We start from the raw sequence: 55,951 nt of genomic DNA, 5'->3' as shown, positions 1-55,951 counted from the left end.
ACAATGCATGGCATTTTATTCACATAAACTGAGCCAAGCAACTGGATCTGAGCTTATCCCCACAGTATACTCCTCAGAGGGACATGGGTTCCCCATCCTCTGAAAAGAAACTGCAGGAAGCATAGACAGTGCAGTAAAGGTGGCCAGCAGTTCACATAATGAAGGCCTACAGCAACCCCAACAACTTATGGACCACCTCAAAACATCTTGACTGTGTAAGAGAGCCTGGGCTGGAGGAAGTAGCGCTAAGTTTCATTTCCTTTCCACTTGGCTCCCATCTGAAAGATACAGCAGCCATGCAGAAATCAGGGAAGTATGACTAACACTAACTTACATCCATGAGTGATCTTGGTTTCTCATCATTCCTGCCCAAACTTCAGCTAAAGGCACAATGTAAATAGGAGGATGATAATTGTAGCAGCCAAATGGCTTTACCAGTCCACTTAATCTCATTTTAGGTGCCTAATGAGTATCCTTGAAGATCTGTGATCTCCTTGTCACATGGATTAAAAAGCAAGCAACTGATAAAAGATAACTCTGTGGAAAGTTCTTTTTCTGACTGTTCCTGACACTGATCCAGCAGACATCTGTTCTTGGTGCATCACTCCGAAGTTAAGCAGCCAAAGATCTAGGTAGGAGAAGATGCTGTTTCTTGTGAAGTTTACAGCTGATGGAAGCACAAGTGGACTGGTACCTACGCAAACACAGCACTGTGCCACACTTCCAACACATGGAGGATGCACTACTGTCAGCAGTTTTTGGAGAGTGGGGACTCACTGAAATGCATAAGAAGGATTCAGTAAAACCACTTCAGCCCACAGGCGAGCCATGGGAGTGGGTATTCCTCTCTGAGCAGCTCCAAATTAAGAGCATGTCATGGATGGGCTTTTCATTACAGATAGACCAGCTCACTTGTAACAACAGTACAGCGGTGGTGGGATTATGATCAGAAACTGCATTCCTCCACACTTTGAAGGAATTGTCAATTAAAGAGGTTTTAAAGAACAATTTTTACAACACCCTGCCTGAGAGATGATGCACCCATCTCACCCTGCTTCTCCTAAACTTTCTTCTCCCTGTGAAGAGAACACTTATTCTCAGCATGCAGATGTCTAGGCAGGGCAATTTTCTGACTATGCATGGCAGCAGGTGAGCCAGACAATTTATATCACTTCACCTGGACCAAAAGGAAACCCTCCTCTTCCTTTCAGAGGGTTGTGGGGTTTTACATTAATTTAAAAAAGGAAAAAAAAAAAAACAAACCCAACCCCACAAGGAAAAAAAAAAAAGAAAACAAACAAACAAACAAACAGACACAACACCCCACCCCCCCGCCAAACAACTCAGGGTCAGTTTCAAAGTGAAAGCTTCTCAGGAAACAAGAAGGCAAAGGAAATCTTTTGGAAAATGTCAAAATATGTTGTTTTCCTCCCTTCTTTTCAATTAAAGCTGTTTGTCAGTTTGGATCAAATTCAAGAAATAATTTAGTATTCCACCAGAGCACACCTTTACAGTCCAAAGCATGCATCAGGAAACTCCAGCAGCGGTGTGGACCCTGCTTTTCTGGCATCATGGTGCTCCTGTGTGCAGTGAGGGGACTGTTTATGAGCATCACTATATGTGGAGCTAAATGGATCAGTTTTGACTGTGGCACAGGGTTACCACAAACCTACCTGTTTCAGCTGGAGCACACTTTCAGAAAGAGGCAGTCTGAATCTTAAGGCTACATAATTAAATTACTAATGAACTACTAACCAAGATCCATAGTCTCAGTGCTTGCCAACAGACCTCCTAAGTAAACAGAGCAGAGCTGTTATCAGATTTGGAGATGTGTAACTTCGAAATTTAGGAAGAATTGTTTTGCTTGTGTGCAAAGGCTGTAACAAGTCACTTAAGCCTCAAGTCCCAGAGTCAAATCTGGGTAGCACCTACCAGCAAAGTGAAAGTCCCATCAACACTGGCACTGGTGTTTACATGGTAACTTCCCTCCAAATATGCCAGGCTAGGGCTACGGATCCCCCATCCATTTCACAAGACAGGAATGTGAGGACACCAGAAACAAGTACCACACCCACCCCCAAGTGGTTCATGGGCAGGGACTGCACATGATCCCAGCCATATCTCAGGGCTGTCTGAGACTCATTTTTTTGTGGTGGCTGGTGCCCGGGGCTTTCGCTCACTGTGGGCACATGAAATTAAAACCCTCTGTTTCTAGGATCCTTTATGAAATCTGTTGAGCTGAGAGCATGGATTCCAATAGCTGGCATCCCCTACATGCATCATTTCCCTTGTGTCAGGGACCTGAAGAGATGCTTTGTTGCAGTGAAGACTGTTTAACACAAGTACCAGACTCATTACTGGGACTTTCTCCACCCCCAGACAAAAACAAAAACAAAACAAGAACAAAAACAAAAACAAAACAAGAACAAAAACAAACAAACAAAAAATCCACTTTCTTTTGATGGCAGAATCACAGGCATACTATGAACAACCTCCAATGAGTATTGCTGGATTTAAAAAAGTGGAAAGGACATGACAATCAGTAGCTTTTTGAAATAAAACAGGGGGAAGGAACAGCCCTGTTTCCCTGCTAAGGCCTTGTTTCACTTTTAATTTGGTATATTCAGCTCCTGTATAGGTATATTGACAATACTGATGACCCTTGTGATTGTTATTAATATAACCCTTAAGAGGCTGAGCTGTGAGATGAGACACTCTATCCAGGGTACAAATACAGAACATAAATGTGGGACAAGCACAGGGCACAAGGAGCTGGAAAGAGAGCTTCACTCATTTAGTAAGTCTAAATAATTGTCTGCTGGTTTTCACAGGTACTTCAGAAAGGAAAGCTTTAAAGAGAATATTTAAGAGAAATTGAAGGAAAAAATCGAGGAACACAGTGATAACCTGTGACTAAAGCATTGAGAAAGGGAAATTATGTTTAATCAATGAAATGGATGAAGATATCGAAAATGTTTGTTTCTTCTTATCAAATGCAGCTCCTAACAGGAAACCTTATTTCAGGTTAATGCAGTCAGACATCTTAGAGTCAGTACAGGAAAACTATGTTCACAGTTGTGGGCATGCCTGTGGGAAGATCCTGCAAGGTTGGCTGGTTGCTTTTAAGGGTAGGATTTTAATTTTATACCTTGTGAAAATCACGAAGTTGACTGAAGCCAAAATTCACAGATGGGAGGGAAAAAGACAGCAGTCTGCGCTTGAGGAAGGATTATTCTGTCACACAGGACACAATAGAGACCTCTTCTTTTACTACTTTAACAAGTTTTGCTTCATGCCGGCATTCCTGCTTCAGAAAGGCACTGTCATGGGAAACGGATTCTGCCTGGAGACCAGACATTGTTCAGGATATCCCTTCCACCTCCGCTTGGTATTCAGCATTAACACAGCCGTAAGCAAAGCCCTGAGACTATTGAAATTTCTTTCTTCATCTCCCCCTTTCTCTTTGACAAATGTGTGACAAGGATGCAATTGTTTGAAAGCCCAGTGATGGAGAAAACAGAGAGCGAAGCCTTCAGACGTGCCTCAGTGATTTAGAAGCCTTCCCCCAAGACTTGTGAAAAAGGTCACGGGAGGTCTTCCATAGGGTTCAGCTTCCCAGCAGGGCTCTAGATGCCAATGTAAAGGCACTTAAATTCCTTTAACAGCTGACCCCTTTGTGGATGTTCCCACCTAGGATTATCCTGGCTCTTGGGATGAAGAATAGCCCTTAGCCAACTGATGGATCACAGGCCCTTTTCTTTGAATATCTGCAGTTTGTGTTGGGTAATCGCCCATCCAGCCAGCAGGAAGTGGTTTCTTCATTAAAATGACAAAAGCTTTTGAACGATGAAGATAAGAGTACTTCTGGTGAATCACAGGCAGGGCTGGTTTGGGAAATACTGTTTCACGCTGCCCAGAAGTTACTCAGCAGCTTGCTGGTAATGTAGCCGGAGCACAACGGAGGAACCTCAGGCGTTGATCTGTGCATACATTCCTCTGTCAAAGCCCAGCCCAGCCCCAAACAAGGCCTTTTCCCCTGCAGCTGCTGGAGCACAAGGTGTCTGAGGTACTCTTGGTGTGAGCAGACATGTGGACCCAGCTTCTGCTGGGCAATGCAGAACTCCAGGAACGTCTGCAGTGGAAGCTTCCACAGACACCAACCCTCTCCCCAGGGTACTCCTGCTCTGCCTCCTAAAGGGAGATCACTCTCCCTCCTAAACCCAGCACTCCTAAACCACATGCACTGGGGCCCCCATTCCAACTCCTTCTCTGCCCATGGAAAACCCTTTCCCACCTTCCCCCCTTTACCGACCAATTCCTGCTCCGCCGGGCTACATGTTGCCCTCTTAGTGGGAGGGCATAAGGAGGTGGTGCCAGAGCCCCTTCCATTAAGGCTAACCTATTCAAAGATCAGTGGGCCAGAAAGAGGGACCAAGGGTCAGCATCACTGCTCAGAGGAGTATTTACATATTTCATGCACTGGTGGTTTCATTTACAGAACTCCAGAAGTCCTTTGAGCAAGCCAGGCACAATGGATCTCTTTCTGGCAGGGACATCTGTGACTGCCAGGTGACCCTCTCAGAGTGCTGTGCTGTTTTGACTATGACCAGAAAGAGGCAGGAGCTCCTCCAGGCCAAGAGCAGCACACACTGCAGCCCATGGTGGGGTGGTCTGGCTCCTCTGCAGTGGACACTGCCCCTGCTTCGTCAGGAGGACAATGCTGACCAATCCACTCCTGTACTCCTCCTGCCACTTCAGGGACTGAGCACCTGCCACCAGTGCCACTGTGATCTGTGAGTGCACAGAGCAGTGCTAGCTGCTGTCCCCCATACCAACTGTTGCTGGACTCATCCTTACACATAGAGGTGTACATTTCATGGTGCTGCTGCTAATCTGGTCACCGCGCTGTGCCCTGAGTCCATGTGGACCCCAGGGGCAACAGGACCTGCCATCAATCCCAGCCACCCACAAGACAAGAAGCCTTGGCAGCCCAAGTGTCTTCCTGTCCTTGTTCCCGCAGGTGTGTGGGGAGATGCTTGGGAGCTGCAGGTGCCAGGTACCCCCAGTGAACTTGCTCTGAGCACTGGGAGCAGATGCTCTTTCCCACCTCAGCTCCAGGACTTCAGACAGTGGTAATGTGCTCTTCATCCGCCCAAGAGCTGCCCTGCACCATAATACAGGGTATAGCTGCCTGGGAGGGTATAGCTTGCCTGGGAGAAGTGACATACCTACAAGCTCCATGTGCTTCCATCACTGGACCAAGAGAGTTATTTGAGCAGCAGACATATACCCCAAGTCCTTTCATAAATCTCTTCACCAAACTTCCTACTCTGACTCAGAATAAAACCAGAAAGAAATGTCTGTCTTTCTGTGGCCTCTCTCCCTAAGTGACCTCTCCTGAAAGCCCTTTAGGCTTCCAAAACAAACAAACAAAGGGGGGAAAAAAAAATCAAAGAAATGGAATATGATGAAAACAAAACAAAAAAAAAAAAAAAGGAGAAGAACCTCAGGGCCATTAAGGAAAGTACTGCATCTTCCTCCGGCACTGTGCCATCTATGCTTACTGCCTAGAAGGCTGGGAAAGGTTCTGGGAGAAAAGTCTGCTGTGCAGGAGCATTTTAAGGGCCTGAGTGGTAATGAGGCAGTGGTGAGGTTTGAATTCAGATCTTTCCTACCTAGTACCTGCCCAATGTGCCAGACCTTCTAGGGGAAAGACAAGGAAAGCCGTTATCACTGGTTCATGAAAAGGAAATAGGAGCTGAGCAGAAGGAATATGTGCTAAGGATAATGCCAAGAATTGGCTGAGGGTCTTCAGTGAAAATCTACAGGTTTCAGGCTCCTTGGGGCATAAGATGCGGGAGATGGAAAACTGTTGATTTCAATCCCACAGCCATTGCTGCTCTGTTGGTTTGCAAGGGAGGGAAGATAGGGTGAAAAGGGAAGGTGATGCCATGCTTCTGATGCAGAACATTTTCTTAATGGTAAAGGAGTGAAGGCAGAGCAAAAGAACAATGATCTGCCCTGGAAGACCTGTCTAAGGCCTCTGGGGGCCATCCCCCGTTCCATTGCTTCAGCCTCTTAGTGGCTGTGCCCCCTGTCCTATCAGGCTTTGTTCTGCTCATCAGCATGAATCAGCCTCTGCTTCTCTTTGGCAGTGCTCCGTGTGCCTGGGACCACGGATAAAAGGGGGCAGTTTAGTCCAGCTGCTCCTGTCACAAGCAGGTCCGAGGGCCGCTTGTGCTGTTGGTACTCCAGATTCACAAAATCACAGAACTGGTCAGCTTGGAAGGGACCACACTGGGTTGCACGGTCCATCACAGGGCCGTGAAAAAATGTGAAAACTTTTGTCTGTATTTCAAGGAAGGGAGAACCACACTGTTTCTTCTATTTACCCATGACAGAAATGGCACTCCCTGACTGCGGTGGCTTTTCTGTGGTGCTCTCAGAGCTACTTTCCTTCTTTCTCTTCCTACCTACTTCTGCAGGTTTACCTGCCTCCAGGTCTTTGTAGTGCAAAAGTACCACAGGTGGGCTCAGACAAATCACGAGCCAAACGTGCAGCTCTCTATCTCACAGTGTCTCTAAACTATTAGCTGGGATTTTGCCTTGGTGTTTAGTTTCCCAGACAGGAGCCAGGCAGCTGAGAGATCTCATATGGCTACATCAAGCAGGAGTACAAGGAATCTCTGAGCTTTAGGGTCCCAGCATATTTAATGTTGGACTAGTTCCTATGTCTCTGCTTCACGCAGCAGGACAAGCTATCTGCTGGGGTAGCCGCAGGCAAAGCTGGGTGCTGCCAGGAATGTGCTGTACTGCCCATAAGGGGAGAGGATCCCCAGTAATTGCAGGGTGGTCTGGCAGCCCCTCCAGACAAGGAGAAGGAAAAAAACCCAAAGTAGCAGATGCCAGAGAAGATATTGCTTTGTAGCTGCATGAGGCCAAATGCCTTCATCTAGTGCACACAGCTCCTGCCCCTACAAGGAAGTTGAACAATAACCTGGCAGGAATTTGATCAGGAGTTAAGTCCCGATCAACAGATACAGTTTGCATGTGGGCGCAAACTCTCTCTACGCTCCATTTGCCCTCGTTCTGGCACTGACCCTGCCATGAGCTCATTGGTAAACAGCTTTGTGCACAGCAGCAGCCACATGAGATGCCCTTACCTCCACACCCAGCCCTGGCCCTGGAGCCTCGTGCAGTGCTGGAACACTCCTCACTCGGTGGAGAGGTGAGGCAGCACCATCTGACTGCTGTGCAAGCTGCTTGGCACCTGGTGGCTGGGGCAAGGCTTGGGACCAGAAAGACAGCTGTGGTCAGTCTCTGAAGCAAGCAGTGTGGGGAGAGGTTGAACTCTGTGAAGGAATCAGTTGGGATGAGCATCATTTGTGGACAGTTTTATTTTGGATTTGCCAGCTGGCCTTAGAACAGCAACATGAACGAGCATGGGCTTTCCTGGCCGGAGTTACACCCTCTTTGCCCAAGGGGTGTTGTAGAAAAGGGCACACAGCAGCACACGCCTCCTGATGCCACACTGATAAGAGCACTGGTGGTTCCAGAGCTAGGTCAGCATCTACACTGACAGCTGTGACAAGCAGTTGGGTGTAAGAGGGTAGGGAGAGAACCCTCAAGTCCCAGAGTGTTGAAGAAAAATAACATTTCCCCATAACCACTGCCCAGCTCTCTCTGTAGTGGCAGAGGACCTTTGGTGCCACAGAAACCGGCAGAACCTACTGGGAAAACCAAGTCCAAGCCTGACAACTGTGCCCTCACCTGAGGTCCTTTGCTCTTGGGGGGATGCTGCTTCCACCCAAGCCATGCTTCCATGCAGCATGCAAGGCCACTGCTCCAGTCCCGGTTCTCCGAGTCCAAACACCAGAAAGTATTTCCCATGACCCCCAGCCTGGGACTCAGGGGTCGTGGCACTGTTGGAGCTGCCACAACCCGCCCTGTTTTTCAGGCTATATCAGACCGAGGGTTTCAGGTTGCGCCGGGAGGACATTCCGCCGGCACCACATTCCTTGCCTGGCTAATCCTCGGGAGAATGCCGCCGGCATGCACAGCGGCCTGAGCTGCTGAGCCTGCGCTGGACCCGGCCTCGGCCCCAGCGGGCCCTGGCAGCACCAGCAGCTCCAGCCTTGTCCCGTTTGCTGCTGCCAGGGACCCTTTTGCAGCTCAGATGTGCCCACAGCCAAGTCTAAAGAGCACAGAGTCACAAACTGTCACTGACAAAGCCCTGCCACAGGGACTCCAGCGCTTCACTGCCTGCCAGGTGTAAGCACCCAGAGGTCTAGGAGGACTCAGCCCATCTGTTCGTAAAGGTCAGCTGGTTTTCTCCCATCCTGGCTTGTAGAACAGCACCTCATCTACTGTTCTACTGTACTGGCTGCCACAACACTGCCAATGTTCTGGGCATTCCAGAAATATCTTCCTTTAAAACTTAATCTCTATCCTCATCTGAGTACAACTCACCTGCGAGCGTCACATCTCTCTACTAACAAGTGGGAGAGACTGGGATAGAAAAGTGTCCTCTTCTCTGTGACTCCCTGATGCTTTAGCTTTTTGCTGTAATCATGCCAACATTTTTTATTTTACAAGGTGAAATGTTTTAAATAATAGTGGAAAAATTAATTTCTCTGATCCATGCTCTGGAGGTGAGCTCTCTTGAGCTACTGGTCTGCAATCTAGTGGACGTGTATGCAAAGATACCAGGTGAAGAAAACAAGCTAAAGTAGTTAAAAGACTTGTGAGAGGATGCAGGGGAAATTATTTCTATGTCTACTATAGCTTCTAGAAATCCAGCCTTCCTTTCCTGGGCCCATTTAGGCTGGGCTTGTGCTTTCACCCCAACTACTCTACTGACCTTGCTAGAGAAATTTGGTTGAAAATCGCCTTAAGCCGTTGTCAGAATTCCAGTGCTTCTCTGTTTGGACTTGGCCAGAGTAATCCTGGCTGAAAAATGCAGAAAATATTTCAAAGTCCAACTTTAAAAGGACAGGCATTGCTTTATTTTTGTTTAATTTAAAATAATAATGAAATAATAGTAATTGTTTTCCAGACCCATGGTAATTAGCAATCCAACCTACAGGTCCCATGGGAAAGAGCCTCCGTTTCTGCAACTAGTATGCTTGAATATTGACTTGCCCTAGACACTGCCAAGGTTTTGAGTTCAGCAATTTGTTGGGAGGGGGTTTCCAACTTTGACTTCGGAGCAGTTTTACTGACATGCTCCAAACCACAGAGTTTTACTACAGCCTCCATTTCCCTTTGTTTTACCTGAACTTCTCATCTTGCTCTGCAAATCCTGTGCCAGAATGAGTCATTCCTGCAGGATTAGCTCTGATTTTTGCACTCCTCTCTGAGTTGCCCAGACTAGTTCTGAGGAGAAAAAACTGACACGCCCTATTCAGAATGTGTAAGAAGTGAATGAAAGAAATTACCTTCAGTGCTCAGCTATTTGCACCGAACTAGCAAGAGCCACCCCATCTTTCTGCCACAGCTAAGCCTTAAGCATGGCAGAGCATCGCTGGCAGCTCCAGCCAAGGGGATGCACTAATGCCTCCTTCCTTTGGGTTATTCCCCCTCGCCTCTGTTTTCCACACAGGGATGTTGGTTTGCTCCACACTCCAGAGGGGGTGTACCGAGAACCACCTATGAGGGCCCCCAGGAAGGAATAGGGGCACCATGTGCTGCCCATGGGGTGCACGGGCCTGGTTTTGCTCTCTGAGCGTCAGGGAGGCTGCACTGAGCCTGGCTGTGGTCTCCTGCCTTTAGGGTAGAGGTACCTTCCAGATGCCCCCTCTTTCTGCTGACTGCAGAGGTCAGTCCTGCACCTCCTGTGTTTAGCACCTTGTCCAGACCAGAGAGTCTTCTGCTCACTTACTGGAAGTAGATCTTAGCCTGTCCTTGCCCTCAGACCTTTTCTTATTTTCACATCTAAATAAACACTTCTTACAGGAAGAAACAATATTCTTAAAAATTGTTTTCACATTTGATTTTCCACCTCTCCCTTGTTCTCTGTTTTTAGAAGTAATAAAGACACTCTCTGTTGTGGTTTAACCCCTGCCAGCAACTGAGTCCCCCACAGCTGCTCACTCACTCCCCCGGTGGGATGGGGGGGAGAACTGGAAGAGCAAACCCAAGAAAACTGAGATAGAGGTGGCTTAATAGGTAAAGCAAAAGCCACACACACTAGCAAAGCAAAACAAGGAATTCATTCACCGTTTCCCACAGGCAGGCAGGTGTTCAGCCATCTCCAGGACCGCAGGGCCCCATCACGCCTCACGGTGGCTTGGGCAGACAAACTCCATCACTCCAAACCCTCCCCCTGCCTCCTCCTTCTTTCCCCAGCTTTTTACGCCGTGCATGACACCATATGCTGTGGGATATTCCTTGGGTCAGTTGAGATCAGATATCCAGGCCCCTTCCAACTCCATGTGCACCCCCAGCCCCCTCTCTGGTACGGTGGGTGGGAAACAGCAAAGGCTTAGGTTCTGTGTAAGCCCTGCTCAGCAGCAACAAAAACGTTCCTGTGTTACCAACACTTATTTCAGCACAAATCCAAAACACAGCCCCATACTACCCACCACTGGAAAAAAAAAACTCCATCTCAGCCAAAAACAGGCCACTCTCACATAGCAAATATTGCACTGTCTCACAGCAGAGTAAAGGGGAGGGAATCTCAAACGTCTCAAAATGATGCCACTCTGCTTCCCTTTCAAAGTCCAAAACATGAAGTGATTCTGGAAGTGATTGTTAAATCACTTGTAAGACCTGTTTTCTGATAATGGTCCAGCACGGTCGGCAAATCTGTGATTTGCATATGAATACCCAAACTGCATAAACAAAACTATACGAGCTAGCTGGAATAAAGAAAATCTGAGCACCTGGCATTTTGAGAAGTCCTTTGCTTCTGTTGTCAGATCACTTTCCTGTATCATTGACAGGACTTGAGCTGATTTGACAGAAACTCCTGGAAATCGCGTTTGTACCACAGGAACAGAGAGAACTGCAGAAAAAGTTCCTTCTCAAAAACAAAAACAAAACACAAAACAAAACAAAAAATAAAAAAAACAAACACAAACCCACCCAACAAACTTAAAACATGGTTATTCCCCAAGTTAGATCATCTTGTTCAGGGCCGTGACCAATTTTAAAATGCCCGACAGACAGAGATCCCACCATCTCTTTGGGAAACCTGTCTCATGGCACAGGCTTCACAAGAGAAATACGGAGTGGTCACAGAACAAGTCAGATCAGATTGCCCAAAATTAGAAAGAGATTTCTGAAACTTTTTGCTGTCCCCGGAAATACATGCAGTGCACTGCCTATTTTTATTAGCAGCACAAAATTTAAACCCACTTCTTTCTCTCCAGATTACCCCTACCTACACAATTTTGGTTAGAGGTATTGCCTCAGGCAAACGCTGGGCAGATGCTTATCTAGTGTAAATCCCCACAGATCTGTTAACTTCAGCAGGATGCCAGCTATTCACTGCCTTTTCAGTCTTGTTGAAAAAAAATTTGAATTTGAGAAATAACCCGTTTTCTCATCTGAGGAGAGACATTTTTGTTACAGGCTCAAGCAAAACTCCAGCAGATTTCGGAAGGTACTTGTAAATAGGGCATTACTTGGTAATTACCATGGTGATTGCTAAGGGGTCAGAGAGAGGCAATGAGAACAAAGGGGCCTAGGGAAAAAACAGGGGCTCTTTGTAAAAGTATTCAGATTTTGTCTGCCAGTGCCAGTAAGCTCGAACTATCCCCACTTTACACTTTGTTTTTTTAAAAAAGACTATTTACATCCCTCAGGCATGGAATTACAGCGGGGTAGCGCTGGGTCCTACCAATCGCCCCTCAGCATCAACCCCCGACAGCTGAATGCATCCGTGGCAGCGGTTCTCAGAGCTCACCCTGCTGCCAGGCGTGGTCCAACATCCAGCGGTGCACGGCGCATTGCTCGGGCACCCGCACGCACACAGCGCTGCAGCTTTTGTGCCTTTTAAAGTACATTTTGTCTTTCCTCTATCAGAGCTTGACACACACACAGGGCATCCACCTGGCTGCGTCCAAGGCCAGGAAAGAGCCCGGAGAGGCTACTCAGCTTTAACTGGGAACTATTTTCAAGCTGGGAGTTTTGCCTCCAGCCTCAGGGGCACGCTGTGGCTGCGCCTTTGTCTTTTCCTGCAATCCCTGCTGCAGGCTCTGACCCGATGTCTTTGCCCCCCCAGCTCTGCCTCTGACCTTCTTTGTCGCAAAGGTCTTCCCAAAACCCTGAAGAAGAGTCAGAAGCCCGGCACACAAAAGGGCTGGGTGCCTGAACCTACCTACTGAAACAGCTTGTTTTTGTTGATCAAGTAGAGTCACGCAAAGCGTGCTTTTAAAAGCTGCAGTCTCCAGGGAAGGGCAACAAGTGTTTTGTTTAATAATTCTCAGTATTAATCACAGTTTAATCAGTGATTTTCCTAGGTTTAAAGAAGAAATAAAGAACAAAAAAGCACCTTTTCATGGTCTGCGTAGGTCAGTCCTAGAAAGCTGTGATATTGCTTTTCATGGGTTTTTTGCTTGCACCAAAGTGATGCTGAGAGTCTTTGATTCCAGACCCAGAGGAGACGAAACTTAGGTGAGCTTTTTTCTGTGTACTCGTACAAGATTCTCTCTGCAAAACAAACCTCCCAACTAGTGTTCCAGTAAAGGCTCTTCCTATTCTTCCAGCTCCACCCCCAACACTTTCTCTTCACATTCCTTGCTTTTCCACGGTACTACTCCTTCTGTTTCCCCTCCTTCATGTGTTCCCAGTCTTACTCCACTGCTCCCATCTACTGGCTCTAACACCTTTGCTCCCCTTTGTCTCCCTCCTTGGCTGATGCACTGTCTGTGACCACGAGCAAAGTGCTCTGCAAGGACCACATCGCAGAGCATGTCTTGGGACAGGGAATTGGTTAGTAAATTACAGGGCATCGCCACTGCAATTTGTTAGAGTTTTAAATATCTGTATTTGGGTGAAACATCAAGAAGAACACTGCCAACGAAGAACACTGCCAACAAAAATAACAAGAATTTTCTCTCACCTACACTGGGAAATTTGCCTCTTAACTCTACAGTTTGGCCAAAATGACCTGTCTCCTCTCCATCGAATGCTTAAGTGTGAGTTAGAAAAAGCCTGTGTCCAGGAAAATGCGGTTCTGTCTGCAACAAAGGAAAAAGAAAACAAGTAGCATTTCTTTCCACATAGCTTATTGAAGTAAAGCAGGATATTTGCAAATATATTTTGTTCATAATATGGCAATTAATGAAATAATTATACTTAAATAATTAATTCCCAGCTTCCACAGCAAGCAGTTAATAATTCCCTCTAAACTGATGTATTCTATCATTTTCTAACAAGCATCAGGTTTCACTAGTAGCTGCAAAGAGGGCTGAATCACTACCCTGGCAGATATTAATTTGTCTTTAAAAAATTTGTCAACAGTGACACTTCCTGTCCACAAGCCTCAGGGTCTTTCTGACCCTGTGGGGCTTCAGCTGGAGCTTCTGTCAGATGCCAGTGACACCTGTTGTGAGCTAGCAGAGCAGACCAGTCCCAGCAGGGTACCTGGAAAATACTGAGTAGGAGATGCACACCCTACCAGAGATTCAACTTCTCCAAACTGTTGAATGACGGCCCAAATAGGGCATTTGATAGGCAAAATAGAAAGAACTTATTTCCATGCCAACAGTGTCTGATGGCTATTCAAAGACATCCATCCGGAAGATTTTCATGAGGTGCTGAAATTCACAGACTTCAGGGAAGCAAGAGCCATGCAAACTTCCTAACACCTGCACACACACACACCCACCCCCCCACCCCCCCCCCCAACAACAACAACAAAAACCCACAAACAACAAAACAAACAAAAAAACCCACCAAACACAACCCACACCCCAAAGGCATATCAAGTGATTTTCAGCTTGTAGAAGAGCTTGACTCTGCTTTCCATGTTTTCAGAAAAAACGAGCTCCTCCTTTTTGAAGCATATGATGGATCTGCACTAGTCCCAGTGATATCTTGGTGGTGCAAAGGCAAGAATGGGCAGCTTATTCTCTTGAAAACACACTCTAAATTCTCCTTTGGCAGGAGAACAAATGAATGTGTCGTGGCCCATCCAACTCAGGCTACATCCACACAGCTTCCACCAAGAAGGTGCCTTCTTCTTGCTGCCCACATCACATGTGGTGTTTTCTGTCTTCGTTTTGTGGCACCATGTCTTAGGTAAATGAGGCTCTCGCTGCCAGTATGCACAGCTAGCTTCCATGTTTTACTGTTTAGGGGTGCTGGCACAGATCTCAGCTTGCCTGACAAGATGAGCTCTTCCTCAGGAAATGCAGTAAGGAGTGTACCACACTTGCTGCAAGAGTCACTCCTGGCCTGCGTCCAGCTCCATGCACAGCATTCCCCAGAGCCTCTGCAGCAGGGCCCCAGCTGGGACTGGCACGCAGGGCACTGCTGCCCCAGAGCACCACTTGCATCTTCCCTTTGCTGGGCTTCCCAAGCTTTCCAGCAGTCCTGTGCGCCCTTTCGCGGTGGTCCCTCTAGGTTGCAGCCTTGCCTCATCCTGTGTCAGCCACTCCCTCTAGTTCAGCGCTACCACCACCCCAGAGCACCAATCCTGCACATCTCCCATGCTGTATGGCTGATTCTTTTGCCATTATGCTGCTCACACTGAATTCCTGAGTGGGACAGGGTCCTAAGGGAATAGTCAGATGTAGTATTCTGCTCTGAGAGAGCCTGCCCTGCCCACCTGCACCTGCCCCTGTTGCAGCTCACCTGCGGCAGGTCCTGTTCCCCTGCAAGAGCCAGGGGAGCTGCTGGGCTATCAGGCAAGCGTGCTCTGTGCCCTGCCCAGGTGGAACCATGCTGGATGGAGACTAAGGCTGCCCATGGCTCTGGCCCCAATTTCTGGCCTCAGACGTGCCCTGTTTTAAAGCCACCATGATGTCTTGGCTTTTTCTACAGAAGAATGACCACAACAGCCAACTCACGTCTCCCACACAAACCTGGCTGTATCCATGTGATTTCTCAGCAAGCAGCCCCTGCTTTCCTGCAGCCCCAACTTTCCATAGAAAACTCAACAAAGGGATGAGAAGCTGTAGTAATTTTTAGAAATTTTAGCACTGATACTAAACAAGCAGGCCACTGATGGAGATGGAAACTTTGGCCCCACTAGACAAGGCAAGTGAACAGCTGGTGAAAATATGCAGTATCCTTGTAGTAGGTTGCCTTCCAGCCTCTCTCCTGCCACATGGTTGTACTCCATGTTCAGCTGCACACCAGTTCTCCTTCACAAGTTTCACCTTGGTCCCCATACCACAATCTAGCCACAAAGAGTTTCCAAAATCCATGCAATCACCTCCCTGTTCTTGTCTCCCACTAACTCCAGTTAGGTGTAAAATATCTTAAGCTCAGTCACTTTGGATACTTCTTTGTGGAATGTGCTCTGAAAATGCATGAATGATGTCATGACATCACCAGTCTTATTGCAAGGCTCAGGCTTGTGGACCCCTCTCAGACCTTAACCACAAGCTGCAGGTAGGGTTAAGCTCCTTGTCACAAAGTATCATGATGTGTCTGGCTGTGATGCTCTCCACACTTCAAACAGCATGGTCCTAGCACCAAACACACAGCCAATAAAACCCCCAAACTTGCCATTCCATGACAGATACAGCTGAGCTCGGGGTGGTGGCTGTGCTAGGGGTATGTGCTCTCACTTGATTTGCATTCAGCCAATATGATTCTGGGATTATGATTTTGCCAGATCCTTAACTTGGAGCACGTTAAATACAGCCGTGTTGTTCCTGAGACACAGAGGTAAAACTTTTCCTCACCTCAGAGAGCAGAGGAATTCTGATGTAGAAACAAAACTATCAATGTGCTGCACATGAGGGGCTGTCCACACATTTAGTGTGCACTTTCCCTTGTTTGGTTGAAGTGGAAGAAGCAGCTCAGGTCATAGGGCTAACAAAGAGCAGGGTGCCTCCGTAGTCTACCCTTGAGGGATCTCAATGGTGTTGGGTTTGTAACATGGCAACTGTGTGGGAGTGAACTGGATTTTTTTTTTCCCCGTGGGTGGAAATTGCTCTTGGATATCCAAGCAGCTACCAGTACTAACAAACTCCATTCTTGAGAGGCCAAGGCACAGTGCCCTTGTGCAGGGTACAACTCTGCAATGCAGTGGTCTCACAATCAATGACCGCTTTGCCCAGCTGAAGGCTGCAGACCTTAGTGTCAGCTGAGAAATTTAGACAGAAAAAATGATACCTCTAAACTTTTTCCCAGAGACCTAAAGAAAGTTCAAGTGATAGATTCTGTATGGTAGTACTATGTAGATATCACACATTTTTGATTGTATTATGAACTCCATTATGAGTAGGTTTAATCAATGCATGGTGTTTTCCATCCTAGTTACTCTTGTCCCTCCTCCAGCACAATGGAATCAAAAGAGAAAACAATGCTTCACAAACATGAACACCAACGGTTCTGCTCCAGCAACAGGCACCACTTGACTTGCAGATGGAGGAGATCTGCAGCCTAAGATCCAAGGGTGAATTGGGGTTTCATGTTCTCCACTGTTCCCTCCCCACGGGAACTGGTACTCAAAAGAGACACTAATGTTTAAAATGGGACATACTCCTGCTTCCAAAGTAGGAACTTAAAAGTGTTTTTAAATAGGTTTATGATAATGTCAGATTGAGGATAGTCTCCAGGGCACCATGTTATACAACTCCCACTTTCACTCGCAAATACCGGCACCACAGTTTAAGCTGAGTGATGTGGAAAGGAGAAGGGACAAGACCCAGCAGATGCTGTTTGGGTATCCATTTCACCCTCCTTTGGGCTCTGCCAAGGAAAGTGCTTACTTGGGAAAGGATTTTTGTCACCAGCAGGGGGGCAAAAGCAGCTGTTCAGCACACCATCCCTCCTCAGCACACATCTTTCACTCCCCATCCTCTACAAGTGCAAGACGAAGCATGATCTGACTTTGCCCTCTGGAGGCATGGAATTGGCATGGCACAGAGAGACACAGCCCCAGAGGTGACTGAACTACAAGGCACTGCCTTTTGGAACATCTGATAGGAAAATCCATTCCCAGCTGCAGCTTCCCACGAGCCAGAAGGCAGAGCATTACTGGTGAGGCAGCCTCATACTGAAGGAGTTGGGTTTCGGTTCCTACAGGCTAATACTACCCTAGTCTTCTGTGCACTTCAAGAACGTGGGTATTGGTAGAGGAGGTTGATTTTTCACTCTTGACACAAACTCTGCAGCACGTGATTTGAAATTCTACTCAGTGTCTGCATCCAGCTACTGGACACACTACACGCACATGTGGGTCCACAGCAAGTGACACTTCATGGTTTATTCTGCTAGCTCCATAGGACTTTTTACTATCTCCCATATTGCTAGGAAGCCACAGAGATAAGCAGGTGGCCAGTGACTCCTGGGTCCCTTATTTAGCTGGAATGCAGGGCTGGCGTTTTTTTGCTGCTTGGAAATGGATCCTCTCACACACACACAGATTTTTCTCCAAGCAGATAAACAGCTCAACAACTCTGTTGGATACCTCCAAGGGAGCCATGTTTCACTAGGATAAACAGCTCTTACCTCTTCTTTCTCCCTTAAAAATCATTTGTGTAATGCCCAAGAGGGCTTTGGAAAAGCTTCTCCTACAAAGATAAGACTCAGCAGTGCACTCGTGACTCAAGTTCTGGAAGAACTGGAAGGAGACACCAAGACATGGGCAGAATCAGGTGTACAGCGATGGACAGCACCTGCACACCTGTGCACATCCACCTCTCTGCACACACATCTGTCTTCATCTGTTTCTGGCCTACATGCCCAGGTGCAAGCCTCGGGTCCAGCCACGTACCTGTGTGTGCCAGCATTTGTATGCACACTCGCCTGCCAGTGCACACCCACAAATTCTCACTCACATCCTCACCCCCACACCAGTGCCCTTGCACACCCATGTACCCATGCATATGCACCCTTCCACGCACACGGCATGCCTGTGCCCACCTGCACACACTTCCCATCTCACCTCTAGGACATCCTTTACACTCTCTGCCTTGCAAGGAACATCATGCCAGCAACTGAAGAGGCTGTGCTGTCCCCAGGCCTGTGGGCATATGTCACAGGGGCTGAAGTCCTGGGCAAGCATTCCTCACTAGCTGGCACACTCAGCTGGGGTCCGACCCTCAGCCCCAAGTAGCTGAGCAAATATGAGGGAGCTGGCAAGTATGTCCCAGAATTAGCCTGTGGAGAGCATGGCATCCTTCCTGGTTGCATCATGGACCTGTGGGGTCCAGCGGCAGAGGGATCAGGGACAAGCACGTCAGCTCAGGGGTAAATCAGGGGCACAGGAGCCCTGTGCCAAATCGCTGCTGGGTACCAGCTATGAGGGCCCCAGCCCCAGTGCATTCTGCGTAGCAGCTCTGCACGGAAACCGCCGAGCCTAAGCCCGCAGTTACTATCACTCCCCACGCAGATCTGTCACCGGGTGGTTTTTTCCAGCCTAATGTGTTTCGACAGCTTGATTTCCGCAAAGAAGAGTGGGACTCCCTGCGCAAGTTGCCCGGGGTCGACTGTCCCGCGCGGACCGGCAGCATCCTCTCCGACAGCGGCGGCCGCTCATCGCTGCCACCTCTCCCCGCGGCCGCCGACACCACCGGCCCCGACGGTGCCGAGCCCTACGTGCCCGAACATCCGCACCGGGATCCCGGAGGCTCTCCCGCTCCTCTCGCTGCCAGTCGCTCCTCCGGAGCTGTGCGCTCCCGACGGCGGCGAGTCCGCGGCGCCCCGACGGCGCTGGGGACGGGGACCAGCTGAGAGGGGCGGGAGGGGGGTGCCGGGCAGGGCGCTGCCCCTACCCGCGGCGGCAGCGGCGGCACGCCCGGCCCTGCCCGCTCCTCCCGGGCGGCGGGGCGTAGCAGGGGGAGTGCCGGCCGCCCGGGCGCCGAGCCGCCGGACACCGCCGCATAAAAGCCGCGGTCGTGCAGCGCTGCGCTTCCTCGGCTCGGCTCGGCTCGGTCCGGCGCGGAGCCGCTCCGACGGCCACATGACAGCCGAGGGCCGGCTGCCGCCGGGTCCCCCGCCGCCGCCCCCGCTGCTGAAGGCGGACGCGGTGCCGCCGGGAGAGGAGGCGGTGGCGGCGGCGGGGGCGCGGGGCGGGCGGCGGCGCCGCAAGCGCCCGGCGGAGCGGGGCAAGCCGCCGTACAGCTACATCGCCCTCATCGCCATGGCCATCGGGCAGGCGCCCGAGCGGCGACTGACGCTCGGCGGCATCTACCGCTTCATCACCGAGCGCTTCCCCTTCTACCGCGACAGCCCCCGCAAGTGGCAGAACAGCATCCGCCACAACCTCACCCTCAATGACTGCTTTGTCAAAGTGCCACGGGAGCCCGGCCGCCCCGGCAAGGGCAACTACTGGACGCTGGACCCTCACGCCCGTGACATGTTCGAGAGCGGGTCCTTCCTCCGCCGCAGAAAACGTTTCAAGCGCAGCGACCTCTCCACCTACCCAGCCTTCCTCGCCGAGCGCCCCGCCGCTCCCTGCCGCCTCCTCCCGCTGCCCGCCCCGCCGCCCCCCGCCGACCTGCCCCCGGCGCCCGCCGCCGCCTCCTGCGCCTTCGCCACCGCCTTCCCCGCGCAGGGATGCGCCTCCGCCGCCCTGCCCCACGCCTACGCCCCGCTGCCCACCGCTCCCGGGCCCTACGCGGCCGGAGGCCACGGGGCGCTGTACGCACCGTCGGGGCGCATCGTGCTGCCCGCCCCTTCGCCCGGCCCCCCTGCGCTCTACGGCCGCCGCTCCCCCGCGCCCTACCCGCCGCTGCCGCACGCCTACGGCGCAGGAGGGCAGCTGAGTGCCGCCGAGCCCGCTCCGCGGCACGGCACCTACACTGGAGGCCCCGACAGGTTCGTCCCGGCCCTCTGACCCGTCCCGGAGAGACCCGACAGCACGGACCGGAGCCCGGGAGACGGCGGACAGCGGGGCGCCCGGCACGGCTGATCCCGGCGCTGCCCGGGAAGATGCTGAGGAACCTTGGGCTGCACCGACGCCTTCTGCCCTCTGCCCAGGCTTCCTGGCGTGGAACGTCGCAGTCAGCCGTGGAGACCTGGGGTGTCCTGTCCAGCCCTGTCCGCCCTCACCAGAAAAGTCCTAGGGACTCCCCAAGTACTTGGATGGAGCAAGCAGTCTCTTCCTCTTCTACAGCCTTTCTTGAGGCAGGTGCTCAAAGCCCCTGCCAGGCTCCCACCCTCTCGGCACACCCAAATGGGCCCTTTCTGGTCTACCCAGGAAGATTTCACGTTTAAAAGTCTCTCTGCTGTTGATGTGGTTGGTTTTGTTTTTTTGTTTTTTTTTTTTTCCCCTGAGAATTAAATGGCTGGTGGTGAGGTGAAGGAGGGAGGTAGGAGGAAGCATTCCCTGGCCTTTGCAGGCAAAGTGGTGAAAGTAGAATGCGTGGCACTGATAATGTGATGGCATGTCCCTGATGGCTATTGCATTAGTCCCAGGCTCTACACCAGCAGTGTGGCCAAGGCTGGAGAAGGTTTAGATGCCAGGGCTGCAGAAAAACACATCAAGTCATATTCTTCCAGGTGTTGTGCTCTGTGCTGCAAGGGTGGGAACAGTGGTGGGACTGGAACTACAAAAATTTCTACCATGATGATGCGCAGCCCTTCCCTGTAAGTAGGACCCATGGAAGCTGTGGGACCTCTGCCCTTGGAGGTCTTTCCAGCTTGACTGAACGGAGCCTGATCTGCCTCTGAAGTTGTAGCTGTCATTGAATTTGGACTTGTTTTGAGTGGAGACTTGATCCTGAGGTCTGCAGAGGTACTTACAGCCTAAATTACCTGATCCCAAGATCAGCCCGGCTCTCTCTGTAGCTTAGAGATCTTGGCATGTATAGGAGAAAACTTTCGTTTCTGGAACACAAGAGGCAGGTTACAGTGCTTTTTCATCTTCACTTGCTCCACTTTCAAGCTTTCCTGGGATTGAAGAGTCTTGAGAAAGATATGGAGAGGGAACAACTAATAGGAATGTCTGTGAGACAAAAGCTTGAAACTAGATCAATGGGGAAGCATAAGCATACCCCCCCAACAGATCCCACCACCCTGGAAAGGGGTCTGGAGCAGTAATGGATAGCCTGGGCTCTGTTTGGAGCTGTGGGTGTAGAGGGAGCCGACATAGCCCTGCTCCCAGGTCTTCTTATACAGCTCCTTTTTCTTGCAGAGGTAGGGAACCTTTTTATCCAGGACCAGGAGAAGGTTGGTGAGATGATCCTGCAGTGTGATAGGGCCTTGTATGGGGAGAGGGAGCAATAAAGTGCAGCCAGAGCCTCAAGAGGAGCTTTGGAAAAACAGACGGTACACATACACCAGAGTCTCTCTCACCAGAGGAGGGTATAGATCATAATTAACTCAGGTTGGAAAATATCTTGGGTATTAGCATAGCACAGCTTGGTGTGGTGAAGAGCAAAGCCCTCTGCAGTAGGCGGGCAGAAGTTGCATGTCTGCCTTCCATGGGGCTGTGAGGTAGGACATGAGTTTTGGATTCAAGAGTGCAGAGTGCCAGGGATGGCATGCATTGAGCCAGCTCCTGGGCTGGGAGGCTGACACTGATCTGACGGCACTGTCCGGTGTCTGGGTTGACATGTCTGTGGCACCGCAGAAAGCTGCTGCCCCTACACGGAGCCAGGGAGGCTGCTCCGTGTAGGGAGCCAGTGCAGGGGTGGGCACAGACAGCAAGCCTAAGCGCCACTCAACTCTTTCAAGCGCTGAGGTCAGTCACATTTTTCCTTTCCCATCCTTTCTGAAGAGCTACATTGTATCTTCCTTGTTCTTCCCTGTCCTGGCACATCCAGAAGCTGCTACTACGCTGGAGCAAGCAGTCTCAGCGAGGGGCAGGTCTTCCTAGCAGCTGTGCTAACACCTCTCCCAGCTCTCCCTTCACCATCTGGGAGACGAACTGTACATCTAGCTGTGCCAGCTCCTAGTATTTTTGATAGCTGCTCTGCTTTCACTGCCTGCAAGGACTGGACTGTCTCTTCTCCTGCTGTGCTTTGTTGTGACAGCAAGCCATGCCTGCCTCTTGCTCATTTTGGGGTATCTAGAAGAACTGTCCTGCCTTTTAATGCTTTCATTCCTTCCTGTAGAAGCAGTTATCAGTGTGGACCAGGTAACTTTCACAGAATCATAGCAATGCTGAGTTGGAAGGGACTCATCAGGATCATCAAGCCCAGCTCCTGTCCCTGCACAGGACACCTCAAGAATCACACCATGTGCCCGAGAGTATTGTCCAAATGCTTCTTGAACTCTGTCAGGCTCAGTGCTTGCTCCCTGCGGAGCCTGTTCCATTGCTCAGCTACCATCTGGAGTGATATCCAACCTAAACCTCCCTTCATGCCTTCATGAATCTTGTCATTGGTCACGAGAGTGAAGAGCCTAGATGTCTTCTGGCCCACGTTCCCCTCATTTTGTTCTCTGCTTCAGCCCTTGTTCCAGTTTAGAGTACAATCTAAAAAAAGATCACCAGTGCTGGTACAGGTTTTGTGGAAGATGCTTCTGAGCTCAGATAGCTTCTGTAGGCAGCTCAGGGAGCAAAACTCAGTGTCTGAAGGACAAGCCTGACAATGGTTGGTGACATAGAATGCAAAGATTGGGTGGGTTCAATTCTGTGTTGTTTGCAGAGAAGGTCTAGATGCATGTTCTTATTTCTTTCTGGATCTTTTATACCTACAAACTAGGGAAACTGGGCCTATCTAGATGGTAAATTTTTTGCAGCAGGTACAGTGATGGGCTTGCTGCATCAAGAACCTGAAACATGGGGTCAAAAACTGCTCCAGAAAGACATGGTCAAAAACTGCTTCTAGAAAGCTAGAAACCCTGGGCAGGACTGTGAAGAGCTATAGGGACAATTCAAGTGACTGTATATCTGTGTGGGGTCTCTGCTTCAAGATTTTTGAGGCAAAAACCAGACAAAGCTACACCTGCCCTTTGCTAGTGCTGCCAGTGCTCCAACCTCCCGTTTGCAGCAGGCCTGAACACTCCAGGAATCCCTTCCCACCAGCACTGCTGTGGTTTTGTGGCTGTTCCAACCTCTCTGAGTTGTTGTGTAGGCTCGGGTGTAGGCCAAGGGTGTGCAGAGCCCTGCAGGTCTGTCCAGGCTGTGCCTTGTGGCACTGAGATGTGCTGCCCCTGTGCCCACACCGACGTGGGACTGCCCGACCACCTTCCTTCCGAGAGGAAGATACACTTGTCTTGTCCTTGGGGAGCCGTGGGGTTGGGCCTTTCTGTGAGGATATGGGGATATGCCAAGGGGATATGTTAGAAAATTGGATCTCAGTGTATGCTGTGCCATGGGGATGTTAAACATGTGGATCTCAATGTGTTTTTGTCTGGCACGTTGCTTGTAATTCTCAAGCACCAGCAAGAATAAGAAAAATATTTGATTTCTGTAAGTTCTATTTTAAATACCTGAGAGCCTTCCTTTTATCAAAGTTAGTCTAAGTTTCAAACCACTCTTTTGACTTCTGTCAGGAGAGTCCAATAAATATGGATTGTAAACCTGTAGGAAACTCTTACCTGTGAGCACTGATGAGAAGAAAGAGGGGCCTTGAGAGTACTCATTCCTCAAAGGACAGAGCCTCTCAGCTCCTCTTCTGCCCAAGTTCTGGTATAGTAAGGCCCTGAGCAGACCTTGAGAAAGAACTGGACTGTACAGCCTAGGAGAATATTATATTCTATATTGGAGATTTGTTGGTGTTTTGTTTTGGGTTTTTTTTTTTTTTTTTTTTTTTTTTGTATCTACTCTTCTACTTCACTTGAAATAGAAATAAATCTTTGATTTGTTTGTAATGAAGTGTCTCAGAGTTTACTCTTTCAAGCCTTCCCTGTACTCCTGAGACCGGGAGGCATGCAGAGGTCATGTGTAGCATGTGCTGCTCATTGCTTTTAACCCTGTCTGTCTTACCTTGGCTTTTTTTGGTCTGCTGGGTTGCTGAAGACATCAGAGGGAAAGAGGAGGGAAAGGTCAGCAAGGCCAGGCCACAGGTGGTGTATCAAACTTCTGTAACCCCTGGAGTCACCAGTCTGCTTTGAGGGTCTCCTGTCAAGCCATAAGCATGCCCCAACATCAATGCATGAAGCTCCATTCCACCCACGTGTCTCTGCTAGAAAAGGGAACAGGTAGGGAAGGCTACTACCTGTGAGAGGAACAGAAGCTCAAAGGTGTGCAAGGGGTTCGTGTTTGGCATTAATTACTCTGATAGCTCCAACATGTAGCCGGGCCAGCTAGAGGAGATGGTACTGCTGGAAACATTATGTTGCCTGCCCTGTGGCAGCAGCGCCAGAAGTGCTTGGTCTTGCCCCCTGCCCCCCAGGCCTGTTAGTTATTTTAGCTGCAGAGACGGAGTTCCCGCAGCCACAGGCTGACACTGTGTTCACCTTATGCAACGGCAACATCTCTGGGAACAATTCATCAAGAAATGTCCATAGCTAATGGGGGGTGTAAACAGCCTTCAGGGGCAACTCCACACCTTGGGATGATGAACTGGCTTGCACGTGGGGTAAGATGAGGGCAGACATTGCCCCTTCTCCCGCTGAGATGGTGGTGACTGGTTTCATGAGGGTGTTTGGGGGATAGTGAATTCTGCAGCTGTTGCCTTGTCAGCAGCCCAAGCTGCCTGGAGAGCAATGAATGAGATGAGAACAGGTAGTTTAATCTGCCAAATTACTAAAGAGCAGATAGGAAAGTCTTCTTCAATAGCTTTGGGATTCAAAACTATGATTTATCTGCCTTTGAAAGACACAAGGAGTGGATCACTTTTACCTGTGAGAAAGAGTAGGCAGGGGAGGCAGCTGCCATTTGGCCAGGAGGGAGTACCTTGGAGGGAGTCCAGTGCTTTGTGAGTTGTAATTGGAGGGCAATCTATGTAGCTGGAGTTGGGCTTTAGCTGTAACCATTAACTAGAGCTGCCATGTCAGTGACCAGAGAGGGCATCATACTCATGCAGCACCTGGAAATGAACTAGTGTGAGCACAGGAAGGCTGATGGGGGTCTGACTTTACTGAGTCTGGTGTGCGAGAATACAGTGGCCTGTGTTGGCACAAATAACCAATTTACACACTTATCTTGGCATAATCCTGAAGCCCTGGTTTGTTGGAAGCCCTCTCTAGACAGCAGAGCTGATTTCCTAACTCAGTCCAGTTGAAATGTATGTCTTCTCATGTCGAAGGTCAAGGTGGGAGATGGCGGCGTGTTCTATACCTGGAAGCTGGTGTTATTTTGAGGAGTTGCTTTTGGATGTGGCGAAGTCATCCAACCCCTCTTTGTGTGGGCAAACTTAGGGGGAGGGAGGCCCAACTCAGAGCTGCCAGACTGAACTCTCACTGCTTCTGCAGCATTGGAACACGGTGCAGCTGGCCATCATGAAGTATCACACTGCTTGGGCTAAGAGGAAAAGAGGCCGTATCCTAACCTCTTCTGATGATAGGAAGTTAATAGGGCTATTGTATGCTCAGGGTCCTATGTCTGGCTGAAAATGGTCATGGAGGGGAAGCAGGAATATTAACTGTGGGCTCATCCAGAAGAATTTACTGAGCTCACTGCTATCCCTTCTCTGATGCCAGGAAGCTAAGATTCATTAGCCATTTAAGAATTTGCAAAGCTGTTTTTTGGATGTGAACTATACAAAGACATCCAAATTGATTAAGGAACAGCTTTTGACCTTTTCTGTTCAGTGTCAGCACCAGAGCTCTTGTTCCGATCACTGAGACACAGCTTGCTTGGTGCATGAACCACTCTGAGTCAATTATGCCTGTGGCTGGCTCTTGCAAGGACACCATATGCATCTCATGTTGACCTTTTCCACTTGGGAAAAGGTGCTCATGAATCCAGGCTGTCAGCTTCTGAGGTTAACAATGTCCTAGGCCCTGTATCACTTCTTATGTTTTAGCATATAGCCTGTCATCAAGCTCACTGGAGTGCCCTAGAATTGGCCAATTAAATAATTCCCTAGCCACCCTTCCTGTGTTCTCAGGTTTGTGGCTGCAAGAACAGTGGGAGAGGAAGACTTACAGGGCATCAGCATTGTGATGTCTTCAACAGGCAGATCTTGATGGTCTCAGAGAAGGTTTCCTTCTCTTCGTCAGGAGGCACACACTGATGGTGATGATTTCTTCCTTCTCCATCTTTGGGTACACTTGAGTTTATTTCTGTATGTGTCTTCTTTTTCAATGATTCCCATTTTGTTTTGGTGTGGGTATTTTTTTGTTTTGTTTTTGTTCTTGTTTCCTTCTCTTTGTGTTCTCTAAAATCACTCTTACTTGAATAACATGGGCTTGCATTTCTGCAGCAATGTATGACTGACCACTGCAATACACTTGGACCCTGGAGTCACAGGCTGGTGTTGCCCTGGAGTTACAGACAGATTAAAAGTCAGTCAGACCACACAGATTAAAAGCCTAAGTGAGAAGTCTCACCCTGTCATGGCGTGAGAGGCCATGCCTGGGTAATATTGTTGATGTTAGTGGCCTTCTCATGGAGGAAACAGAGGATGATTCAGGGTTTCAACCTTTATGCAGGAAACATGTTTTTGTTTTTTTTTTTTTTTTTTTTTTTTTTTTTTTTTTTTTTTTTTTTTTAAAAAAAAGCTTTCCTTCTTGGGCCATTTCTTCTGTATTTTGTTTTCATGGAGGTTGTATCTACCCTTCCCTTCTAGAGAAAAGGCAAAAGAAAAAGCCCTTTTGAAGCAACCAGGGAAAATGGCTTCATGCTTCCCACTTAAATGGTTATAAGATATAGTACTTCTCTGCCACAACAGGAGTTGAACTTAAATCCTCGAAGTTTATGCAGTTGGGGAGAGCTCATAGCACCTTCCACTATTTAAAGGAACCCTGTAGGAAAACTGGAGAGGGGACTTTTGACAAGAGCCATGAGCTAGGACAAAGGACAATGACTTCAAAGTGAAGGAAGGTAGATTTAGATCTGGTATTTGGCAGAAATTCCTGTGAGGGTGGAGAGACACAGGCACAGGTTGCCCAGAGAAGGGACGGATGCCCCACCCCTGCAAGTGTTCAGAGCCGGGCCGGATGGGTCTCTGAACAATCGGGGAGGGAAAGAGCTGATCTCCACGGTCCTGTTCAAGCCGGGCTCCCCGGCGCTGCCGCCAGGGAGCGCTGCCGGCCGCGGCGGGCGGGGCGCAGCGCGGCTGCGCGCACGGGGCCCGTCCGCGCAGGGCCCCGCGGGCGCGCCCCGACACTGCGCCCTCACACCGCCGTCCCCGTGCCCAGGGGCCTGCCGTTAGTTCCGCACCCAAGTTCAGTGCTTGCGTGAGTTCCCAAGGAGATGGTCCCGAGAGGGGAGACTTGATAAAAGCGTCATTATTAAGGCTGCAAAGCACAGATCGCAGGGTTTGCCGCTGCAAGATGTATCTTGGTTTCTTTGTGTTTTCTGTGTCCTGTCAGTGAAACACTCAGGCTGTCTGAGGGAGACACAGGCACAGTTCATGCTCAGCGCTCCAAGCCCATCTGCAGGGACTGAATTTCAGGCGATGAACTATGACAAGTATCATTCCCCCTGCCTTATGTGAGCCCACACCAGGAATACTGGATCCAGTTAGTGTAACCCAGAGCAAGAAAGTTATTCTTATACTGGAACTCCACTGAGGCCATCGAGGCAGGGAACTGGTGCATAGAATAGGCTGCAGGAATCAGGGCTGTTCTGAGGGAGAGGAGGTGAGCATGGAGTCTAACTTGCAGTCTGAAAGAGGGTTATGGAGAAGATGGAGCTGGGGTCTTCTCTGGAGTGCACCAGGATGGAGAAAGAGGCACGGGGCTTGAGCTGTACTGAAGGAAAGCTTGGTGGGAGATAAAGGAAAAACATTCTTTCCTTGAAAGTGGGGCAGCCCTGGGATGACGACCAGAGAGGGACATTCTCATGTCTTGAAGAAGGCCAACACTTGCTTGGAGAAAGCCCAAAGCAGTCTGGCCAGACTTAGCCATGCTCTGAGCAGCGGTTGGATAGAAGGTTTCCAGAAATCTCTCCTCACTTAGCTTTTTCTACAGTTATATGATTTCCTGGTGAAACAGGAGAGTCAGGCCAGGTGGTGGAGCACTGATGAGCCAAGCAGGACACGCAGCTCTGGTCTGTGGTGGCCCTGGCATAATTAGAGAGGTATTTATTTAAATAGTAAGCGCAGGATGGGAAGGAGCAGAGCTAACAAGCTCTGAGCAGGAAGTGGTGGCCAAAGAGGGAGTGGGTATTTGCTGTCTCCAGGATTTACTGCTTAAAGTCAATATTAGTAAATGAATCAGCAAATTTTTCTTATCGTTGCAAGACCAAGCACTTAGGGGATGGAATGCCTTTCACTGGCCTGTGATGGCCTCTGGCTCTAAGTTCCTTGCCCGCTTCTTTCTGAGCTGAGGCTTAGCTATGATTTCACTTCTGCTATGGACAGGAAGATTCTTCTGGTTCAAAACATCACCCATGAGCAGCAGCCTGCCACAAATCACCCCTGACTTTCAGCAAATGTGGGGGACCCCATATATTAAGAGCAATTTGAGAAGTGGGATGCCAGGATGCACAAACCAACCAACTTCCCTTGTCTCATAGGGAAGCATGTTTCCTGAAAGGATATTAAAAGGTAATCAACAGGGGAGAGTCTGGTTCTCCAGGATATGATGTTATATTTCCTCTCCTCAGATGTCATGTCATGGCTGTCAGCACTCAGGATGGCTTCCCATGCTGTGCAGGAGCTGGGGACAGGACCTGAAGCCCTGAGAAAAGCTGACAGGACCATGTTCAATCCGGCCCAGTTGGCATTAACCAATATCCCTGCTGAATCTCACTAGTGAGGAGACAACCACAGTGGTCGTGTCCACCATGTACCACAACATGCCTTCATCTGTGTGCTCCAGGGAGCAGGTCAGAGCATCCTGGAGGAGCCTCAGGCAGCCCTGCCACTTTACAGCACAGCAAGGATTACTGTGTCAGGCACTTATCTGCCTCCCTGTGCTGGCCCCATAGCTCAGAAGCTATTTCCCTGCACCCATATCCTTCTCTTTGCCAGTAAGCAGGCCAAAGTCAGTTAAAGGTCTCTGGCCTCCTCAAGGCTTCTCCTTCATGTCAGACCCAGACCATAGCTGTCATCCAGTTTTCACCCAGAGGGTGAAAATTTACTCTGTTGGACTCTCTGTCAGTGGTCCAATATAATAAAGACACCTGTCTTGGAGTCAGGAAGGAGGGAAGAGAGGGAGAAGGTGATTTTTTGCACCTGCAAAACAGCAGCCTCCCTATCCTAGATACAGGTGCCCTTGCCAGCCTGTTCCCAGCTCCATTGAGGCAGCAGCACTCTCAGGGGTACACATGGACTATCATGAGTCCAGCTTCACTCCTGAACCTCATCTGTGTAAGCAACAGCTCTGTTATCTGTCCTCTCAACAGAGAAAGAAGCAGTTTTGATTAGGAGGGCTTTATCTTTCTCTTGTTTACTTGGAGATAAGGTCTGCTGTTTGCATGTGCAACTTTCATACTGTCTGCCAAAGAAGACAAAGAAGACAAAGAACAGCTTTAAGAGAGTGTGTGCAGTACCTGGGATGACTCCAGGACTTCCTAGCCATCAAAGGCATTTCCATAGAGGTGAGCAGAGGTGCTTGCTCTGGTTCCTGCACATCTCTGCCCTCAGTGAACTCCCCCAGCCCTTCCAGGACAAAGATTTGCACTGCTGCCCATGTGTGTTTCAAGAGTGAGTGTTGCCCCGTGTTCACGGACACCTCACTCTGCCAGGCCTTCACCACCTCCTACAGTTCCAGTTCACAATGGAGAAAGTGGAATGCGGTTATTCTGTGTCCTCCTTGATTGATGTGAGCTGTAAGATGAGTCTAAAGCCCCCCAGAAGTTTCTTCTCCCCGAAGTCAAAAGGGCTCTGGAAGCCAGGAGAGTCTAAATGTCTGCACATGCTGAGTAGGCAGCATGGCTGATTCCCTCTCCCTGTCAGCACTGCAGAGGATTGGAGAGCTGGGAAGGGCCACTGGCTCTTGCTGGTCTCTGCCATGGCACACGTGGGGTTCCACCAGGTGGAAGGGTCTCCTGGCCTGCCTGGTCTCTTGGCAGCAGCCATAGCCCAGCCTTTCTGAAGCATGGTGGGGGCACCACCCTTGCAGGAGGACCTCAGCAGAACTGTTGTGATGTTGCTCAACCATAACATGACCTCCAGCCTCTGGCTCCACCTCAGGCCAGTGCAGCCTCAGCTGCCTTCCCCCAGTGCCTTAGTCTAAGAGCAAACCTTGCAGATAGAAGCTCCTTCCATGCTGCAGGGCTTCCACAGGTCCTCTTGTTGTACCTTAGATATTTGGGGTTGTGGGTGAGGTTTGAGTGGTTCATGGCAGAAGCTGAGAGATCTTGTTCAGCTGCCCCCTGTACCAGTGACTCAAGGGGAGAGCAAAATCTCGTGTTAGCTGATACATCTATGGACTCCAAAACAGTGCCAGGATACTTGTGTAGGGAAACCCATCCCTCCAGGACCTGCCCATGGGGAATGGAGAAGGGTTTGCTTTGGTATGGTGCTGCTGAATGCTTTCTTCTCTGACACTCACCAGATGCTTTAGAGCTTCTGGCAGTCTATCTGTGGAGGTCAGGATTTCAGCGTGGGGAAGCTGTGCGAAGAGCTGGCAAGCACTTGCTCCTCATGTGATGCCCCTGGGACCAAAGGAGGGATGGGATGTCAGTGGTGCCCATTCTGTCACTGGAGAGACTCTTACTGGTATCACTAGTTAGATGTCACAGATGCTGCGACACAGAGCCTCAAGGGCTCTGGGACAGTAGCAGCAACATGTCCAGAGCCATTAAAAAATGCCCCAAATCAAGGGTGCCCTCAGAGCCTGGCCAGCCTTGTGCTCTGGGAGACAGGCCCATGGGGAGACAATGGCAATATGACCTCCACTCCTTGTCAAGAGGAGAAGGATCCTTTGTGTCAGGATATTACAGGAATGCAGGAGAGCCTTTTCCCTTGCTATGCGCAGGAACCAGGACCACAAGACCCAAAACATGGGGAGGGACACGGGGCGTCCCATTACCTCCTGCCTTCAGGAGAAATCCTGTGTGAATATTGGGGAGACAGGAAGACAATGACTGTGCACAGTGTCTCCTGTCTCTGCCCCAAATGGCATTTTCCTGACAAAAGTTTATCATTCAGCCAAGTTTCAGCTCAATGCGCTCAGCTGTTTTCAACAATATTTTGTTTATCTTACAAGGTCAGAGTGAAGCTGCCCAGAAATTAAAAACAAAAAATATTTCCAGCTTAGGAAATCAAGATGTTTATTGCAGAGGAAAACAGGCTACGGGAAGAACTTTCAGACTAAAAATAATAGCGCAAAGAGTGGTGGAGTTTACAGGGTGCAGTAAATAGCCCAAGCTGGGCTTCTCCAGCCAGCTAAAAATCACAGTAGGTGTTAGCTTTGCAATGCCACTCACATTTATACAAATAAGAAATGACTCTCAGAAACACAGGTGGATGCTGGACTGTACGACTGGACTGTACTGTGGCAGAGCACTGTGAAGGCTTCCATGGGCCCAAGCAAAACAGCCAGTTTGCAGAGAAAGCAGGGAGCTTATGAACCACAGGCAACTTCCTAAGGGCTGCCTCTCTAGGCTGGAAGAAGCATAGAAAGCAGAGTGACAAAGAGTATGGGCTTTATGACTCCCAAGAAAGCAGCTGCTCAAAATCACTGTGTCATACTTATTCAAGTTGGTGAGACAAGAGTCAAAATAAAAAATATCCCCAATCAGAAAGTTAATACAGAACATGTGTGTTGAATTCGTTATCCTGGTGGTCATTTTCCAGAGGAGTATTCAACTCTTCTAGTATATCTTCTTCTGCTGGTTTCAGCACATCCTCTTCACCTACAAGGCATGTGAAAGACATATCATTTCACACTGAGGGACTATCATGCATTACCCCTCTGTCCCATGTCCTGCAATTGCCTGGAGAAGGTGTTAGGTAGATCAGAGTGAACTGCCTGCTTTTCAAGGGCAGTTCCAGATGTGGAGGGGAGCTGGAAAAAGGGTAACAGCTGACAGCTGACAGCTTTAAAGCCAGAGGCAACAACCACAATTCTGGTGGTTGCCCATTTCAAGACCTCGGAGCTGGAGGCTGGATACGCACCCCAGATCCCAGGACGCAGAATAGCTGTTTTCCATGGCACGAGATTACCACATGCCTTGTAGCAACAGACCTTTTCTTCCCCACTGCACAGACATTGCTGGAAGTGCAGTAGTTGAGGGTCAGGGGATTGTCACCTCCTCTGAAGCAGATCCTAAGTTTTCCTGGTTTTGAAGCAACGTGCTTGCTTGATCCACAGACTCTACTCTTCCCATGCTAGATCTGAGAGCAACTCCTGCTGCAATAGCTGTAAATGAATTTTCTGAGCCCAGACACCAGCCTGCCATTCAGAATAGCTTATTGCCCTCCATGCCTCGGTCCTGGCAGGTTTCAAAGGTGTAGTTGCCTACAGACACCCACCTCTTGTCCTAGTGCCCACTTTGCTTTCCCACCATCTCAATATCAGTGCTGAAACTGGATGGACTGTGGACAGAGCATGTCTGGACTTTAGCTCCCTCAACCAGCTCTGACCACCAAAAGCTGCATCCTCTCTTCACAGAGAAGAGATCTTCACAGAGAAGAGATCTTCACAGAGATATCCCCTTGCACTAATATGCACAGAAGTGTTCTTAGGACAAGGAGTTATTGAGGGCCAGGTCCACAAGCCCATTCCAGTGACTGATAGTAGTGGACTTGTTATCACTCCCCTGGACTTGGAGAGAGCCATCTGTCACCACAGTCCAACCTTCCCCCCACCCTTTCTCAGCTGCCCAAGTTTTGTGGGGTGGGGACCCATGCCCTGGAGATGCTGTGGGATTGTTGTTGACAAGGTGGGCGCCCTTGGCTGGCAGTGCTCAAGAGGCAGCACTGCACTGCCCTGCAAGCCACCATGGACCAGAAGCTCTGTGGCAACTCACCAGCAGGGTCCAAGCTCCTGTCTGTCAGCTCCCCTTCCTTTGCCACTGGTTGAATCCCACCGACCTTGTTCTGGACGGTCAGCGTAGGTGGCTGCTGTTGATACACGGGTTCAGGCAGTGCTGGCTCAGAGGGCACTGGCTCAGCCTTCTCCTGTGGGTCAGGTGGGGGGGTCCACTGCTGGCTCTGACTCCAGGACAGCCTTCACCACCCTCTGTTGGCCCCGTCCTCTTTTGGCTCTTCGGGCTCTCCTTTGCTGTTTGATCTTATAGTCTCTGCCAGGGGATGTCACAGGGATGATGACTTGGGGATACGACAAAGCACCTTCCCTTTTGCCCTAAGGCAACTTTGCTGGGTGCCCCTGTTGTGATTATGACCCAGTTCATCCTGGCAGAAGCTGCAATTCTGCAGCACACTGCTCCCCCGCCCCGAGCCCTGCACAACAGCCTTCTGCAGCTGCACCAGTGGGCAGATGGGGCAAGAAATTTTTCCTCAGCCCACATTACAATAGAGATTTGCTTGCTACCCCCTCATCCCATCTCTCCCCCCGGTGCCTGCATAGACCTTGAGCAGCTACTGACTGCAGGTCACCTTTCCCCACTGAAGACTGATGGCTCTGTCCTCGGGTGAAGATGGAGAGGCTGGGCCATGTCTGGGCCCAGGTTAAGTGCACCGCAAAAGGAGTATGACAGAAAAAGAAAGATTTACCTCAGAACCCAGTGAGCTGAGTCTTTCTCCAGGGCTTCTGCTTTTCTTTTCCTGAGCAACTCCCGGTCTCTCAAGCGACGGGTTATGATGCCATCTACAAGGATAAAGTGGGTGCTGACGTGACATTCTGATCCCTCCCTGCCTGGTACTAGAGCACTGATGCAAGAGGCCGTGATTTCTTTTTTTTATCCCAAAGGGGTCTTGGTATGAAGCTACTTGAGCACTTTATTTCCAGCACAGCCTCAGTGGGTAGGATTTGATGACACAGCGCCCAAAACTCCCAGGCTCCTAGCCTGACAGTTACTCTAGATTTCCAGTTACAATTCCTTGGGGTGACCCATGTCCAACCTGCTACACTACTGTAGGAACCTGGGGCATGGTGCCTTTGATCAGACATCAGTATGGACTGCAAGATGACTCTTCATGTTTGCTCCCTTGTTACCCTTTTTCCCAGACAGCTGGAGAACTGGCCACCAGTGAAATTAAGATGTTTATCTAACAACCAAGGAGAAAGCCTTGACCCACAGAACAGACAGTCCTTCAAAAAAGGAACGGTGCTGTGGGGGCAAGGATGAGCCGGAGGGCACAGCCTTACCCACACCAACGCTCATGTGCACTGGGGGGAAGAAGGTGATCCAAGCAGAGACCCAGGCAGGGCTAGTACACACTGCGGGGGTTGAGAAGACTGGTCGCAAACACCGCACAAACAGCCCCAGGCTGGTCTGCAGCTGTGAGGAGGACCATGGCAGGGCTGGAGAAAGACTAACTGATGTGAGAAAGATCTAACATTGGCTTTATTATTTGGGCAGGATATGTGGGCTGCATACAGCCACCAGCAGAGAGGAGCTCTCCCCAGATCCCAGTCACCCTCTGACATGCCTTCCTTGGCCAAGGTAAGCAGTGTCCATTTCACTGGGGTGGGCTCCAAATGGCTTCCTGAGGCAAAGACCAGCCTAAAAAATGGTCTGAACTTTACTTTTCTGTGTCTTCATCCTAAAAGACAGCAACCCCTGATGATTTCTAGTGCAGACTCTAAGGTGTGATAATAAAAACTTGTCTCAAATCAAGGAGCATGAGATATGGTCCCGGGAGACAAAGGGCGCAACACTACTGCCCTGAGGCCTTGAGGGAGAGGGAATTCTTCCCAAATATACACAGAAGAGATCACAAAAGAACTGTTTTTCATAGTTTCAACAAAATCCACACAAGTGGAAAAGCAAAACTATGACCTGCTCCTTCCAGATGTAATCAGATCCAGCTCCTTCCACAAAAAGACTTGGCTCACACTAAAGTGGTAAATCATTGAAAAATTGTAATTTTGTCATTCCCTTGATCAGATGGTAGAAGTGTCAAGGTGAGAAAGACTTCTGAGGCTGAGCTGTGATTACACCTCTTTTATCCCAGGCACTTATTAAATACAAGAAAAATTGTACTCCAGGACAGGACAATGCAAATGACAGCAGGAGCCAGTCTCTGCCCAAAGTAGACTTTTACACAAGACACTTCTGATAATTAATAATAATCTTGCAGAAATTTAACTTGGAGAGTATTTATGTTGGTGTATGCTTCAATGTTCTCATCAAAGCGGAGTCAACTTTAAAATTACATCTGACCTCTCAGGACACTGTCCAGGGGAGTTGAGAATAACTCCAAGACAAATGGGAGGCTGTACCCTGTCATGAAGGAGTAACAGAGACAGTAGGGCTCAGCCAGGAGGAGATGACTCTGCCATCCATCCACGTAGAAAAAGGCAGTAAACTCCCTGGGAAGATGAGGTTACAAGTTGCAGTAGCAGGATCTGCACACAGCCGCAGTTCAGCTATTGAAGTACATAATCCCTTGCACATCCCATTTGCAGCTAAGGTAATTTTCTTTTCCTTTCAAAATGTCTCATGAACTGTAAAAGTAATTGTAGGTGCTTGCAATCAGTCTCCTTCCCAGTCCATTCTAAGAAAACATCCCTCATTCACTTCTAACTGGTCCAAGAAAGCACTCCCACAACAACAGCTCCAAAGCTGTCACCTGCCAGCACTAAGCAGGAAAGATCACAGTAAAACACACGCATCCTGATGAAAAAATATTTACTAGAGGACACAAAGAAACAGAAATTAGATGAAAAGAGAGAAAAAAAAAAAAAATCAGACTGTAAAAACAATGAGGCAGTACTGCCAGTCTGCAAACAGACAATCTACTGACACTCTCTGAAGGACTTAAGTTGAAAAGCTTTTATACGTGCTTCTGCCTTTGTGATCTGAAACATGACCTATAAAAAGACAAATATTTGCTGTTAAATGTGCACCCTCCACCCCAAAGCATGGGCTAATAATAATTAGTTTCTTTCTGAGAAACATTTGGTAACAAAAATCATTCTTTCCTCTCTCCAAAAACAAGTTAGGAATGTTCTCTTTACCTGGCATAGCATACTCCTCAAAGGCAGCAGAGGGTGGCAGGGAAGAGTCCGAGGAAGCATGGTCATTGTCTAAACTCTCCATTGCTCTTCGCAGTTTTAATTAGAAAGCAGCTTAGCTCTCTGGAAACAACATCTGGAGATACTGGTGCAGCATAATGAGAGCTTGAAAAAAATGCAGACTGCCCGCCCCAAACCTCTTATCTGGCCAGGCCACTAGGAGGGTAATAATATTCTCCTTATCAGAGCGCAAAGGTTTGTGAGTCTCTGTCCAGGATCTACTGTGTGGATTTCAAAACATGTTAGTGCTTTTATACTGCAAATAATTCCACTTCAGATAGGAAATTTACACTCACTGCTGCTAAACTGTGACTCAAAAGCTCTCCTTTGTAGTAGACATGGCAGGGCAGGACGTGGCACTCCCTCACTGCTGCTTTCCAGAGTAAGATGCAGGGACCTGTTGTTAGTCCTTAAGGACCCCTTGAGAGGTCTGAAATGGGACATATGGTGTCTGAAAGTGTTTGCATAGGATCCCAGCAGTGCTGGTAGGAAGGGATATCCTCCAGCTCCCCTCGAGTCAGGACTAGCTGCTTCACAAGGTCAGGTGGTCTGTGTTGTCCTATTCTTTGGAAACCCCTAAGGATGGAGACTGTCGCAGTCATGTTACCTGTCCAAGAGCTGCACCTGGGATCCAGACAGAATAATAAGCACATGCCAGCCTGGCTGTGCATGTTGAGGATTTCCTGATGATGCTTTGATCCAGTCCCTGGTGGATCAGGCCTATGTATAAAGTATTTCACACATGAAGCAGGCAGGATGGCAATGGGTAGGCCCAGTAAAACTGGTGGGAAGATCCAGCCATTCCCTTGTCCCCCCTAGGATGATTTCCTTAAGTGGCTGTTCCTAACTGCTGGTAGCCCCTTGCAGCCCCAGCCCTGCAGGCTCGTGCAGAACCATCTGCAGGGACAGAATTGCTGCCAAGGGGAAGCTGCTGCTTGGTATAATGGCTTCAATGCTGAGAGCCTGTTCCTTGCTCTGTGGGAATGGCCAGGCCCCTAGATCAGTGCATGTGAGATGAGGGGGTAATCTTGGCCTCTCTTAAAAACTGCCTTCATAGTTTCTTATGTCAGGATAGCACAGAAAAGCTCAAGCTTATATTGTCTGTAACAATTCTGATGGACCAGAGATACCTCTTCAGCCAGTTTCTAGTTCACTCAGCTGCTATCAGCACTTTTCTCCATGAGACACTCAATCACCTATGCACTGGCTAGGTGTTAGTGACCCATATTCCTTCCCTCCCTGCCCCCCATGAATTCAAAAGTGGTTCAAAAGCTGGTAGAACCACTTGATAACGTGTCTACCCCCAGGTCCTCTGGGACCTGACTACCTTTCATCCCACCTCCTTAAGTAGTCTCTCTTTGCCCTGAGGAAAGCAGCTCCTCAGGGATGAGAAGATCTGGCTGCCTCCAATCTTTTCCAGTATTTTTTTATTTTTATTGTACATCCTGTGCTCTCAGCAGGATCTCTCTCTGGTCCCTGGAAGCTCTGGAGCTTGAAACTTCATGAATTTCTTAAGATGCAACCTTGGAGGTCCATGGTCATCTCTGCTGCCTTTCTTATCCCCTGAGCTACCACTTTACTTTAGGGCTCCTGCCCTGTCTCCACTGCAGATTACGTGGTACCTCCAGAGAGGTGGGGTAGGCCTAACAGACCCAAAAGAAGCAACAGGGTGGTGGCAGCAGAGCAGATATGGGAAGGCTCTGATATGGGAGGGTGGGCCAGGAGCATGGATGGCATGAAGAGATGTGGGGCTACCGAGTCATTTACAGAAGGTTTCTTGTAGCTCAGTCACAAATGAAGACAAGGTGTCCCAAGCTGGTGAGGGTGTCCATGCCCCAGCACTGTGTGATGCCGCAAAGCCCTAGAGACACCCTGGTCATGCAGACATCTGAAAACTGTATCCTGGCAGGATACTTCACTGTGCAAAGGCATTGCTTTTGGAGGGGCAAACATATCAGACCTTGAACATTGTTTTTGTTTTTGTGCCCCTCATAACAAAAAAACACATTATCACAGAACCACATAATATGCTGAGCCGGAAAGGATGCAGCAGGATTATTGGGTATAACTCCTGTTCCCACACAGAACACCACAAAATCACACCATGTGCCTGAGAGCATTGTTCAAATGCTTACTGAACTCTGACACACCTGGTGTAGTGACCACTTCACTGGGGAGTCTGTTCCAGTGCCCTGCCTCCCTCTGGGGGAAGAACCTTTTCCTGATATCCAATCTAAACTTCCTCTGACTCAGCTTTAGGCCATTCCTTCAGGTCCTGTCACTGGTCACCAGAGAGGAGAGATCAGTGCCTGCTGCTCCTCTTCTCCTCAAGAGGAAGGTGTAACTGCAGTGAGGCTCCCCTCAGTCCTCTCCAGGACGAACAGACCAAGTGACCTGAACTACTCCTCATATGACTTCACCTCAAGGCCCTTCACCATCTTTGTTGCCCCCCTTTGAACATTCTTATATCCAAAACTGCCCCCAGCACTCGAGGTGAGGCCACCCCAGTGCAGAGCAGACCAGGACAGTCCTCTCCCTTGCTCAGCTGTAATGCTGTGCCTGATGCACCCCAGCACACAGGTGGCCCTCCTGGCTGCCAGGGCACTGCTGGCTCATGTTCAACTTGCCACTGACCAGGTCCTTTTCCATGGAGCTGCTCTCCAGGCTCTCATTCCCCAGTCTATACACACATCCATGGTTGCCCCATCCCACATGGAGAAACTGAATGCTTGGAGCATGTCCAAAGAAGAGCAAAGAAGCTGGCAAAGAATCTAGAAAACAGGTCCTGTAAGGAGTGACTGAGGGAGATGAGGGTGTTGAGTTTGAAGAAAAGGAAACTGAAGGGATGTCTTACTGTTCTCTACAGCTTCCTGATAGGAGATTGTAGACTGGTAGGGGTACATCTCTTCTCCCAAGCAACAAGCAATAAAACAAGAGGAAATTACCTCAGATTTCTCTGGGGTAGGTTGGATGTCAGGCTGCCCAGGACAGTGGTGGAGTCACTGTTCGTGGAGGTATTTAAAAAATGTATAGACATGGTGCTTAGGGACATGGTTTCCTGCGGGACATAGCAGCAGTTATTGGTTGGATTTCATGGTCTTAAGGGTCTTTTTCAACCTAAATGATTCTATGATTCTATATTCTGGGCTGTTTGCAAGAGGTGTGAAGCATGGAATAAAGGGTGAAAATCCCTGCGTGTTTCTGTGCTCCGTGGGAACTGGGCACATGCTCAGGCTGTGGCTAAGTCAGCTTCTCACACCAACCATCTACTCAGTCGCCCCAAAGCCTGGTGAGGGCTGATAAGTGACTCTTGACTCAGCAAAACATTGCCACAAGACGCTGCAGAGCTGGTACCGTGAATGTTTCTCCATTTCGTCTGTCTCCAACCTTGAAGGGAGCATTTGTAAAAGGAAGAGTCACTGTGCCCCCAGGTACTTCAGAGGTGTTTAATGGAATAGATGGACTTTAAAATCTTACAGAGCTTGTACTTGCACCTCTCAGAAGGAAAGTATCTGGAAGACACTCGTCCCCTGAATGTAAGTTACTTTGAATGCCAAAGAAGCAATTGCAGTATCCCACAGAAAACTTTGGTAATGGTTAGCAATGTGGAAGTTACAGGCCCCACTGCCTAATTTCAAGTTGTCTGTGCTCTGAAGTAGAGGGACTGAGATGTGGCCAAAGCTGCACCCACTTTGCTGCAGAGAAATTTGTACAAGTGGGTTAAATTTTCTGGACAGTCTTGGCTACATGAACTGTTGTAGCTGGAAGTGCCAAGTGTTGCTTCCCTCCCCTTTCTCTGCACATTTCAGTTCAGCTAGCCCTGGGCCATTTTCACTGGTGTGTCCAGTTTCCTAGGTGAGGCCCTGGAAGACATCAACTGAGTGTTCACCAGGCTGAGCATCTCCAGCGTCACAGACTCCTCAAATGTCATTGGAGCTGCTTGGTAGGGGAACATCACCAACCTTGGGTACGTCTCACCATGTCCCCACACAGCTCTCAACACAAAAATATCCTAGGAAAGTTTTGTCCAAGGGACAAATACTCCTCGGGCTGGATCCTGCCATTGTTGGGACTGCTTTCACTGTAGACACAACAGCAGGCTTTGGATCTATGTGTAAATCAAAGGTCTTTGTGAGCCTCAAGGGTATCTATTCCCCCTGTCTGGCAAGGCTACTGCAAAGCATCATCCAGAGACCTACATATCCCTCTCTGCAGTCATGGATGCAGCCCTGGTCAACATGGGCAGCTAGGGAAGCTATGCTGCTGCCACTCTTACAGGGTGTCAGGGCATCTTCCAGTTTTGGCTCACAGGACGATGACAGAGAAGCAACTTGCAGGCTTGTCCTCCACTCCCTGACTTGAGGAAACTTGCGTGGTTGCAACATACTGCGCTGGGAGCGGGACTACTCACTGTTCTCTCTGACAAACTACGGTGCCTATGAAAGCAGGTAATCCCTTTCTTTCCCTGCCTTGACTGAAGCATGAAAAGATGAGAAACAGACAGATAAATTGAACAGGAAAAGTGTATGCAAAAGTGTGAATTCATATGCATACTCTCTGGCACAGATCAGGGCATTGCAGGCATCTTGCTGTCCACCAGCTGCTTCCTGAGTCTCACCTGACCTTGCCAGATACAGATCTCTTGGGCTTCAGAGTCAGGCTCTCTGCACCTGGCTGATCCCTGCATAGGCCCTGAGGTCTGTGGTAGTATTCAATCACTGCCTTCACTCTTCCCTTGGTCTGCCACTTGCTTTTGAGACATGTCAAATAAACAGCCAAATCCACAAGTCCCTGGGGAGGACGAGTATCTCTGAATTTGCTGTGTGTAGAGACAACATTGACCCTGTCCTGTGGCTGCCCATGCTCTGACCTTGCAGGTCTGGCCTATTAATCTGTGCTTTAGTTCTGCAGTTGCTGAATAAACACTCCACTTTGTGCTGGAGGCATGTGGTTTCCCTCTCCAGAAGAGCTTCTGGATGGTCTATGTTGTTTTTTCCTAGCCTCTACACATAAATAGTCGTGGCTCTCAGGGCATGCACAGCATACACACTCTCTCGGGCTGCAGCCAGTCTGCTGGTGCAACTCGAGCCCTGGCATGGGGTTCAGATGCTGGTGACACTTGCCCACCCCAGGGGAGAATGAGCCCCATTTATGCTAAGCTGGGCACAACCTTCCCCTCAGCCCTGGCAGAAAACTGGGATATAGCTGCCCAAATAAATCCTGCCTGCGGCTCAGTTGGCAGCAGCAAGAGCAGAAAACCTCAGGACAGAAGTGAGCAGTACATTTGTGTTGTTCACTGTGGATGTGTTTTGGGGTTCATAGTCCCATGAAAATCTTTCCCTATGGTGCAGGGGAGACATACAAGGTCTGCAGAGAAGAACCGGCAATACAGAGAGTAGCACAGAGCCAGACTACCTCTTCCATGCTATTTTGGGACTGGAAGGGGACAAACAGGTTTGCAGAGCCTTGGGACAAGTGAACAGTTAATAGCAGCTGCCACAGACAGCTCCTCTTCTGTAGAAGTTGAAAGGGTACAGAACAGGAAAACAGGGAAAATCAAAGCTCTGGACAGCCCTGAGCAAGTAGTCAGGCTAGGACTTTTAATCCTGGGAGAGAACTTTCTAAGGAGAATAAAGTTTTTGATGACAGCAGCTGCCTCTGGGAAAACAGAAAACAGTGGATACAATCCATCTGACTGAGCACAGCTGGTTTATGCTCCTCAATACAATTTGCAGCTGCAGCATTAAATCTGTCAGCAATGGCTTTGTTGTGCATTGTGGTGCTATGCGTGTCCCACCTGGTGGCTCCAGCAAGGTGCAGAACTGGGTGAGAGGGTGAATTCCAGCTGACCAAGCACAATAGTCATGGTAGATACTGGCACGTCTCCCAGACTCCAAGGAAGGTCACTGAGTTTGGGGAGCTCCCTTGACCACATGGTGGACCCTGGACTCCTGCTCAGATGCCTGCAAATGAGAGCTGTATGGTATAGTAGCATAGTAGCAAGTCAGAGGAACATGATCTCCTGTGGGTGAGCTATCCTTGAAAGACCTATCCTTGGAAGGTTTCAATTCACCCTGAAGCTGATCAGAAATCTCAGCTGGTAATTCTGAACAAATACAAGATGTGGTGTGGGACTGAAATGAGGCCAGCCCTGCATTAGCCCTCTGATCTCTGCCACTGTGAGCAAAGGGGGACCCTTGCCTGCCCAAGTTGTATGGTCTTGTTGCAGGTATTTTGGAAAGATGAGTTGTGTCCATGTGCTAGAAGTGGGAGATGAAAGAGCAAAGGAAGCCCCAAAGACTGCTGATGCACACTGACACTATTACCTTGGTGAGACTGAGCCCTGCCACAATCTCAAAGATGGCCTTGACACAGCAGCAACCTAGACCTGAAAATTCTTCATTCTGGGGTTTTTCTCAAGTGCCGGAGCAGACATCTGGGATCCCTGGTGTTCACCATCTCCGCTCAGGCTCTTTCCATGCTCCCATGCGTTATCTGAGCTGATTGCTCTATGAAAGGGCCTTAGATAAAAAGCAGAGTAACATCTAATATAAGAAGTGCAGATGTTGCTGTTTTCAATTTACACCAGCTCTGGAACCAGTGAAGCAGGGAGCCAGGGAGTCATCTTCTCCCATGCCAGAGAAACTTAAATTTGCCTTCACTAAATTGCCTCCTATGGAGAAAAACCTGTGCTTGTTCAGCATCTTCTTCATCAGAACTGGTTTGTTTCTTGCTACTCCCCCATGTCCTTTCTCACAGGAGTGTTTGTGAGATAATACTTTATGCAGAGCACCCCAGTTTGTTATGTGGATTTGAAATGACTGTTTTGAGGGTGAACTTTTAGTAGCCCTTGGTGGGAACTGGCTTATGCTGTTTTCCTTTGGCCATGCATAAAAAAAGTGCTGTTGAAACAAGATTGTGCATGTCATTTTATTATTCACCATAGGTAGCTTAAGTGTTCAATCGGCACAGAGCACCTAGGATCAATTAATCACCAGTTTTTAGGCTCAGGAAAGCTATGAGAAAGCTCAGATATCTTGACACTCTCCATCTTTCAAAATCCGGATATCTTGCCTGGTTTTCCTAGAGTAATATAGGAAAAAAAGAGTAAGAGATTGAAAAAAACCCCATTCTGTCAGTCATACTTTGGCTGCATTCCATCAAATGGAATGGAGCTGACTACTACAAAATTGACCTGATCATTTTCCTGTCTAAAGAGCTGAGGTGACTGCAACATCCTGGTTCATCACTGGCCTCCCAGGGCCAGTGGCACTGGTGGTGCATCTGCAGCCCAACCTTCTCACAGCAGGGCTGTCCCTAGTAGGAGGTAATGCTGGCCATGGCTCTATCTGAGCCCCAACCACCACCCCCGAGAATGGAGACCCCCCCCGCCCCCACCCCCGCCCCTCGGTGGTGCACCACCATTTTGATCTGGTGCCTCTGTCAAATTTTCACCATCTTGGGGCTGCTGTTCGTGGCTGTTGTCCCATGTTGTATTGCCTGCACCAAGACAACTGAAGCTCCATCCTGTCTGCAACTACAGGCTGCTTCTGGATAACTGCAGGCATCCCCTTCCTCAGACTGGCTGGGTACATCTCCTCTGCATTTCCTTGCAGCTTCACTTGACAAGCTGGTCATCCCTCCCCTCCTGCAGTCCAGCACACGGTTTGTGTAATTTGCCATGCAAGTGCAGCCTGACATGACTTTTCCCAGGCTCTGGGAAGCCTGAATGACTGTACTTCACAAGCAGCCAGTTTCAGACAGCCAAAATTAGACCCAGGTGGCCTCTGTCCAAGGGCATGAGCTTACATTTTTTCCACACAGAGCTGGCATTCACTGGCATAGGTATTCCCATCGGTCCCACAGATGGGCAAGTACAGGAGGGGGCAGGCCTGCAGGTCAACCAGGTCTTCACACACTGGCTGGAAAGGAGAAACCACAGCATGCATTTCAGTCCCAGCAGCACCCATTTCTTCCCCCCAGAACACTCAGGCAGGAGCAAGTGCCACAGGCAGCCTGGCTCCATCTGTCTTGGAGCAGTGCATGCCCACGGAGGAGCAGGGGCCACTGAGTCCCTCACTGAGACTCGTGGCCTGGGCTTTGGTGTGCGTTTGGTGCCGGAAGACCAGTTGCCATGAGGCATGGGATGATTGCCAGGAACAGTCTTTCTCCCAGGCACACCAGGCATATACATCTCAAGCCATGAACAAAGAAAACCAGAAGCATCTTACCCTTCTCCCTTCATTCAGCTCTGCCCCTGAAAGAGAGCAGAGGCCCATGAGCATGGCACACCTGTGCCTGACGGCAGAAGCACAAGACATTGACAGAGGATCACATCCAAACCCCCGGGAAGGCAGTGTTGTGCAGAGCCCATTCAGAATAGAATCTGGGTTTCATTGCGTGGGGGGGTCAGTTTGCTGCTGCATGCCACTCCCTGCCATCAGCACAGTAACACAGCTTCCATCCACAACTGAGCTGGCTGGGACAAAGCTGTGAATGGCTGTTCCCACCCCCTAAACCCTCTCCCAACAGCCCTCTCTCTCAGTTTCTGGGTCATAAGTTCCACAGAGCATCCAACACATCTCAGGAAATGGGAAGCCATGCAGTGCTGCGAGGGGTATCCTCAGAGGGATGAGGCTTGCTGATATTGCACAGCTGGACAGCTGACACCTCTAGGGAGAGCAGCATTTTGTGGATTCCTTTTTCTCAGGCAAGCAGAGCAGTAACAGCAGTTCACAGCCCACCTGTGCAGTGCACAAATGTCCTGGGAGCATGAAGGCTCACACGCAGGCAGCTGCAGGACCACCACTACCTGCACCTAGGTACCTGCAATGGCTTCCCAGCACCTACAAACACGTGGTTCCCATGTAAATATGCTGAGCACATACTGTTCTTGCAAGGACTTGCCAGTTTTCATGGAGGCAAAAGCTGCAGCAGCTGCCACCGCAGTGTACACGCTGTCCTCCCAGGGCCCGGTTCCTGTTCACGTTGTGGACTTTCTGTTCCCCCAGACCACTCCCAAGTGCAATACATTTGATGAACCAGCCTGTAACCCTTGCCACAGACTGCTAATAAAGAAGGCACGGTGTGTTTTCTCCAGTCCTTCTTCCTCACCATGCTGCCACTCTTTGTTTTCCCTAACCTCACCTACTCTCCAAATCAGAATTTCTGTGTCTTTCTGCTGTATCGTGCATGTCCCTCCACCCCATTATCCATCTGTCATTCCCAACCCACCACCAGTGAACCAGCCTTCAGCAGCAGAGCAGATTTACCTCCGGCAGCAACAAGAGTCACCATTGCCGCCAGCAGCAGCAGCAGCAGCTCTCTCCCAGGCATGGTCAGCTCAGGCAGACCTGCTCGTGCACCCCTCTCTGCTCATGGCTGCCTTTATAGGGGAGGGCACAGCCTTATCTCAAGAACACTGGGAAAAGCAGTGTTTTGTTCCTGCTGGGAGCAGCTGGACCTTACACCCTAAGGGATCACTTAGGCACTCTCACACATAAGATAAGCTTTCCCCTAAAGCTTCCCACTTGTCAGTTTCAGGTGGCAGCACCGCAGACAGCTTTACAATCCCTTTGCACTGTAGTCGAGTGTTGTGGTTTGATGCTGGCCAAACGCCAGGCAGGCACGGAAATCCCTCACTCACCCTCTCCTGCCACAGCTGGGCAGAGGAGAGAAAAATTAAATTAAGGCTTCATGAGTTGAAATAAGGACTGGCAGAAAACCCTCCAAGGGCAAAAGAGGCTTAGCTTAGAGGTACAGTGTGGATTTATTACTAACAAAATCAGAGAAGGCTAATGAGAAGTAAAATAAAGGGTTAAAAACACCTTTCTTTCCCCACAGCCCTTCCCAGTGACAGTGTAGGGAGACCGGGCATGGGGTTCTGGTCAGCTTGTCACTTGAGGATTTCTTCTGCTGCACAGGGAGAAAAGTTGCTCCCCTGTGAGACCACGGGGTCCCTTCCCATGGGAGACAGTTCTCCATGAACTTCCCCAGCATGGCTCCAAATCTCAGGAGAAGCAGTCCTCTCAGAACTCCTGCAACACGAGTCCCTCCCACAGGCAGACAGTCCTCCCAAAACTGCAGTGGCGTGGATCATTCTTTCATGGGGTCCAGTCCTCCAAGGACAGGCTGCTCCAGCCTGGGAGCAGGGCTCTTCTCTCCACACATCTCCCACGGGGTCACAGCCTCCTCCAGGCACCCACCTGCTCCAGCACGGGGCTCCTCCATGGGCTGTGGGTGGATCTCTGCATCCCCCATGGATGCCCATGGATCATGCAGGGGCACAGCTGCTGCACCATGGTCTGCACCAGGGGCTGCAGGGGAATCTCAGCTCCAGCGCCCTGGAGAACCTCCTGCCCTCCTTCTCCATGGACCCTGGTGTCTTTGTGTTGTTTCCCTCTCATGTTCTCACCTCCTTCTCTCCTCTGGCCAGAAGAAAAAACTGTGTGCCACTTTGTTTTGTTTTTCTTCTTAAATCTGTTACCACAGAGGCTTTACCAGTTCATCAGTTGGCCCAGCCTTGGCCAGTGGCATGTCCATCCTCAGAGCCACCAGGGACTGGTTCTGCCAGACATGATGATAGCTTCCAGCAGCTTCTCACAGAAGCCACCTCTGTGGTCCCTGACTACCTAATACCAGGCCATACAAAATTAACACATCAGGGTTGGTGTCCTGGTTTAGGGCAAATTTGGGAGAAAACCCCTGAATGGGGTCTCTCTGGGGAGCAAACCAAATGGCCCCTCTCCCCAGCTGGTCCAGGAAAGAACTTCCTCAGAGAAAAGTGGAAAAAGCTATTCTACTTAACAAAGTGCATACAAGTATAAAGAATGAATAATATGAAACAATAAAACCTCTCGTTCTGGAGTGAGATGGCAAATTGAGAAAGTCCTTGCCGTGGGTGTAGCTCGGCTCTCTCTCAGTCTCTCCTCAGTCCCAGTCCCTCCAGCGCTGCTGGAAAATGCCGAGGTCCAGGCCCCGGTGGGCCGCAGGTGCAGCCCCCAGTGCTCCCCTGGGTTTTCAGTTCAGAGCAGGTTTAAACAGTTCCAAGGAAAAAAAAAAAAAAAAAAAATCCAGGGAACTTGTCTGCCCTAGCTAGCTGAAACTAACTGAAAGAAAAAATATCTTTGTCCTTCAGTCTCTCCAAGCCTCAAACACCCAGCCCAGAGAAGAATGTGGAGGAGTCAGGCGGTTTTCTCAAAACAAACTCCATGCTTCTTCTTGTTCCCCCTTTGCTCCCACAACCAGTCTTAAAGGCACAGAATTCAATATACAGCACAAACAGAACAGACTATTAGGGATACAAACATAATAAAGTCACCTTAGGACGTTGGGCAATGCTGCTCTTCTCTGCTTACCCCAGCCAGCTACTTCTGAATGGATCTCACCCAAACCATCCCTTCAGCTTTGCAGCTGCTGTTCTTTGTACATGACAGGTATCTCCACTTGCATCGTGAGACTAGACATAGAAAAGCCAGGAAATTCAGGCTGACTTGGGTGGTGGCACTGTGGCATTATCTCATGAGCACTATCCCATGAGACCCAGCCAGGTGGACACTCAGCTGCCTGACGCACTGGGCGGGATCCCAAACACAACAAGAAGCCTGTCACCCTGCTGCAGCCAGCCCAGACAGTCACTGGGTGGGGTGGGACAAGCTGGGGGTGCAGAGGTACAAATTTTAGCTGCCTGGGGGCACGGAGCTGCAGGTGCAGTCACTGCCTATGCTCAGAGGAGCCACATAGTCAGAGGTGGTTTAATAACTTTCTCCACTTACCTCCTTGGCTGCAGCTGAGATTGACAGAGCAAAATTATGATCATAAGATTCAGTGTGTTGGAAGGGGGCTGTGTGCATGGATACCCAGATTAAGTACAGAGGTGGCACACAGATGAGGGAGGGGACAGAGAGGCTGGAGATGATCCTCAGTGGGAAGAAACACCATTTCTTCAACAAGCATCATGACCACAGAATGTCCCAGCTGCTTTGCCTGCAAGACTGGATGCTATACATCAGGGTGAGCATTCTTATCTGCTCTTTCTCAGGAGCTTTATTTTCTACATCTGTCCCCATTTTCCTTTGGTGAAAAAATATCAGTTGGGGAAGGGCAAATGATGGAAAAGAGGACCACTGGTCACAAAGTCAGTGCAAGACCAATGTTGACTAAAAATTCCCTTGGGTCAGACTTGCTGAAATGAGGTCTGGGCCGGAAGGGACATAGAGTCACCCTCCCCATGGAAGCAGATGGGATGCATCATGTGTGCAAGGGGTGAGCAGGGGGTAGGTTCCCTACAGAAACCACTGCAGGCTGGGAGAGCTCCAGATGCACTAGCACACACATTTGCATTTGCTGAGGATCTGACTATGACTGTGCTTGTGGTGCTTTTTTCCCCCAGAGGAAGATATACACTGGCCTTGTCTGTCTGAGACAAAAGGGGCCAGCTTGAGCATCCCTTGTGGCCAGAGAGGAATGGGCCCTGCCAGAGGCTACTTGCATCCTTCTTTTGGAGGTCCCTTCATGCAACTCAGCGGGGCTCTGACCAAGTTTTGGGAAGTGGCAACGTAACCAGCACAGGGTTCCCCTTGCAGAATCATTCCTCCACTCTGCCAAGGCAGCTGCATACATGTTTTATATTCCCTCTTTATGAAATTTACACAGTTCAATAACCTTTGGCTTTCATTATTATTCCACTTTTGGAGATCCCTCAACTAAAGTAAATATTTAACTGCATTAGCAGTTGTTCCCAAGGCACATGGGGTCCTGTACCTCTTGTTTAGTCTAGTACAAGGGAGGCCAAAGGGGATCTGATAGCAGCCTACTACTGCTGGAAGGGAAGCTGATGGAGCCAATTTCTTTTTGGTGGTGCCAGATGACAGAATAAAAAGCAATTGTCACAAACTGCAGCCTTGAGATGATCAGGTCAGGAGTCAGAAAAGAAGCCTCACCCCAAAGGGTGAACAACCTAAACCAGCAGAGACCTGGGACAATACCCATCTCAGTGGGATGTGTACCTGACCAAGCCTCACTGTGCACAGCCTTTGTTGGGTGAGCCCTGAAGGACCCTGCCACCAGCAGGTTGGGCCCATGGGACAAGCAGCTGTCAGTCTCCATGGATGCATGTCCTTAGATTCACATCTGGCAAATCTGGTCCCAGCCAACACTCAACAACATGAACAACATGGAGCCCCCTCCTGCAAAGGGGCTTAGGGGCTATCTTGGGCCTTTAAAGTTGTCTTCAAAGTTTTTACTACTAAGAAAAGCATCCAAATTCTGATTTTAATGCTTCTGGCGCCACCTCCTCTGCCTCTGATTCCAGGCATGGCCTAGTTTTTTGGTCATGCCAGCAGCAGGGCAGGAACAACAGGCTGAGGCTTTGCTGCTGGGACACACTGTGTACTCCAGATCACTCTCCTTGGATAGAGGTTGGCAAGAAATGTCTGCTTCTCCTCTGTGCTGGAGGCAGCAAGGTCATTGGTACTGTAGCAAAGCTGTGGACTGATATAAGGCTTGATCTTCCTCCACCTCATTCCTCAGTGGTATTCAGATTCCACTGCCTTCACAAAGCAGATTAAAATTATATGCTAAAAGCTGACAAAGGGTAAATGACCTCTTATAAACTATTTTTGTCTTTTCAAGCTTTTCTGCCAAGCAAAAACTTGCAAACCCTAATGAAAGAACTGACTACTGTACCCTCAAAGAAGAGGTGGGGAGATTCTTCCTCAGGTGGGGCAGGAGGTTTTCTGGTGGCTGCTGCCCTCACACTGGCTGAGGAACTCCAGCTGGCTCTACATTTTCTCCCTGTACTTGCACCAGCAAGAGGGTGATGTAGAAGGCTTCAAGACATAGGATGGGGAGATGTGAAGGCTCTGGCTTTGCCTGAGGAGCTGGAGACCTAGTGTCACCACCAGCAAGACATAAACTCTGCTGGAGACAGTGGCAACAAGCAAGGGGACCTCTACTTCTGAAACCAATCGTTGGGCTGCTCCCTCACAGCACCACCCCTTGCCTTTGCACTTGTGCCACGGCAGTGGTACCCACTGGCCCACATCCACGCACTCATCCAGGATTGCTCATCACATCACAAGTCCTTGTTACACCTCTTGCCTCCTAGGGAACTGCAGCTCTGTTTGCAGGCTTTCCATCCAAGTGGGCACAGGTGGCAGCTGGCCAGACTGGATTGCATCACATCTTCCCCATGTCTGCCTGGTGGCCTTATCGGTGCTGTGGCCTTGGTGTCGTCACCACTCCACCCAGCACCTGCCTTCCTTGCTGTTATCTGTCACCTTTCCCGGATTTCATGGCTGTTTTTGGCCTTCACACATTCTGCACCCGTACTGATATTTTAACTCCTGTTCTGCTGCTCCTCCCAGGGCTTTGGCATGCCAGCAGATGCCGGGATCCCACAAGTACAGCAGTACCCTGAAAGCAGAGCGCTGCCTTCCTTGTGCAGCCCAAACCAGACCATCCACCCTCCTGTTGCACAATGGGGCAAGGCAAAAAGAGGAGGGCAAGTGCCATGCTCATTTACACCTTCAGCTCACTCCCTGCACCCAGGTGATTTTTATAGAGAGGATAACAGCCTTCTGTTCCTCTGACCACTCTGAGGTCTCCACACAAGTAAGAGACAGGAACAATTTGTTCTCCTTTGTATGAAAAAGAAAAACAAATGAAGAAACAAACCCAACACCAGAGAAGCAAGTGGCCACCAGAGGTTTGCCTTTGGATATACTGTGAATTCAAAACTTGACACTTGAAATCTCACTCTGTAACTGGGAAAGGGACCAGCCATCACCACTTTCCACAAATTTTCCCAGACTTTCTGGATTCAGACCACACCTTTGGCCACCTTTCTCCTTTTCAATAGTGTGAGTAAACACCGCAGTATGTTAGGCAGTGAGTAGTGTTCACTTTTTCTTTTATGATAGAATGATTACCCTATGACACTGTCAGCTGGGAGAACACAAGACTGAGTACACAGATTAATCCTGCCTGCTGGCAGTCTCACCAGATGCAGTCTGAGCCAAGGTGGCATCAATCTGGAGAAGACTAGAGCTTCCTGCAAAGTGAGGCTTTACAGCGGACCTCGGAAGTGCAACAGCTTAAGGGAGTATCCACTGCACACTTTTTCCCCTGCTGCAGATTACAGCTGTAGCTGGGCAGAAGCTGCTGCAACTTTTCCTGATCCAAGGGCACCCACTTCTCCTCTCCCTTGTGTTGATTGCTGCCTGTTCAGACCTCTGCTCTGCAAGACAAGCTCTAAATGCACCTACAGAGCTTCTTGGCAGCTTAAGGATGGCTTTGACCTGCATTTTTTCATGTGTTCGCACTTGAGGCGTGGGTGACCAAGTCCCAAGTGCGGCAGATAAAACAGCAGAAAACCACAGATTTACTTTATGCCCAGCAAATGCTTGGCACGAGGCATGCCAAGCCCCAGTGCTGGTGTCAGGGATGGGATGAGGCTGTGTGACTGGGCTGGATAGGCAGAGCTTCCTTGCTGTTGCAGTACTGTCCCCTCCTGCTCTGAGCTGACACAGATAACCTGGGTTCTGGCAGCAGCAGTAGGTATGTTGTCCCCAGCATACTGGTGTTCAGTCTTGTTTATCTGGGAACCCACACCCACTGTAATTTGCAAAAAAAAAAAAAAAAAAAAAAAAAAAAAAAAAAAAAAAAAAAAAAAATTTAGATTTCTCTGTCTCTTTTTCCCTGGAGTTTGTTTCTGAATGAACTGTAATGGGCCCCAGTTTTTTATACTTTCTGAGGATGGTGTTGCTAATTCCATTTTGTGTGGGATTGAATGCTGTCATCACCCTGTATTTAGCACCATGCTGGAGAAAAAGGGGTAGCATATATGCCAGCTCCCCTCTTCAAAGTGACAGCTGCTCTTGGTAAGTTTTTGTGGAGGAGGTCCCTTGATTTTTGCAGGAGAGGCCTGGTCTTCCCAGTCTGCCAATTGCTAAAGTCCGTGAAGATACCCCAAAGTGAATTGATGTAATAAGAGACACAGTGTAAGAGAATTATGGAAGTCTTTGTTTTTCTCCTTGCATTTTGAGGGTATGCTGTTCTGTGATGCTGCATTTGTGTAGATCTTTGACCACAGGGTCACCCAGTCATGCCTGGCCACCTTTCACATTTCCACTGGTTAACATTCATGTCTCTACTTTCTCCTACACATCTGCAGGTGCACCATCCTTCTGAAGAAAAAACAGTGAATAAAACGCTCTCTAGCACTCTGTTTGTCCGGTGAGTGTGCAGGCACACAAAGTGCTCAGCACTTCCCCATTAGTTAAGTTGCCAGAGAAGAAAGATGCAGGTTTACAGATTGACACTAAAGCGGAAATGTGTGTCCTTGATGTTGCCTGCTACTTCTAACTTCAGAACACACCTACTGTGCAGGTGTAATTTTTTCCAAATTACCTATTCACTACTTGGGTATGTATGAATTAACGCTGGGAGGGAGCCACAACAAACAGCACTGAACAGAAGGGCACCATCACCCTTGGTGAAACCCATCCTGTTTCTCGGAACACATTCCTGCAGTCTTTGCTTTCATTTCTGTTAAAAGTTGTGTAGAGAGCTTGGTAGTCTCTGAGATACCTCATTTGCATTGAGACAACAATATCCTCTGTTTATTCATGGAAGGTCTGTTTCCTATTCCAACACTGCCATTATCTAGATGTGTACTGGCAGATCAGAGCAGAACTACAAGCACTGAGAGCACCTTATCCTTAAGTAGCCAGATGCTAATACAAAGCCTTTCCTTTGGGAACCGTCAGGTAAAATCAACTCAGCAGTGGCAAAACACTACCTTTGAGCATAACTGCCATCCCAGATTCTCCTCCTGAAAATACACTGTCCAAGGCTCCAGCGACATCCCGGCATCTCTGGACAGATGCTATTCTTTCCACTGTCTGTCCAGGGAGGCAAAGCACAGTGCACAGAGAAGAAATGCATTGCTGATAGGCACAAAGGCTGAGCACCCTTATAACAAGTGGATTTGTGTGATTGGTATATTAAATTTCTGTGACAAATAATCAGACTGCATGTTAGGCACTACAGCAGGAACCACCTAAACCAACAAAAGATGAGCAGGGAACTGGGAACGCGCAGCAGTAACCAAACATGACCTGGCTTTGGAGACAGATTTTGGCAAGGCCCATTTAACCTTATTCTAGTGATCAGAAAATGTGTATGACACCAAAAACCCCAAGATAAAACAGATAAAGAAACAGAGAAAAGAAAACTTTCAGATTAAAAGCCATCAAAGATTGTAATTAAGAAATGGTGGAAGTTTTTCTTCACTCAGATGAATGCAGCTGCATGTATAGAACATGTCTTCTTGCCTGGTGATGAGCCTCTCTGCAGATGAAGCTATTTTTTCCCCTTGTTCTTCTGGACCTACGCACAACCAAAGCTTTACAGGCACCTCCCTTTGCTCTGGCAGGCCTGACTCTATGCCTCTTGCAGAAGATTGTTGTTGCTTCGCTTCTGAGGCAAGCGCACAAAATGGGGCCTGAGACATGGGGCACATCTTAGCACCATGTGGTTAAAAAGATGCAGACCTTACAGGACTGGATATAACTGTGAGGAAAGGAGGAATAAGCCTGGTAGGGCTGTGTAAGGAGATACAAGCTCATGCATCTTTTCCTGTCACAACTCTGGGACACCTTCAGTCCATAACAGGGACCAGCCAGCCCCATTCAGGAGGCAAGGAGATTAGGATTAGGAGCGGGTCTGTGTCAACACTCACTGTATCAGGGCTGCTTGAGACCTTTCCAAGTTGCTGCACTGTTCAAAAACTACCCCACAAAGACAGTTCAATGCTGGCATCAGAACTGTGCAAAAGGACTTCCAGGTTTGTGAGATGATTCAAGCTTCTTTGTTAAAGTCATGAAGTCTTTATTTCAAGTAACGATCACTGTAAATTGTAGACAAAGCTTGTGGCTGGGTCTCATAAAACTTCTTCCCATGGAGACAGTGCTGCTCCTGATTTGATATCACTGGGCTCTCAGCAAAAAGCAGCTGGATGTTGTGATTGGCTCTGCAATTTTTACTTGTTCCTTTGCTGCTACCTGTCCCTCCCAGATGAAGTCAGCCCTTCCCAGCGCCTAAACCAGCACCTTGGCAGAAGAGCTCCTCAGCACACCCAGGAGCAAGCAGTGACCTCGTGGAGCAGGATCCGGGAGAGGGGGGCTGTGCTGTGACACTCAGGGTGACCTGCAGGCAGCACGGAGCCGTGCCCTTGCCTCGGGGCTCTGCCCTGTGGAAGTACACTGCTCTGCACTGCTGCCGACGGCGCTAGGAAAAAACCAGAGGAATGTGCCTGAATGGTACCACATCATGCAGCAGGGATGCCTCCGGCCCATCCACACAGCGAGCCCCAGAGTCAGTGAGCGAGAGACAGGCACTGCGGGTATCCCTGGGCTTCTGCAGGCCTTGAAGGGAGCAACAGGAAAAAAAACATAGAAAGATTTGGGCTGAAAAGGACCAATAAAAGATTATCTAGTCCAATCCTCCGGCATGAAGAGGGAGAACTTTCACTTGACTGTGTTGCTCTAAGTCCCATACAAGCTGGCCTTGAGCACTTTGACAAATGGGGCATCCACAGCTTCTCTGGATACAGTGTTTCACCACCCTCACCGAAAAAAGATTATTTTCTCATGTACAGTCAGTACATGAGTCTACACTCAGTTTGAAAGCCTTGTCCCTTCTCCTGTCATTACAGGTTCTGATAAAAAAAGAGTCTGCCCCATCTTTCTTATAAAACCTTTAACTATCAAGAGGCCGCTCCAAGCTCTCCCTAGAGCCTTCTCTTCTCCAGGCTGAACAACCCCAACACTGTGAGCCTGTCTCCATAAGAAAGGCGCTCCAGCACTCTGATGTTCTTCATGGCCTCCTCAGGAGTACACTCTAAACAGGTCGATGTCCTGGTTCTTCTGGGGACCCCAGAGCTGGACACAGCGCTCCAGGTGAGGTCTCACCTGAGCAGAGTAGAACCACCTCCCTCAACCTGTTGGTCACAATTCTTTTTCATGCAGCCCAGGATACAATTGGCTCTCTGGGCTGCAAGCACACTCTGAAATAAATGAAGTCAAAACAAATTCCCAATATCATTGGGTTACTGCAGTTTTGATGCTAAGGAAAGCTATATCTTATGGAAGGCTATCAGACCAGTTTATAGGGCCTGTAAGTCCGAGAAAGAAAGATGTTAAAGAGGATGTGTGTCCCCTAGCCCACACCACTGGAGAAGGAGCATATTTCTGTTCTATTGGCATCCCTGAAAACAGCATTTCCATGGAGGGAGCTGAGCTGGATTTTTTTGGGAAGCTGTGCCCAGGAGCACAGTGTCAGCAGAGGGGACCTGTGACCCGGGGTACCCTGGCACGGACCCCCACACACCCCATGATGTGTGGGTGTGGCTCTACTGCCACCTACCACTCTGCAAAAGCTCTCTCCATCTGGCCGGGCCCCAAATCCTGACAAATGCCTTCTAACCTCTCCTCTTGCCTCTTCCTTGCCCAAGCCTTGCTCATCCCAGACACCACTTTCATGCCCTGCATGAAAAGGACATGCACTGCATATTTTTCAGTCTTGTGAGTGACCCAGGGCTGTGGGCTTCACTCCAGCACAATCCAGGTCTGCTCACACATGTGGGGCCTACTCTTGTCCCATCGATTCTCAGGACTGCCATAATCACGATAAAACAGCAGAGCCACAAGCCCAGACTCCCATTCTTTTG

The 55,951-nt window shown here is 49.3% G+C and overlaps 2 protein-coding genes and 1 long non-coding RNA gene across 3 annotated transcripts; 1 reads left to right on the top strand and 2 right to left on the bottom strand.

Annotated features, from left to right (window-relative positions):
* Nucleotides 1-19,087: 19,087 nt before the first annotated feature.
* Nucleotides 19,088-19,963, top strand: FOXE1 (forkhead box E1). The gene has a single exon (XM_040090861.1). The coding sequence runs from the start codon at nt 19,088-19,090 to the stop codon at nt 19,961-19,963; it is 876 nt and encodes a 291-aa protein (XP_039946795.1).
* An 11,365-nt stretch (nt 19,964-31,328) lies between these two features.
* LOC120765461 (uncharacterized) lies at nt 31,329-36,356 on the bottom strand. Its single transcript, XR_005704424.2, has 4 exons — nt 36,163-36,356; nt 33,753-33,846; nt 33,047-33,319; nt 31,329-31,930 (listed from the first exon to the last, which is right to left on the bottom strand). It is a non-coding gene; the product is annotated as an uncharacterized LOC120765461 (long non-coding RNA).
* Nucleotides 36,357-43,145: 6,789 nt separating this feature from the next.
* On the bottom strand, nt 43,146-45,611 carry SPINK4 (serine peptidase inhibitor Kazal type 4). Its single transcript, XM_040090631.2, has 4 exons — nt 45,492-45,611; nt 44,451-44,476; nt 44,029-44,141; nt 43,146-43,302 (listed from the first exon to the last, which is right to left on the bottom strand). The coding sequence occupies exons 1-4, from the start codon at nt 45,553-45,555 to the stop codon at nt 43,248-43,250; spliced, it is 258 nt and encodes an 85-aa protein (XP_039946565.1). The 5' UTR covers nt 45,556-45,611; the 3' UTR covers nt 43,146-43,247.
* Between the last annotated feature and the right edge of the window lie 10,340 nt (nt 45,612-55,951).

The sequence above is a fragment of the Hirundo rustica genome, chromosome Z, assembly GCF_015227805.2.
Source record: "Hirundo rustica isolate bHirRus1 chromosome Z, bHirRus1.pri.v3, whole genome shotgun sequence".
Taxonomy (NCBI): Eukaryota; Metazoa; Chordata; class Aves; order Passeriformes; family Hirundinidae; genus Hirundo; species Hirundo rustica.
Note: the sequence above shows the minus strand (reverse complement) of the source record. Positions and strands in the feature narration are given on the sequence as shown.

Bases quoted from the DNA above. Each gene is read 5' to 3' on its own strand.
- FOXE1 (XM_040090861.1), top strand. From the start codon at position 19,088: ATGACAGCCGAGGGCCGGCTGCCGCCGGGTCCCCCGCCGCCGCCCCCG.
- SPINK4 (XM_040090631.2), bottom strand. From the start codon at position 45,555: ATGCCTGGGAGAGAGCTGCTGCTGCTGCTGCTGGCGGCAATGGTGACT. The intron at 44,477-45,491 runs GTAAATCTGCTC...GCTCTCTTTCAG, and splicing joins GACTCTTGTTGCTGCCGGAG to GGGCAGAGCTGAATGAAGGG. The intron at 43,303-44,028 runs GTAAGCTCATGC...ATATTACTCTAG, and splicing joins CAGCTCTGTGTGGAAAAAAT to GAAAACCAGGCAAGATATCC.